The sequence below is a fragment of the Nelumbo nucifera genome, chromosome 1, assembly GCF_055504915.1.
Source record: "Nelumbo nucifera cultivar China Antique chromosome 1, China Antique-T2T, whole genome shotgun sequence".
In the NCBI taxonomy this organism is placed as follows: domain Eukaryota; kingdom Viridiplantae; phylum Streptophyta; class Magnoliopsida; order Proteales; family Nelumbonaceae; genus Nelumbo; species Nelumbo nucifera.
The window spans coordinates 31,041,429-31,113,517 of NC_142649.1; the positions used below are offsets into that span (position 1 = coordinate 31,041,429).

At 40.0% G+C, this 72,089-nt stretch overlaps 3 protein-coding genes, 1 long non-coding RNA gene and 1 other non-coding gene across 12 annotated transcripts; 2 read left to right on the forward strand and 3 right to left on the reverse strand.

The window, feature by feature from the left end:
* Positions 1–567: 567 nt before the first annotated feature.
* LOC148803082 (uncharacterized) lies at positions 568–3,900 on the reverse strand. Its single transcript, XM_088892245.1, has 4 exons — positions 3,652–3,900; positions 2,918–3,077; positions 1,379–1,522; positions 568–1,268 (listed from the first exon to the last, which is right to left on the reverse strand). Exons 1-4 carry the CDS (start codon positions 3,898–3,900, stop codon positions 568–570), a joined length of 1,254 nt encoding a protein of 417 aa, XP_088748371.1.
* Positions 3,901–4,030: 130 nt separating this feature from the next.
* On the forward strand, positions 4,031–4,137 carry LOC148803083 (small nucleolar RNA R71). Its single transcript, XR_016081604.1, has one exon. It is a non-coding gene; the product is annotated as a small nucleolar RNA R71 (small nucleolar RNA).
* A 14,270-nt stretch (positions 4,138–18,407) lies between these two features.
* LOC104590788 (uncharacterized) lies at positions 18,408–25,346 on the reverse strand. 2 transcript variants are annotated; one of them, XR_734168.3, is made up of 5 exons: positions 24,720–25,346; positions 24,494–24,636; positions 19,778–19,925; positions 19,519–19,663; positions 18,408–18,903 (listed from the first exon to the last, which is right to left on the reverse strand). It is a non-coding gene; the product is annotated as an uncharacterized LOC104590788 (long non-coding RNA). The 2 variants fall into 2 exon arrangements; XR_016081351.1 differs by lacking the exon at positions 19,519–19,663 and having other exon boundaries at positions 18,414–18,903; positions 24,720–25,331.
* Positions 25,347–26,824: 1,478 nt separating this feature from the next.
* Positions 26,825–27,277, forward strand: LOC148803084 (uncharacterized). The gene has a single exon (XM_088892269.1). It carries the CDS (start codon positions 26,825–26,827, stop codon positions 27,275–27,277), a length of 453 nt encoding a protein of 150 aa, XP_088748395.1.
* A 4,410-nt stretch (positions 27,278–31,687) lies between these two features.
* Positions 31,688–53,127, reverse strand: LOC104590917 (wall-associated receptor kinase 5-like). 7 transcript variants are annotated; one of them, XM_088896598.1, is made up of 8 exons: positions 52,151–52,271; positions 44,838–45,238; positions 44,184–44,764; positions 35,315–35,476; positions 34,385–35,224; positions 34,121–34,291; positions 32,552–33,766; positions 31,689–32,359 (listed from the first exon to the last, which is right to left on the reverse strand). In XM_088896598.1, the coding sequence occupies exons 3-7, from the start codon at positions 44,287–44,289 to the stop codon at positions 32,568–32,570; spliced, it is 2,478 nt and encodes an 825-aa protein (XP_088752724.1). In that variant the 5' UTR covers positions 44,290–44,764; positions 44,838–45,238; positions 52,151–52,271; the 3' UTR covers positions 31,689–32,359; positions 32,552–32,567. The 7 variants fall into 7 exon arrangements, with proteins under 7 accessions (XP_088752718.1, XP_088752724.1, XP_088752723.1 ...); XM_088896597.1 differs by lacking the exon at positions 52,151–52,271 and adding an exon at positions 45,313–48,091; XM_088896596.1 differs by lacking the exons at positions 44,184–44,764; positions 44,838–45,238 and adding an exon at positions 52,608–52,745 and having other exon boundaries at positions 52,151–52,540.
* Between the last annotated feature and the right edge of the window lie 18,962 nt (positions 53,128–72,089).

Genomic DNA, 72,089 nt, shown 5'->3' on the forward strand with positions numbered 1-72,089 from the left:
GTATTCCTTCTTAAAAAAAATCACCTAATAAATATCAATGAACTTGAGGGGTTCCAGTCTACTTGGATATGCCATTGCCTGCATATGTGTGTTGGGGTGAATGAGGTGCATGGTTTCAGCTCCCACACCCTAGCCTCAGGCTTACTCCCCCACACTTAAGATGAACATTGTCCGCAATGTTCCTAGTGATAGGGAATGACAATGAAATCAACAAAAGCAATAGCAAGTAAAGAGAAGGGTGAATAGAGGACTCCCTGGATAATAAAATGGGCACTTTGGTGGGAAGCCTCTTCTGCTAAAAATGAATTGAAAGTTTGAAAAAGAGATCTTTATTTTACTAACTAATATCCTAAAAAAATGAAGAGAAGATGTCTTAACCTGTTCATGAACAAGAAGATCATTGGTTGTCAAGATAAACAGTGGATGGAGGGGGTACAATACCACCCACTAAATATGGCTTTAGGCGCTGGCCATTTACCTTAATTGTGCCCTGAACTGGGTGGGTGATTTCTATAGCTCCATGGGGAAAAACCTGAGTGATGGTGAAGGGTCCAGATCACCTGGATCTCAACTTGCCTGGAACAGGCAGAGACGGGAATTATATAAGAATACCTGCTGCCCAACATAAAAGTCCCGCCTCAGCAAGTTCTTATTATGCCATTTTTTAATTATTTCTTTATAGACTTTGACATTTTCATTGGCGGAAAGTCTGAATTCATCCATCTCATTCAATTGCAGCCTCCTTTTAGCCCTTGTGGCCTCAATGTCAAAATTCATGAATTTAAGAGCCCAATAGGCCTTGTGCTCTAATTCTACTAGTAAATGGCATGCTATACCAAAGACCAACCTGTAGGGGGACATGCCAATGGGTATCTTATATGCAGTTCTGTATGCCCACAATGCATCATCTAACTTGATGGACCAATCTTTTCTAGAAGATGCTACGGTCTTTTCCAGAATTCTTTTGAGCTCCCTGTTAGCCAGCTCCACTTGGTCACTAGTTTGAGGGTGATAAGGGATAGCCAATTTATGTGTAATTCCATATTTTTGCATTAACCGCTCAAAATGGCTATTGCAAAAGTGGGTTCCCCTATCACTAATTATAGCTCGTGGAGTGCCAAAACGGGAAAATAGATTTTTCAGGAAATGTACCACCCTCCTTGAGTCATTTGTGGGCAAAGCTATGACTTCTACCCATTTTGATACATAATCAATAGCAACGAGGATGTACTTATTCCCAAAAGAATTTGGGAATGGTCCCATGAAGTCTATACCCCAAACATCAAAGATTTCGCAGATTAAAATATTGGAGAGGGGCATTTCATTCTGTTGGGAAATGTTTCCCGACATTTGGCATTTGTCACATGTGGATACATACCTGCGGGCATCTTGTGTCCAAGCACTATGCCTTCTTGCACCATAAAATGACATTTCTCCCAATTTAACACAAGATGTGTTTCTTCGCATCTAGTAAGCACCTGTTCTAGATTATTCAAGCATGCATCAAACAAAGAGCCAAAAACTGAAAAATCATCCATAAAGATCTCAATAAATTTTTCAACCATATCAGAAAATATGGACATCATGCATCGCTGAAAGGTTGATGGGGCATTGCATAATCCAAAGGGCATCCTTCGGTATGCAAAGGTACCATATGGGCAAGTAAAAGTGGTATTTTCTTGGTCTTATGGTGTAATTGGGATCTGGTTATACCCCGAATATCCATCCAAGAAACATTAATTCTCATGCCCGGCTAGCCTCTCTAACATTTGGTCCATAAATGGGAGAGGGAAATGATCCTTCTGGGTGGCTTCATTTAACTTTCTATAGTCAATACATACATGCCATCCGGTGATAGTTCTAGTTATGATGAGTTCATTTTTCTCATTTGGAACAATGGTCATACCCCCTTTCTTGGGCACGACTTGCACGGGGCTTACCCAAGAACTGTCAAAAATAGGATAAATGATCCCGACATCTAATAGCTTAATTATTTCAGCCTTTACCACTTCTTTCATGTTGGGGTTCAAGCGCCTTTGGGGCTGAATGTAAGGCTTTTTGTCCTCTTCCATCAAAATTCTGTGAGTGCAGATTGATGGATTAATGCCTTTGATATCCTCTACCTTCCAGGCTATAGCATTTTTGTGTTCCCGCAGCATTCTTAATAATTTTTCTTTTTGTAATGGATTTAGTGATGCGGAAATTATTACGGGGAGAGCTGATGGTTCCTCAAGGAAAGCATACTCTAAATGGGAAGGTAATTGCTTCAGTTCAAGGGTGGGGGGTTCTTGGGATGATGGCTTACCAAATGGTCCAAGCAATTTGCCTAAGTTCTCTAATTTGAGAAACCCCTTTCCCTTGAATTGAGGCTTATCATTCAGATATGCTATCATGAGGTTTAATTCTTCATTTTCTCCTTTTTGAAGTTCTCCCTACTGGAGGCAGAGTTCAAGAGGGTCAGCCATCCTACTTACCTAGAAGCATTCATCAATTGTCATATCAATGGCATCAATCATATAACAAGAATCATCACTAGAGGCTGCATGTTTCATAGCATCAGACATTTTAAAAATTATCTCCTCATCTTGTATCCTAAGGCTGAGTTGTCCTTGTTGGACATCAATCATCGCTTTCCCAGTAGCCAGGAAAGGTCTCCCTAGGATAAGTGGGACCTCCACATCTTCTTACATGTCTAACACAATGAAATCAACTGGAAAAATGAATTTGTCAACTTTAACTAAGGCATCTTCTATGATCCCCCTAGGATGTCTAATGGATCTATCAGCCAATTGTAATGCCACTCTAGTGGGTTGGGGTTCCCCCAATCCTAATTTCTTGAAGATAGAAAATAGCATTAAATTGATGCTAGCTCCCAGGTCACATAAGGCTTTCTTAATTTTTAAACTGCTTATGGTACAAGGAATAGTGAAACTCCCTAGATCTTTGAGTTTCTGAGGCAGCTTGTTTAGAAGGATAGCAGAACATTCCTCATTTAAAGCAATTGTAGCCACATCTCCCAGTTTCTTTTTCTTTGCCAATAATTCATTCAAAAACCTTGCATAGTGTGGCATTCTGGGCTAAAGCATTAACAAAAGGAATATTAATGTGTAAACTTTTAAATATTTCAAGAAACTTACGAAATTCCTTCTCCATTTTTTGTTGCTTTAGCCTGTTAGGGAATGGAACTTGTGGCTGTTGGTGCATCCCTTGTTGTACTTCAGGTTGTTCCTTCTTCTGCTATCCAGTCCCAAGGCTTGTTTCTGCCTTGGGTTCAGCCCTATTCTTCTTTTCTACCTCGAGCAACTCTTTTCCACTTCTTAAGGTAATAGCTTGTACCTGCTCTCATGGATTCACTTCAGTGTTGCTTGGAAGAGTTCCCGGCAGTCTGGAAGAGGTTAATTGTGTTAATTGCCCCACTTGGTTTTCTAGGTTCTTGATTGAGGCTTCCTGGTTCTAGAACCTGGTTTTTGCACTTGCTATAAATTTTGTCATCAACTCCTCCAAATTGCACTTTGGTTCGGGCTGATGATAAGTCTGGTGGAAAGGCTTGGAAGTATGCTGACTTGGCCAGGACTGGTTTGGATGTCCCCTCCATCTTGGGTGAAAGGTATGGTGGCTCTGGTAACCCTGCTGTCTTGACAGATTGCTAACATAGTCGAATTGTTCAGTAGATGGCCTAAACTGATTGCCAACTTGGCAGTCAGTACTGATGTGGCCTCCCCCACACAATTCACAAGTAAGAGGCTGCACATGCATGGCAGCTATCTGCATTTCATCAATTTTCTTACTGAGTGCTCCTATTTGTGCAGATAGTGCCGTGTAAGTATCAACATTATGCAGGCTATGCTGCTTCCTAGTTTGGGTTCTTTTAGAATGCCATTGATAGTTGTTGGCTACCATTTCTTCAATGAGTGCATGGGCAACCTCAGGAGTCTTATTGTTTATGCACCCTCCGGTTGCAACATCTAGTATGGTCTTATTTGAGTCGGTAAGACCATTATAGAAGGTCTACACTTGCAGCCATATGGGAAGGCCATGGTGAGGAACTCTTCTCAGCAACTCCTTGTATCTTTCCCATGACTCATATAAAGATTCCCCTTCTTGTTGGAAAAATGTAGTGATATCATTCCTCATTTTAGCAGTTTTAGAAGGGGGAAAATACTTAGAGAGGAAACGGTTGGCCATTTCATCCCACGTAGCTATTGATCCCGCTGGTAATGAATTTAGCCATGCTTTGGCTTTATCCTTCAAAGAGAATGGGAATAACCTCAGCCTAATGGCATCATCACTTACACCATTGTGTTTGAAGGTATCACATATTTCTAAAAAGTTAGCAATATGTGCATTGGGATCTTCATGGGCCATTCCATAGAATTGCATAGTGTTTTGAATCATCTATATAATGGCAAGTTTATTCTCAAAGTTGTTAGCAGCAATAGTAGGCTTGATAATGCTGGAAGCAGCTCTAGTGAGTAAGGGTTTGGCATAATCCATCATGGTTCTCTGTTCAGCCATTTCTTGAGCTTCTTGTTGGACTTGTCTAGCTGCTTTTAGACGGACACGAAGAGTTCTTTCAATCTCCGAGTCATAGAGGATCTCCTCCAGCTCGACTCTGCTTGTCATAAACTGTGAAAGTCAAGGCAATAAAAAGGCTAATACAACAGAATATGATTACTTAAACCTACTATAACTGAGATATGTACAATGATTTATTGTCATACAAGTACTGATCATAATTAAATTTTTTATTATTAAAAAGGATTTGAACCAGCAATCTTATTCACATCCCTTAATTGTAGAATCTTTTAGGTCTACAATTCTTTGGGCTTGCTAGTTCAAAGGAATTCAACAAATGATTGAAATCTGAATGAAATATACAATTCTTGAAATACAATGTACACAATTGCACACATCCATTAACATCTACTAGGTTGAGGGCTGCTTATCAGAGCTGAATTGTCAATGTGCCTTCAGAGGACCTAAATTGGGCTACAATCAGATCTGAGCCAGGTTTGGGTTCAGGTTTGTAAGCTTATGCAAGTGTATGAGTTCACATGTTTGAAGAATTCTATTGACCTGAAATCAGGTCTGATATTGTCCTGTAAATGCTGCTGCTATTGAAAGCAGTTCAGTTCACATTCAATTCATTCAATATCTTGGTTTAGACTTCTTATGAATCCATATAAATGCTCATAAGTCAAAACCATCCTTAGCAACCCATAGTGCAGCAGTAGACAAAACATTCATTCCACACAATTTCAAATCCAGGTCTGTTGTATTGTAAGCTATAGTGCAGCAGTAGCAGATCTGAAATCAGAGCTATCTAACTTGAAAAATTTCAAGGATCAGCCCAGGACCATTAATAATGCCAATTTAGTAATGTTAATTGTAATACAAACCCGTTCAAAACCTGCCCTGATTCAGCCTTGTTGTAGAAGGTCTGCTGTAGCAGCCCTACTATAGGTCTGAATTCTAATAGAAAAATGGTGTAAAAGTGCCACTTTGCATGAAATCTCTTGAGGCATAAAAAATTCTCAGGTTAAATATACTTTTCCTCAACCAAATCAGCTCGGATAGATCAGAGTACAAGTTATCTAACATTGCAAAGTCTGCCCTGTATCCTGCTCTGTTCACAACCCCAGTTCTGATATGGGTGATTTCAGATCCGAATTTCTTCAACCATGGCTATCCACTTGTTCTTGGGGGATAGCAGATGTGTCCTAGGGTGAATTGGGGTGGTGATGACCCCCAATTACCCTCAAACTTACCTCGGTTCAGGTCTGAGTTCAGAGGAATTCAGATCTGAACTATTGTAGTTCTGCTATAGCAGAACTCAGATCTGAGTTCTGATCTGAATCCTTACTTTCCATTCTTTTGTTTATATGGTTCTTCTTTTTTTCTTCTTTTCATTTTTATATATATTTTTTTGTAATGAAAGAAAAATAATAAAGGGCTGAAACATGAGTAGATTTTTTCGACTGAGTGCTGCAGTTCTGCTATAGCAGATCTGAGTGCCGAATGCAACTCAAATCTACAACACTCATGTTTTTAAAATATATTTTTTTTTCTTTTAGAAGACAATAACTTCAAGATAGAAAGGAAAACAGGTCTCCCTTTATTAAAATTAAACTAAAACAAGGAAGAGAAAGTAATCTACTAAAACATAACTACAGTATTACAGCAGTTGCAATCCAAGCTGAAATGAAAAATTAAGCAAATTAAACCAACTATGAATGCAATGCTGAATGAGATCAGATTAAGAATGCTCAATGTTTCCTAATATTATTTCCCCAGCAACGGCGCCAAAAACATGATGTGTGGCTCATTGTGACACTAGCAAGTGCACTAGCCGTTCAATTAATAAAGTAGTGAGTGAAGTATCGTTCCCACGAGGATTTAGGAAATAATTACCAATACTAAACTGGGCACTTCTTATCTGATCAACAATAAATCAAAACTTTATTCAAAAGCTAAAAATTCTAAACTAAAATCTATCTAAATTATTGGCCCAATTGCCTTCAATTCAGGTTAGAAGAGTAAGCAGTTAATGTTAATCTCAGAATTCAGCAATCAATCAAGTTGAATCATTCGAAAAGATTATGATTAAGCCTTGGTTTGGTGAAAACCCAAGGTCATGAACAGCCTCTTTCGAGTGCATATTCATCCTATGCATTAGTGATGATCCCTATATCTTTATCAATGATCTAATCCCATGCATGCATTTCTTCAAACACTTCTAAGGCATCAATTCAAATCTGAATCGATCACCAACTGAATTGTGCAAGTTATCTCTAACCTTGCATCCAATTCAGTTCTTGAATAGTAGATCTGAATTCCTAGAGTCTTTCTCAAGCACTCTAAGAATTTCAAGCTTTAGATTAATTCGGCCAATCTAAAATTTGTAGATCTGAATTCTCTTTCAAGCAATTCAGATCTTGCAATCTCAGATATGAGAATTCAGATCTGAGTTTTGAAAGTTAATTGGCCGAATTAATCTACAATTTAACCCCTATTCAAGAAACTTCAAGTACAATTCACAACCATTCAAATGAATCAAAAAGAATTTGATTGCTGATCTGAAATTTTACAAACTGAAATACATCAAGAAAGAATGGAAGAGGGAGAAAGAAAAATTTACAACAAGGAAGCTGAATTCAAATCAAAGAAAAATGAAACTAGAATAGATGATTACAATAGATCTCTTAATCAAAAACCCCCAATTTCGAACCCACCTTCTCTTCTTGCTAGCTTGACTTGAACTTCTTCAGCCCCTTCTTCTTCTTCTTCCTTGTGCCTAGCCCTTCTTCTCTTCCTTCTCTTCCAGGAGTTCGAACCTCTAGGAGTGGGAGAGCCTTTCTCTCAAGCAATTGAACACCTTCCCCCCTTCTAGAGGCCTCCTTATATAGATTTTCAAGGAGGCTCTTGCCTCTTCTTGAAGCCTCTAGAATTGGGTGTATTACACCTCCTTCTTGAACTTTCTAGAGTTTTCTTGAAAGCCTTTAAGAGTTGCCACCCCTAGCTCTTTGGGTTGCTATTTGGGTTGCACTTAGGCTCCTTCTTAGGACATGATAGCTACACTCTAGGCTGCTCTTTTGGGCTAAGAATGGGCCTTCTCTACTAGGCTGAATTTTACTCTTTGCTAGGATTTTTTTTCTTGGGTTTTTTTCAAGGAATCAGCTTATTCTTCTTGGGCTGAAGTGCTCTCTCTTGCTTCCACAACCGGGCTGGGCTGAAATTGGTCTTTTTGAACATTCTTTTCTTGCATTTTTTCTTTCTTTTTCTTGGATTAATTACTCTTGAAATTTTTTCTTATCATTAAACTAAATTAGAGCAAAATTAAATAAAAATGACATAAAAATCCATGCAAAGACCTCATAAAGTATAGATAAATTGTATGTTCATCAGCACGGTTAAACCACAATAAGGAAATGACATAGGCTAAATTATCTCTGACAACCAATAGATAAAGAAAGAGGGGTTTAAGTTAAAAGATTAAATTCATATTTAAAAAAATATAGTGTTATTATTAAAAAATAAATTAGAAAAAAATAAATTTACGGTATAAAATTTTTTATACTAAGAAATATGGGAATTTCCCCACTTTACTGTATTCAAAAAATTATATCTAAAATATAAAATATTAATATATATCTATGGTTGGGTTGATTCATTTTTGGTTGGTTTACAAATGACCAAACCAAAACTGACCCAACCTAGTTGGGTTGGGAAATTGCTGAATGAAAGCTAATCAGAAATACTAGAAAACCGACCAACTCAGGTTGAGTTGGGTTAGTTAGTTTCATCGATTTGATGAACAACCCTAACCGAAATTAATTATTGTTATTGTATTGTAAAAAAAATAAAAGTAGTATATAAAATATAAATAATTATTAATTATTTAAAAAGTTAAAATATAAAATGATTGTATACTCTTATGTGTTTCTATTATTTAGCTTTCACTTGACATAGCCCATACACTACAAGGGTCCCAACTAGTAGAGGATAGACGTAGCCTATCACCAACCAATGACATAGCAGTTGAGATGGATAGTTGGTGTACCTCCAAAATTGGAGGCGTGGGATCAAACCCATGTAATTACAGGCTATCCATAGTATCAAACCCATGGCTACCCTAATATAAACCCAGAAACGTATATCATGCGATAGCAAAGAAACCTATCACCTCTATGTAAACTGTTGAATTTTTCTTTCCAAAACAAGTGCAACCTAATATCAATTAAAGGCAGTGTTCCTACAGAGAAATTTTTTTATTCATTAAGTTATTTTGTCAAAATTCAGCATAGAGTTAGGGTTATCAATTGTTGGAAGAAATTAAAAGAATGTTTTTTAGGAAGAAAATTTGATATTGTCTTATCTTATTTGTATTGAAAGAGTGGCTTCAAACACTCAAATCCAATGTGCAACAATTGGTGCATACAAAATCTATTATGTAAGGGTAATTTTGAAAAACATTGTCTAAGGTTGTGTTTGGTTTGAAAGAAAAGGTAGGAAAAGGAAGGGAAAAGCAATATTTCCCTACCTTTTCTTTCAAACCAAACAGAACCTAAAAGCATTTTTTTTTCAATAGAATGAGTATCTTTGTCATTATAGATTTTTCTTTCCATGTTAGATTCTGTGATAGGGAATGCTTAAGCCTATTTTGGAAAAAGCAAGGAAAGTTTAGCCACATAAAAGGTAGAAAAGTAAAAGTGGACAAAATCAAAGGTCTAATTGACTAATAAATAAATTATGAATACCATAATGTCATTTGATCAGAAGTAATTTTTTTGTTTCCTTTAGAAATGGGGCTATCCCTTTCTCACAAAATTCAAAAAGGGTAAAATATAAAATCCTCCCTGAGGTTTCTGACGATCATAAAAAGTGCCACTTAATCATTTTAACAAACCCTCATGAAAAAACCTGCAGTTACCTCGCTTCTGTCATTGTCCTAGACAAAAAATGTTGGTCTAATACTTTAGTTTTTTGAAAATATCCATTTTATCCTTATCTCTATAAGTTCGGATGGATATTTATTAAAATACCCCCAAAAGAACCTTTAAGTTTTAACTAAAATAAATTTACCTGATCAAATTGGAAAGAGTAAAAGTAACTTTACTATGTAAACTCATCAGTTTGAGTGAAGTCTAGAAGGGAAACTCTGATATTTTAAATTATGTTAAAAGATGCCCTAATGAGTAATAAGGGCAATTTAGTAACTTTCAAGTCTATGTTACTGGGATAATGATGGAGGGAGGTAACTGCATGGTTTCTTTTTCAAAACTATAGGAGAAATTTTTGTTAAAGTAAAAGCTTAGGGGAGGTTAATTATTATGATTATTAGGGGGGAGGTTATATATATATATAGAGAGAGAGAGAGAGAAATGTTTGCCACAATCCATAACTGAAAATATGAAAGAAATATAATTTAAGCTTTATTTGGATAAGCCTTTGCTTTATTTGAGCTTTGGACTATGGAATACAAAATTGTGCCAACTTAAAGTGTTTTAAGCTAGAGTTTGGTAAGAGTTGCTTTTAAAAACATTGTGATCTAAGTTAATGAACTTTCAATCACCAAATTATAAAGCCTAAGTGCCTATTTGGAAAGGCTTTCACATAGAAACTTCTGATTTTGCAAGGCTGATCCCACCGAGACAATCTATAAGCAATGTTGGTGAAAACCTTGTAACTTCTGATGTTGCTTTTATAAGATGGCTTGGCTCAAGAACCACTTAGTGTAAGTGTTGGGCCCATAGGGTCCATATTATGGGCTCAAGGGGTTCACTGGGCCCTCTAGTGAATTCGGCCAGGCCTTGTAACAGAGGTTGAGCCGAACCCATGTGGCTGGTGTGTAGATCAATGCTTGGGTCCCACGCCATACAAAGAAGCCCAACTAGGCAGCAGTTTGGAAGACTTTTGAGCACTTGATTCTTATTGGGCCTAAAGCCCATTTTGAACTAGGCTGATTTGATCAGTCATAAACAAGGGGCGGATCTGAGATTAGGATGAGCCCAAAAGCTTATCTAATCTATAGATAGAATTAAGAAGAGTCCTGATCCAAATACAGATTTGGATAAGGGCAACTCCTGATATGATCAAGAGATCTTTTCTTAATCATTAAGCAATTGGAGGAAACCCTATTTGAATTACAAGAATTCGAACCCTAGGGGATTTACACAGAACACACCCTGCAGTTTTGTGAGATAGGATCTCAGAAACCCTAGAGAAGAAAAAGCAGTTCGCCATCTTCTTCTCTAGCTCCCTCCTATTACAGCTAACACTATCTATTGTAATTCATTTTCTCTATCAGAGAAAGATCAAGAAAAGTTCTTGATATCAGTCTTTGTTGAAAGGTTGATTCTGTTTGGTGCTCATTGTCATCCAAAGGATTCTTGTGAAGGATTCAGTGTGTAGGATGCACTCTGCTGGTTCTGTTCCACAGTTGTTGTGTCATGTTCAGCAGGAGCAGATCTTGGTGCCTTCTTTGGGCGTTAACACCATCTTTGGGAGATATTATTTCTCTGGATCAGGTATAATTACTCCCTTCTCTTTTGGTTCAGACCTGGTTTGGTTCTGGTTCAAGTAGGATCCTTGAATCTTGATTCTAAAATTAGGGAATGCGATTCTCAATTGAAAGGTAAGTAGAAAATTTTTGAAATTCACCCACCCATTCCGCAACTGTTTTGGCGTCCATACGATAGATTCTACCATCCCTTTCAGAAGCTTCTTTTAGTGACTTTACCCGAACATCTCAATGAAAGCATCTCAATCAATGCTTCATCCTTCCCAAATGAGTCCTCAAATTGGCGCTTTGGGCTTTCGGGCTTCGTGACAGATTCTGAAGTTTATCCAAACACATCCTTAGTTTCATAATTAGTAGGACACTATTAAGGAAAGCTATGGGTTGACAGAGGAAGGGTCTAAAGTGGTAACCCTACAAGAGTGGAAGTTTCTAATTGAGTGAAAGAGGAAAGTTCTAAAGGTGATAACTCTACAGGAGTGGAAGTTTACAATGGAGGTTCTCTCCCAAGTTCGGAAATAAATTATTTAAGAAACTTCCTACATAGATTGCTGCCTATTTCTCTCTATTCTTTCCTTAATTATTTTACTCTTTTTGTATATTATTATACCCAAGTGTGTCTCTAGTTGACATACACAAATACAATTTCTTTTACATTATTTTCTTATCTTCTTGTTCTTTAACTTGGTATTAGAGCCAAGAATTGAAGGTTGATCAGACTAGGAAGTGAATATGAATCTCTTATTACAGTTATTACTAACAGAACTGATGCAGAATAATTAGGAATCAATGATGTTCTTGGCCTACTTCTTAGTCATGAATCATAGCTTACTCAACATAATTTCTCCAATGAAGCTCCCAATGCTAATATTGCTACAAATAATAGCAATAATAATAATAAGAGCAACAAACAAAATTCTCAATTTCAGGACAACAGAGGGGGCTATGGCTATAGTAGAGGTAAGGGCATGGCAATCAGTGTGGATGAGGTCAAAGATGAGGTAAAGGCAATCCAATCGTATGTCAACTATGTAATAAACCAGGACATGGAGTCTTGAAGTGCTACAAATGGTATGATCTGTCGTATCAAGGAGAAAGCAATAATAATTCTCTAGACCATACTGTTGTGTTCCATAGTGTTATGTCCTCCTACAATGGTTCGACTGCTAATTTCGGTCCTACCTAGTATCCTAAAAGTGGAGCAACTCATCATGTGACTCCATATGCTGACAATTTACAAAACAAGTTTGAATTTTTGGGTACGGATCAAGTGAAAGGTAATGGAGAAGGTTTGGAAATTAAGAATGTTGGTTCCTCTTTTATAACTTATGATCAACATCAGTTTAAACTGAAAAAATGTTTACCATGTTCCTGCTTTGACAAAGAATTTGATTTCTGTTAGCAAATCAAATTTTGGTGTTTGAATTTCACCCAGAGTCTGCTCACTAACACTCTATTGTGGCTTTTGAGTTTCATGCTCTTCTCCAAAACACTACATGGTAACTTGTTCCTTATGATCCCACTATGAATGTTGTTAGCTCTAATGGGTCTATAAAATCAAGAGAAAACCTGATGGTTCTATAGACAGGTATAAAACCAGATTAGTTGCTCAAGGTTTTTCTCAGGTTCCTAGAGTCGATTTTATTGATACCTTTAGTCCGGTTGTTAAACCGGCCACTGTCCATACGTTCTTATCTCTAGCCACGTCACATGGATAGGATATCAAACAGTTAGATGTCCACAATACCTTTTTGAATGGTTTTATTCATGAATATATATATATATATATATATATATATATGTGTGTGTGTGTGTGTGTGTGTGTGTGTGTTGTGTCAACCTTGTGGTTTTGAGGATCAGACTCGTCTAGATTATGTTCGCAAGTTAAATAAATCTCTTTATGGCCTTTGTTAGGCTCTTCGTGCTTGGTGTTCTCAACTCAGTAGCAAATTACATGACCTTGGTTTTGGAAGCTAGTAGTGTGATCCATCACATTTTATCTATCAAAAAACTAATATTTCTCTTTATATTTCCATATATGTTGATGATATTATTGTTACTGGTTCTTTTGCTTCTCATGTTTCCCAGCCTATCATGCATTTGTCTCGTAATTTCTTTCTTAAGGGTCTTGGATCTCTTCACTATTTTCTTGGTGTAGAGGCACGTCGAGACAAGAACAGATTGTTTCTCTCTCAACGGTGCTATATCCTTGATCTTTTACAAAAGACCAATCTTGCAGCTTCCAAGCCATTATCCACACCTATGGCGCCTACATCCAGATTATCAAAATTTTAGGGTGAGCCTTTGCCTAATCCTATTCAATATCACAGTATTGTCGGTGCCTTGCAATGTCACCTAACCTGACCAGATGTGGCATTTGTCATGAACAAGGCATGCCAGTTTATCCAAAATCCAACTGATGATCATTGGACGACTGTGAAATGTATTTTGTGTTATCTCAAAGGTACAATCGACTTTGGGCTCTTCTTTGCTGCTAGAGGTTTAAATCGGCCCATGCCGACTACGGCCCGGCAAAGCCTAGCATGAATTTGGACCAGCCTAGCACGACGGCCCATGGGCCGTGCCAGGCCGAGCACGATCGTGTGGGTCGTGTTGGGCCAAGGGTTTTAGGTCCATGGGTCGGGCCGGCATGGCAGAACTATGCGGGCCATGCCGCCCGCGGCCCGACCCATATATTATTTATATAATATATAATATATTATATACTATACAAATTATAATTATATAATAATATATAGTATATAATATATTAATAAAATAAACAATTGTTTGCAATTTTATTATACTAATTTATTTAATTATTGTATATAAGCAATTGTATACATCAAAATTCATATAAAATTAAAATTTTAAGTTTTTTCAATTTTTTAAACAAATAGCTTTGGCTGGGCCCATGGCCTGGCCTGGCCCAAGGCTTGGCTCACAAACCAGCCCGGCCCGCGGCACGGCACAACGCGACATGGGCTTGGGCCATGGGTCATGCAGGGCTGATCCCCAAGTTATTCTAGGAGAGGGCGGACTGGCCGAACACGGCCCGTTTTACACCTCTTTTGCTGCTAATCCCCTTGGGTCCTTAGTGGCATACTCGAATGCTGACTGGGCCAATTGTCCTGATGGCTAGCGTTACACTAGTGGTTATGGTATTTTCCTTGGTTCTCATTTGATTTCCTAAAGTGGTAAGAAACAACCCACTATTGCTTGTTTCAGCACTGAAGTTGATTTTCGTTCCTTAGCTAATACTACAACTATATTGTTATGGCTTCAGTCTCTGTTATGTGATTTGGGTGTCCACCAGTCCTCTCCGCCTATTCTCTACTGTGACAGTATCGGAGTTACGTATCTTGCTATGCATCCAGTATTTCATGCTTGTACCATGCACATTGAAGTAGATTTTCATTTTTTGTGAGCTTACATTCTTCACAAAAATCCGTTGGTTCGATATATCTCTACTAATGATCAACTTGCTGATGTGTGTTTACAAAACCTCTCTCCTCCGTCTGATTTGATTTCCTACGGTCCAAGCTTCATGTGCTTCCAGCCCAATTTCGCTTGAGGGGGAGTATTAAGGAAAGCTATGGGTGACTAATATGAAAGAGGAAGGATCTAAAGGTGGTAACCCTACAAGAGTGGAAGCTTCTAATAGAGTGAAAGAGGAAAGGTCTAAAGGTGGTACCTCTACAAGAGTGGAAGTTTCCAATGAAAGTTCTCTCCCAAGTTTGGAAATAGCTGAAATAGGAAATAAATTATTTGAGAAACTTCCTACATAGTTTCTCTTTATTCTTTTTGTATATATATCGTACCCAAGTGTGTCTCTAGTTGACATATACGGAAATACAATTTCTTTTACATTATTTTCTTTTCTTCTTGTTCTTTAATGACACAACCAAAGTCAAAGGATTTAAGCCAATCAGCTGAATACATTTAGAATCTTTCAGATACAGCTCTAGTCAGTTGCCCGGTCTTTTGGAGGGAATCAGTGATAGTTTGTTTTTAATTGATTGGCCTCTTATAAAAAAACAAGTGATTTTATTGGATTAATAGCTTGTGGTTCAGAAATTTCTGCAATAATTGATTCTCATTGTTCGGTGCAAAACTTGGCTTGACCGGGCAAATGGTTTATCTACTAAATAAAACAGGATCTAGCAATTAAAACAGACTGTAAAAACCGGGCTATGGCAATTGAAATACGATGAACCCTTTGGTCCAAACAGACTGTAAAACAGGATCTAGCAAGTAAACTCACATTTACTTTTGTTTCAAATGTTATCTGTTTTCCTTCGTCGTTGCAGTGTAAATGAAATGAATTAAAACTTGAAACAAAGTATAAGTGAAAGTCAAAACAAAAACAAACCTGAATTTGCACTCTTTAATTTGTACCCTTTCATAGTGCACGGGCTGGTGTTAAAAGATGTACATGGTTGATTTTGGTAACTAAATTGATTGTCATGAACAAATTTAAATAGTCTCATGTCTGATATGGTAATTGCATTCTTAGTACATAATACAGATGTGTTAAAGATCGACGGCTTGAGTTGTTTTATTTCCATTGAAGATGACTTCATTTGTAGAATTTATCTGGTACTCGAGATTAATCTGTACGTACTTGCAAAATGTTGACGAAGAAATTTAATAGTATGTATAGTCTTGAGTCCTTCCAATAACAGAATGAAAAATTATATTTCAAATCTTTCAGTTGGTGACTGAGTTCCGATCACCAGCTCAAAATGCAACTTGAATTGCGATTGAATAATGTAGACATCTATATATCTACTAAATTAATGTTATGCCATGTTAGATGACCTCTTTATTGTGCTCCATTCCCTCCAGAAGCCCATGGAGTTGCCACCTAGCATGGCAATCTCCCCTTTTTTACCCCATCGATTTAGTAAGAAAACCCACTAACATTTCTTCATTAGAGTCTCTCTCTCTCTCTCTCTCTCTCTCTTTACCAACCCCCTCCTAAAATTTCTACTAAACCATCTCTCCCATCTAAAATTCCTCCTAAAAGACCTATTAATCTATATTACATGTCCAATAAATGACCTAAAAACCAAAAAACGAGGCTAAATTAATTAGGTTTTAATTAGGTTAGGTAGGTTTGGTGTTGGGTTGTGGTTGAGAAGAACCCATGCTAAATTCAACTTGTTTGAAATATTTGTATCTATAAACTAGATTGGTTATAAGAATATTAAATTGTGGTCTTGTCATTTCATTAATTTTTCATCTAGTTAAATATTAGGTTGATAAATATCTGATATTATTATATTCCCAACAATTAGGACCTGTTCGTTTTTTGGTAAATTATTTACCTGGGTAAATGCAGTTACCTGGGTAAGTTTTTTCTGGGAAACACTGCATTTACCCATGTTCTTTTATTTTCATGTAAATAAGGAAATAATCATTTTAGCCATAAAAATCTATTATTAAAAGGGGCATTTTTGTCCCATTCAAGTGTTGTCAACTTTCCCCCTAGATGGGAAAGTTGTTAATCCACCTAGGAGATTTGTATGACTTACCCAGGTAAGTGGTATTAAAGAAAATAAACCTTTCCTGATTCCCACATAAATCTAGAAAAGGAACATATCAAGATTGAATTGCTAAATTCCATTTCTTTCAAAAAGAATTATTTTAATTGCATTAAATATTAATTTCCTAAATATTTTCATGCTATAATATAAAGTACTTTTTGTCGAATATGTACAAATGAAAAAGAATTTATGATGTGATGTGAGATTCAGCTTACTCAAGGAATTAGAAACTCTTGTATTCTCATGGTCATATTAATTTAATAATTTCTATTATGCTCAGCACAGTTATAACTGAATCAGATTCACTACAAGAAATTTGTCCTTAAAATCCTTGCCGCCAAAAAGATATTCTCATGGTAATGTATTTTTGAGACAACATAGAATTAAATTATTTGAATCTCCGTCCATCATAAACTTGTAAATTAAGCTAAAGTGAATTATTTTTTTATTATGAATTAAGCAAACAAAGCAAGAAAAAAATAAGAAAACCTTGAAATATTCTGGTCATGCATGCATTAATTTAGAGCATAATGTTAATTAGATGTGTATAGCTGGGTCAGGCTCGGGCTGGGTTCCAGATACCTAGGCACTAGGCCCGTGCCCAACCTAAAAAATAAAAAAGCCTGAATTCTTGGGCCAGAGCTTAGCCCAAGAACTGAAAATCCAAGCCCAACCTGTATAAAATTTCAGGCTGGGTCAATTCGGGCTCGGGTTAGGTGTGACCAAGTTGCACCCCTAGTATAAGTTCATTTCCTAAAACTTAGGGATAGTTTAAGTAATTTACCCTTTTTTGGTCAAATTGTATACCAATATCATACAATAAAAAATACTATATATTTTTAATATCTTGCATTTAAACCCCAAAGCCCAAGCTTGTATTTCAGGCCTAGGGTCTAAGCCAACTAAGGGCCAAACCTAGGTGGCTACAACTTTGTAATAAGTGTTAAGCTTAACCTCTGTCCAACCCATAATCATCCCTACTCTAAATAGGGGTGAACAAATGACAAACGAGTAGGTCTTCTCAGAACAAAATGGAACCAACCTCAAATTGGCCTTAAACAGACCCTATCCAATCTATTATCATGTATGGTTTAGTTTTTGGAACCATTCCCCACCCAATCTGGTTCTAAGGTCTAGGGCTTTACCTTACTCAAACTGACTCGAAGAATCAGCCTTGGTTGGCCTTAGTGGAACCAACCTTAGTTGATCTTGGTAGAAATGGCCTTGGAATCAAGCTTGCCTTGAATTAAATCTCAAAATACTTTGAGGTTGTGAAAATTTGAATCAAAGAACTCATGCTTACAAAGACCAGTCTCACTTGACCATTCACTACAAGAAAAATGGGCTTACTCACTGAACCGCCAGCTTTGCCTTTTAAACCACCGACATAGACATGAGTCAGCGGTTCAGTGGCCGCCTTCTATAGTTGTGCCACCCTAGGTCATGGACGCCGGTCTAGAATACAAAAACCGTTGTCCTAGGGACCCAGTCCAACCATACATTTTCTGGCGGTTTTTAGAGAACCGCTGGCTTATATAATGGATGTGGTAGCCCAAACCGCTGGGACAGGTGGCCTTGACCACCGGTTTATTTCCCTTGAGCGCCGGCTTAGATTAATTTGTCACTTCCATAAACTGCCACCTTAGCTAAATTTTGTAATCAAAACCGGCAGTTTTAACCGCCAGCTCAGACTAAATTGTCATCTAATTTAATCACCGTCATTTCATCAAAGCTGGCGGTTTGGACCGCCGGCGTAGACGTTATATAATCCACCGGTTTAAATGTAATGCTTTGCCAAAGGTGACGGTTTGTTTGACCGCCGGCTTAGGTTTTGAAATTTTTTTTTAAATAAGAATTTCAGTTGACACCTGCTGAAACCTAAAGTGTTCCAAGTATCATTGCAGTAAAAAATAAAAAGGAAAAAAGAAACGTTTATTCAAATAAGCATCCAAGAAAATAAAAAATCTATTAAAATAAGCATCCAGGTATCAGTTAACTGTTCCAAGTATCAAAACGTTTTGATAGCTCCCATACTTGGCCCAATAGGGTCAATATTGCTCCGGACAGTCCCTTCGAAGAGGACAGGTTCTTGAGGAATAATTCAATAGCGCGACCTGAGATCATGAAGACCTAGCTTGCAAATGTCGATCCCATAAATAATTATTTTCCCTCTAGAATGCTCCACCAGCATGAACAGTGCTTGGATCAGAGTTGATTTTCCACTCCCAGTTCGGCCAACTACACCGGTCTTCTCTCCTCCACAAATGCTAATAGGACAGGTTCTAAATGTCTTCTTCTGAATTCTGCATTTTCATGATCAACTCCCCATGAGACCACCTACAGCACCAATAAGTGAAAGAGATTAGTTACAATTTAAGGGATTAGAAAGGCTAGGGGCAGACCAAAGATATTTACTTTTTCTAGATGGTATAGAGTCAGTTTTGGTTTTGGCTTTTAGTGGTCATTGGGCTGGTTGTTTTTGTGAACCAATGACCAACTTGTATAGCTTCTAAGGGGTAAGGTATTTAAACCCCCTCTCCAGGTATTTAAACAATTCAGAACAACTCATATATTGCCTATAGCAACAGGCTCAATGTGAAGATATGGCATTACAGGGCTAGTCCATGCTTAGCATCAGGTACAGGAGTTAGAATGGCCCAGTCATGCATCAGGCCTGATATACAGCTCTAGCCTAGCCTAAGATGAGCCTAGTGCCTAGGCCAAGCAACCAAGATTGCAGTCTCACAGTTCAGCCATAAAAATTCATTTGATTATTGTTAATATTTACTTTTTATGTCATTGTAGAGCGATTTTCTATAGATAACTTGCAATTGTTTTTACATTCCATCTAGTTGTTTTGTTAGGAAAAAAAAACTCTTATATGAAAGTGGTTATCCATGCTTTCATATGGAACATTCAGGCCTAGGGTCAAGTCCTAGCTAATCATAATACCTAGATGGTGAACGGTAAAGCCTTTGCTGGTTTCAATCTGGGTGACTTGCAAAGAAAGGGTGTGATTGTATTGACAATAATCAGTGCTCTTAACTCAGAAATTGAAAGGTGTCCATTCTTATCTGCATCAATTTGCTTAAATAACCTGTGATTGCATTGACAAGATAGTGATCAAGTAGTGCTACAGGATATAACAATCCCTACTTATTGAGTGCATAAAAAGGGAATATGAATTTTGAGAGGTTTAACAAAGACTAACCTTTTTATAATATCTTCATTAGGTTCACCATCATCTTTGAGGAGCTTCCCTAATGATTTCCTTTCCAGATATTTCAAAATTTTCCAGAGATTACATGCTTATGCTTTGCGTATTCAAGTCTTCTCTGCTGAATCCAAGGTTGAAAGACCTGAGCAAGATTATATGAAAGATAACTCAGTTAAAACAGGAAAGAGTTATAGTTAATATCATAATTCCAACCTGCAAGATGATAAGAGGATTGGAGTCCATCTAAAAACACTAAAGATACTGGAATGGTGAGGACATAAAGACACTCTATATTCACTAATCTTCATTACTTTCCATTTTAGCAGTTACCATATCAGAATCATAGTAAATAAATACATTATTATTATTATACAACATGCATATTTTGGTAATTATGGATTTATTTACAGAAACATTGTGCCACGACAGCATTGATGAGTAAGAAGAAAAGTAGCTATCATATTATCAAATATATTGCCTAGTAAATTTAAAATCCTCCAGGTGAGAAGATGATTCCTGTAACTTGGTATGTCATACTATTATCAAACAAAATTTATTAAAAATTTAAAATTAATAAATGTTGGAACCATTTGATACTGGTGCTTTACATATTGTTCCCTGAAAAGAGGTAATCTTCATCTTACACCAACTCTCCATTTACCCTCAGCCATTTAATTGTGTTTTCCAAATTTCTTACATTAGCAATTATACGGAATTACTTTATGTTGTTATCTTCTTTGATAACAGTACCATTGCCCTTTGCCTCCACTTGATCTCTTCTTGATATGCCATCCTCTCACCAACTCACCCTATTATGTTTGTCAACAGTTCTTGGGATGTCTCTTTGGATAAACATGACTGAACATTACAAACATTCATATTACAAGAATTACACTATTCTTTAATGCAGCATAAGAACCATTTCTTCTCAAGCCAAAAGTTTCCAAATTGGCAAGGGGTGGGGCCTTGATCAGTACCCTCTTCATGCAATGCCACAACACTTTGTGTATTTTTGTGTGACGAGAGCAAGTATGCAGAAAACAGCTCATGAAGACAGTGGTTCCATGCCTGAGTTGTAAACCGGTAAATCAACAAAAGGTGCATGGTTTGTGCTTTTCCCACTCTTGAAACAGAGGACTCACACATGAAGGGATAAGTACTAGGATTTCTGTCCCCTTTGGAGCCTCTCACATGTGCTGATAATAGTTTCTTCTATTTTATCCTTACTTTTAGTGATATTATGATTCAAGTCAACTGTTGATACCAATATTTTGAAAACTGGACTGGACCGTGGTTTGTATTTAAAATTTAACCGGCCACTGGTGAAAAAGTCTAATGGTTGAAGCATCCAAAAGTCCAACTGCTCAAACTGCTTGACAGTTCTATACCTAAACCCATCTATTTATTCCTTTTTTTTATATATTTTGTCAGTAAGAACTAAAAAAGTTATTTAAAATCAGAAAAAAGTAGGTAAAGGGTGCAAGAAAATACAAGAATAGTACAGAAGGGCCAAAAAAAATCTTGAGGTTTCTCTCAAAGGTTGCACTAAACAAACTTGAGCCTCTAAGAGTCATTTTCTCAGAACTCAAAGGTCCATTCAGTGTACTAAAAGAAATTCCAACCCAGTCTTGACTAAAGACTAACCCAACAACAGCTCTCTGCTCTCCAATAAATCCATCCGGTCACCCCCAATCTGGATACAGTATCAGCCAAAGCATAAATTAAATTCTTTAGGCAAGTAAATGTGATGTTCACCCTGGATGCAAGAACTTTAGCTACCCTAAAGAAATGCCTCATCTTCCAAGGTGCGTTAATCCATGTGAAACAAGTTTTCCCAGATGCTTAATAATTTCATCAGATACTATTTAAGGTGCATATGACATAATTGTGATAATTATCTCTTCTTCCAAGTCTCTCTATATTATCAAGTACTAACATATATGGCTTAATCCCTTAAATCTTTGTCTGCTATTGAAAATATCCATTTTATCCTTATCCCACAACATTTCTGCAAAAAAGAAGCATGCTCTTCAGCTTCCTTAGTATTGGTCTTATGAGGGTCTACAGATAAAATATTCCAGAGATTTCAGTAATTTCAGGCATTTTGATATTCTTGTTTACTGTCTTTTCTCTTTGATTTAGTCCATATCCAAATTGGACATCCATGTTGTCATAAGAGAATATAAAGGATAGTGTTCCGGTTGAAGGGTGACAGGCATAAATGGTGTTTTTTATTATTGTTGATTTGATTAAATGTTTTTATATTCTTTCTTTTCTGTTTATTCATTAGCAAGTACTGACAGTGGATGTGAATCACAATTAGGAAAGTTAGTGAATGGTTGATATGCTAGTTAGTAGTGACTGGCTTGAATTGCTGGCCTGCTTAGCAGGACTTGCATTGAAATGTATAAAATGAATTTGACTTGTGTGTCCAGAGAACCCCATTTAGTGTGTGAAAAATCATTTATGCTCAATTAATTTTAGGCTACCTTCATCAATGAGATCAAATTCTATTTGCAACCTATAAACATAAAAGACTGTAACTTGAAGTTGTTTGTTTGGAGACTATCAAATTCAATATGATTTAGTAACTAGTTTCAAATTTCTTAATAAAGAGTAGAAAAGTAAAGCTCAGGGTGTCCAGGGTAGAGAACTATAGCTACTGCTGGTGGTAATGGGTAGGTTAAAGTTCAACCTCCAGAAATTAGAACAAAATTTGTCAGTTTATAGTCAAAGTATCAGCCTACAGAAATTGGTTCCTGTGTTCACTAGGGAAGAACACATGTAGACCCTCCCAATGCCTGCAGAAAGGTTAGTATTTTTTCTATGTTCTGTTTAGTTGATATTAGCTATAATAAAAGTATTGATTTTTTAGATTGGTTAATATAAGTATATATTTGACTTGTGATTTTTTTCCTTTTAGCTAAAGGTGTACAATCCACTCAGAATTTAATCAATTATGATTATCCTTGAACACTAGAAACTTGTATTTGTGATAAAAGCTGAATTCTTGTTTTGATCAGCCACAATTAATTTTATTATATAATTACATATTGTAAAAATAAGGTACAACTTTCATGTTCCAAGCACCCCTTGAGGGCAGTTAGCCTTTTCTAGCCTAGCCACCACTAAAAATTTACTAACTCCATCGTTGGAGAATTAATCCTCAATACTTCTAAATTCTATTCACCCCTACCTCTCTGAGGCTACTGGCTTAACATGGTGTTCACTTGTAGCTAGTGCCCAGCCCCAATTCACATTTAATAATCTCCCTTTAAGTGTGTCGAGGTTTCCATGATCCGCATGGACACTTTATAAAGGAGGATGTGACATGCTACCAATTCCTAATGATGTCATCTATTGTAAAAGGTGCAAATGCATCCAATGCTTTTACTCAGTGCACTACCTTTTTTTCAATCCACTTAAGCACAAATTTCACTTCACCCTATCAAAGTTGATCCTATAAAATCTTCCATTTTCCTGTTAATTTGTCATTGTGTATATCCTCTTTTTCTATTACTGCTGTTGGAGCGATTCAAGCAACCAAAGGTGCAGACTCCATGCTTGGGTTACTGTTGATGCCAAGGAACCTGTTGTGCTGACTCCAGCAAGGACTTATCAAACCCTTCCTATACTTTTCTTAATAGATAACTGATCCATCCTATTCTTCATAAATCCTCTTACTCTAAACATGATTTCCAGATTTATAATTAACTCCCAAATAGACCTGTTCACGAGCCAGGCTTCAAGAATGACTTACACTATGTCAGGCTCAGGCTTCGGGCTGGGCCCCATTCAAATTTTGGCAAAAGCCAAGCCCCAGCCCGGTCCATGAACAGGTCTACTCCCAAACCCTGTTCCAAGCCCAAAAAACAGAAGTTTCTATACATCCTACATCACCAGTCTGCCCATGGTTGGATTGGTCAGACCTATCTATATTCTTCTTACTCCTCGGAGTTTGGACCTAAGGATACTTCAGTAGTCCTCCCTATATAATATCTAAACATCCTACCAAAAAGGCAATTGATAGTCAATAGAAGACCTATTAGAAATCTCCTTTTAACAATTGCCCAAATGACTCTAATATGTGAATTTATACAATATTAAGTTAATGCAAATCTCCTTTTAACAGTCTTACCTTTAGCAATTAACATGGCTTTCTAGGTTCAACAGATTAACATGGCTTTCTAAGCACAAATTTCACTTCACCCTATCAAATTAACAGACCACCCTAAACCCACTTAAGCATTATTGCCAAAGCAAAATTAACATGTCTTTTCTATCAAATCTAGGATTCACTAAAAATAATTTGCTTTTAAACCCAAGAAAGGGGCTTTCTTGGTGAATCATATATTTCCAAAGAAATCAAATTCACTGAAGAAAGGAGTATACTGAAGCAGAATTAACTACAACTCAAGTGTTATCAAAACTATCAAGAACTGGAACTGTAAAAGTATAACTGATCCTACCAATGCACAATGCACTTAATTCAAGAATCCATCAGCATGCAAAAACCCACAATTTACAATTGGCGAACAAAAAAACTTACAAGAACAGCAATTATTTCGGTGCTAGGAGTATAGAACCAATGCAACAAAAAAACTTGCATTCACATACTTGATCTATGACACATGTACTCATCTTCGTATAAGAACCAAAGCAAGAAAAGAAGATAGCGTAAATAAATTAATATGGATTATAGGATCTTACAATATTTAATAGCGCAAGATCCTCTTGAAAAAGTTTAAGAGCCTCGTCACCGCTAAGAGGAAAGAAATCAAAACCGCGAGTATAAAGAAAATATAGATTGAACTTCTGCGTACTAGGAGTGTAGAGTAGTAGCTGTTCTCGACCTAAAAAAAGGCAAGATTAGGGTTTTATAATTTATACAGAAAGACGAATGGGGTATAAAAAATATAGGGGTCGATGAACGTACCTTTCTCGACTCTCTGTTGAATTTCACAATTCTCAATGCGTCGATTGAATATAAATCCGACCTCAACGATTCAGAATCACGATCAACGAAGGAAACTTTCCATATCATTGCTGTTGTGTGGGAGAAAAAGTGGAGAAGTAGAGTTGTGTAGGAGAGAAAGTAGAAGTGGAGTCATATTGCTCGTAGAAATCGCGTGGCTCCATGTGAATTTAGAAATGGAGGGAAAGCATTGAACCAGTTTTATTCACTGAAACCGCTTCAATGCAAATACCGCCTGTTTAGTTCACTGAACCGACACCCTGTTTTAATCATTTCCTTGGTTTTATTCAATGGTGACAGTTATGATAAAACTGCACCATTGATGCATCAAGGCCAGTGGCGTAGCCGTTTTTTCTTGTAGTGTAATTACTCATGAAATCTTCCACTTTATGAAAATAACTAACACAAAGGAGTGATGGCTTTAAAGATGGACATGAGTAAAGCGTATGATACACAGTGTAGTGGATTTTCTTAATGAGAGTTTTAGAAATGATGCGATTTAGGGAAAAGTGGACTGATTGGATCATAAAGTGTCTAACTTAGTGGCTTATCAAGTTTTGGTAAATGGCAATGCCAGTAGAAGGGTGTTTCCAACAAGGGATCTTAGGAAAGGAGATCCCATCTCTCCTTATTTATTCATTTTGTGCTTTGATGTCCTCTTGACAACTCTTAATAGACTAGTAAATGAGAATCAATTATCTGGTGTAAAATTGAATAGAGGTTGGCCCATCATTTCTCACCTATTGTTTGTAGATGATAGATTTATTTTCACTTTTTGCAAATTTAGAAGAAGGGAAGAAAATCATGGAAGCAATTAAGCATTATGAGAGAGCCTCGGGCCAAAGGTGAACTCCGCTTAGTCGGGAGTCATCTTTGTCTCCAACTTGCATCCTAAAGTGACACCACTGACTTCAATGGTGTCTACCATTCCTTCCTATTGTATCTCATGTTTCCTACACCCAAAGAGAGTTTGTAATGAATATTTGAAGCAAATTTAGAAAAAGTTTTGGTGAGGGAAGTCAATGGGAAAAAGCGAACTTGCTTGATTGGTAGTATTGGACGGAGATAAGACTCGCGAGAATCCCGGATCTATATGTTATAGGAGAGTCCCAGATCTGTATGTTACCTGTACAGTTAGGAAGTCTTTTTGTTTTGTTTTCCTTTCTGGATTAGGAAGACCTTTCTTTTAAGAAAGTTTTGGGGAGCAAGGAACTCCACTGTGTTTTTCTCATAAGGTATCAATGGAAGAAAACACATCTTTGGCTTCCGAAATTTTTCTCATGGTATCAGAGCGGAAATCCGTCTCTCCTTCTTTCCTCTATGTTTCTTGATTCTCTTATGCAATTTTGATTTGGTCTAAGTTCGGAGGACCTTGATTAAGTTGTGCTTCCTCTGCCCATCGATTCTTGATCCAGCCGTTCATCGGCATTTCTCGTTTCCTCTCTACAAATCTTGATTAGGCTACAACTCCTAGCTCAACGGTTCTTGATCCAGCCGTGCTCCTTCTACTCAACGATTCTTAATCCGGTCGTCTCCCTGCAACTCTTGACCCAACAACGATCATGCTTTCTTGATTGAACTATTTCTCTGCAATTGTTCTTTCTGTTCTCATGGAGACTGAACACATCTCTCTTTATTTCCTTTCTCCTTTGGACAGTCAGGAATGATCCACTGGTTCACTGATCCACTCTTCATTCTTCCTCTCACCGTTTGTCCACCGACCACTGAGCGTCGCAGCCACCGTAGCAGCAGATAGCAGTGACCAGTTGCAGTCTTACAAAGGAATTGACATACTATAATATCTCCATCCCTCGGGTCACTTCTGTATTCACGTACCCTGGTTCTTTTACTTTTGAAGAAGGATTGGAACAGTGCGCGAGTCACAATATTCAACAGCATCAGCAGCCGAAGCCCATTGACTATGATAAACCAAGCTCGTTCCTGCCAATCGATGATTCAGAGGATAATCAAAGACTGACAGTAATCCGCTTGTTCTTGTGCCGTGTTTCTTCCTGTTTCTTCAAGAACTCGATATTACTGCTGACGAGTCTTGTTGATTGGTCACCATGACTGCCAATAACGACAGGAACGGTGAAAGCTCGAGTAAGTCTATTGGACCGTCTTCTCCTTTCTATTTGCATCCATCAGATAATCTTGGAGTTATTATCAGTCTGATGGTCTTGAGAGGAGATAACTACGATGAATGGGCAAAGGTGATGAGAACTGCCTTTCATGCCAAAAACAAAATCAGTTTCATCGAAGGCAAGGTCATGAAGCCAGAAGACGATGCTCCGGAAATTGATCTTTGGTGGATTGTGAATTCGATGTTGATGGCTTGGGTTTTCAATACCGTCGATCCATCACTGCGTTCAACTATCACGTATATGGAGATGGTCAAAGAACTTTGGGATGATCTGAAGGAACAATTCTCGATCGGCAATGGACCCCAGATTTATCATATTAAATTTGAGCTTGCTAACTGCAAGCAACATGCACAGACAGTGGTTGCATATTATTGAAAATTGAAGGCAATGTGGGACAAATTAGGAAGCTACTCTAAGGTACCCGTATGTACATGCAGGTGCAGGTGTGGAGCGGCAGCCGAAGTGGTTAAAGAAAGAGAAAAAGAGAAAATCCACCAATTTCTGATGGGTTTGGATGACGATATATTTGGAACTGTGCATTCCAACATATTGAGTATGGATCCAATTCCAAATATGAATAAAGTTTACTCAATGATCATACAAGAAGATCGACATCGATCGTTGGCACGAGGTAAGGAGGAATGGGTAGATGCGGTTGGTTTTGCAGCACAAGCCTCACAGAAATCGCGAGACAGCAAAGCTGCGTCAAAAGACAAAACAATTGTGTGTAACAATTGTAGTCGATTTGGCCATGATGCAGCTGTGACTAATAGAGACCGGACCGGACTGAGCGGGCTCAATGACAAGCAATGGTAGACTATTGTAAGCATGCTTAATGCTTACAAAACCAGGACCAATGAAAAACTCTCTGGTAAGAATTACTCCACTGAATGGATTATTGACTCTGGGGCGTCACATCACATGACAGGGAATTTAAATGTGCTCGTCGACACCTATGATCTTGCACCTTGTTCTGTTAGGTTACCCAATGGTGCACACACCGAGGCCGTGAAAGAAGGCACTATTGAACTAGGAAATAATTTTAAATTGTTGCACGAATTATATGTCCCAAAACTCAATTGTGATTTATTGTCAATAGGTCGGTTACTTCGTGATACAGATTATATTGTGACGTTTACTAATAAGTTATGTGTGATATAGGACCGCATCTGGACTTTGATTGGTGCGGGTGAACAGTTTGATGGGTTCTATGTCTTCAAGGGTGTGGCACCGGTTCGAGCTTACAAGATAGATGGAATTGGGTCATGCGATTTATGGCATCGGAGATTGGGACACCCTTCTTATCAAACGGTTAGCTTATTTCTTAATATCAGTAATAGTAGGAACAAAACCTGTGATGTTTGTTTGACGGAAAAACAAACTAGAGATGTCTTTATTCAAAGCAACAATAAAGTGACTGATTGTTTTGTATTAATTCATTGTGACTTATGGGGTGCTTATAGAATACTTGCATCTTGTGGTGTGGTATATTTTCTGACAATTGTCGATGATTATTCTCAAACAGTTTGGATTTATTTACTGGTTGAAAAAAGTAAAGTTGGTAGAACATTCAAAACTTTCTGTGTCATGATTGAACGACAATTTAATAAGAAGGTTAAGGTGGTGAGAAGTGATAATGGAACAAAGTTTAAATCCTTGAAGTCATATTTTGACAAGCAAGGAATTTTATTTAAAATTCCTGCATTGGAACACTACAACAAAATGGTCGTGTGGAGGGAAGCATCATCATATTTTGAATGTAGCCAGAGCGCTTAGATTTCAAGCACATATTCCGATCAATTTCTGGGGTGAGTGTATTTTGACCGCAGGGTACTTGATTAACCGGACACCTTCGACCCTTCTTGGTGGTAAGATACCTTACGAGATGCTATTTGGACAAAGTCCTTCTTATAAACATCTCAGAGTTTTTGGTTGCTTATGTTTATCGCATACTTGGGGCCATGACAAATTTGCCGCTAGGAGTAGGAAATGTGTCTTTATTGGGTACCCATTTGGGAAAAAGGGGTGGAAATTGTACGACCTTGAGTCTGGTGATTACTTCGTCTCACGAGACGTGGTGTTTAGTGAGGCTGAGTTTTCCTTGTACACTCCGGAGTATCAACCCTTAGTAACCAATCCTCCCGTAGCCAAAGAAAATGATGGGTTGCCTTGGGCCACTCCTAATATGGTATCTGAGTCACCTCATATAGAAGTTAGGGGGAACGACACGATCAATGAAGAAGAACATCAAAACACGGGTAATGATGAGGAGGCAGGTCCTCTTGATGAGACAAGGAGCCATACAGATTGCAGAAATAATGAAACTCTAGCTGCTCCTCAGCCCACCATGGAGTTGTTAGGCCGTGGACATCGAGAAAAGCGGACCCCCAACTATTTGCAGGACTTTGTCACACACTCAGCTAGTCGATTAGACCCCTCCACTGTTTCTCCTACATCAACTCAGTCCTCAGGTACTCCTTATACCATAATTCATTATGTGACGTATGAAAATTTTTCTATGAAACACAAACATTTCTTGGCAGCTATTACTGCAGGCCGAGAATGTACTCATTTCTCTAAGGCAATGACTGATGCCTGGTGGCGCGAGGCTATGCACCAAGAGATACAGGATCTGGAAGACAATGGGACATGGACCTTGGAAGACCTCCCACCTGGAAAAAAAGGCAATCGGGTGTAAATGGGTCTACAAGATCAAGTACAAGTTTGATGGATCCATTGAAAGATTTAAAGAACGATTGGTAGTCCTGGGCAACACTCAAATTGAAGGCCTTGATTCCAACGAAACCTTTGTCCTTGTGGCTAAAATGGTCACAGTTCAAACATTCTTAGCAGTTGTTGCGGCCCAACATTGGAAATTGCATCAGATGGATGTCCACAATGCTTTTCTACACGGTGATCTCCATGAGGAGGTCTATATGAAATGTCCTCCAGGTTTTTCGGCCTCCGGGACTGGAAAGGTATGCAAAGTCCGAAAATCTTTGTATGGTCTACAGCAAGCCCCCTGGAACTGGTTCTCTAAGTTAGGTACTACCTTGAAAACCTTTGGGTTTGAACAGTCCTATTTCGATTATTCCTTATTTACATATCGCAAGAATGGGGTTGTCTTGTGCATCCTAATTTATGTTGATGACTTAATCGTTGGTGGGAATAACCCGGAGTTTATACGCAAATTTAAACAATGAAGGACTTGGTGTTCTTAAATATTTTTTGGGCATCAAAGTGACTCGCGGATCATCGGGGATATTTCTTTGCCAAAGAAAATATGCAATTGATATTTTTAGAGAAGCTAGCTTATTGGGGTCCAAACCTGCTCACTTTCCTATTACTCAGAATCATAAACTTACCCTTGCTGATGGAGCACTTCTGGATGACCCTGAACGATATCAACGTCTTATGGGCTGTTTGATTTATTTAACCATTACACGGCCGGAGCTCAGTTATTATATCCATGTCTTGGCTTAATTTATGCAGTGTCCTCGTGTTGATCATTGGGATGCGGCATTGCAGGCAGTTCGTTATCTAAAAGGACGTCCTGGTCAAGGAATATTTTTGCGCTCTGATAGTGATCTACAATTATATGCATATTGTGATTCCAACTAGGCGAGTTGTCCTCTAACTCGTCGCTCTCTTACTAGGTATTTTGTCATGTTAGGACATTCCCCCATCTCTTGGAAGACTAAGAAACAACATACTGTCTCCTATTCCTCTGCCGAGGTGGAATATCGGTCAATGGCTACTGTTAGTTGTGAGTTGAAGGGGCTAAAACGTCTGCTGTCATTTCATTCACAATGAGATCCAAGCCGGCACCATTGCGCCTTCCCATGTACGTACCGGTGAACAAGTTGCCGAAATTTTCACAAAGGCTCTCGGACAAAAATAGTTTGATTATTTCCTTCCCAAGATTGGCATTTGCAATTCTCATGCACCACCTTGAGGGGGAGTATTGGACGGAGATAAGACTCGCGAGAGTCCCGGATCTGTATGTTACCTGTACAGTTAGGAAGTCTTTTTGTTTTGTTTTCCTTTTTGGATTAGGAAGACCTTTGTTTTTAGAAAGTTTTGGGGAGCAAGGAACTCCACCGTTTGTATATAAATATCATAAGGTATCAATGGAAGAAAACACACCTTTGGCTTCCGAAATTTTTCTCAGATTGATAACAAGTTAGCAAAAATAAGTTGAATGGGGGCTCGGATTTCCCTGATCCTTTAGCTTTCAATTAAGCTATGTTAGTTAAGTTCGCTTAGGGGTTTGTGTCTAACCCGTCCATCTTGTGGTCTAGGGTGGTGAAACGAAAGTATGTAATAGATAGATGGTTCCTAATCTCACAATTTCCTTTGCAGGGATCTTGGGGTTGGAAGTAGGAAAAATGTCTGGAAAGCTATCTAGACATTACAAGGTCAACCGAAGATCAAAAGTTTTCTTTGCGTTGTTGTTTAAATGCTATTCCTATCAAAGAAAATTTGTTGACAAAAACACATTAGCAATACAAGTAGCTGTGACATTTGTAAAAAAGTGGTTGAAAGTGTTATGCAACGTTTCTTTTTCTTTTTTTTTTGACCATGACCGTAGCATTTGGTTTGGGATCGAGCTCCCTAAATTTGAAAATCCTTGAGTTAAATCAGGCTAATTCTTTTAGTAGCAGGTTTTCAGAATGGTTGGCCCTCTGTGACAAGCATGGCAAGGAAGAGATCTGAGAGCTAGCTGCTTATGCATTCAATTGTTATTCTATGGAACATTCGGCTTTAAAGGAACAATCAAATTTTTAATAATGCAGATGCTAATAGTTCCAATGTGTTGTTTCTGATTCGCAGGCAAGTGGAGGAGATGAAGAGTCTTAAGAAGGAGGATATACAAGGAGTGTGCCCTTCTAATGTGCACTCCCTGTTCTCATCTTGGAATCTACCGGATTCGGGCTGTTTAAAGCTAAACTCATATGCTGTTTTTGAAACTAGTAGCAGAGCAGATTTCAGGGTGGTTACCACAAATAGCTCAGGTCTGTGTTTAGCAGTTTCTTTTGGTCCCTGCCATGCTTATTCTCCAGTTAAAGCCACGTTTTTGAAGCAGTGAAGCTTGCAATTTCCTCGAATTTCTATAGAGTTGTTATTGAAAGTGATTGTAGTCAATTGACTATTTTACTCTAATTCTTGTAGCCACTTGCATTTTCTGGTGTTGGACATCATAGAATTAAGCAAGATCTTGAAGGTTTCTTTCAGCAAAGCCTGTAGGCCTGCAAATCAGGCTGCAAACCTAGCAGCTCAAAAAGGTCTGCTTTCTACAAGCCTGTTAGTTGGTGATCTGCCTAGTTGGTTGGATGAGGTGCTTCGAGAAGACATGCTGGTTGACTGTTGTGTTTGTGCTTGCTTTTTTCCTCAGTTCAGTTTCTGTTGCTTTGTGTTTGGCAGTTTCGTTCTTTTTGTTTAATGAAATGTTGTTTCCTACCAAAAAAGAAAGAAAGGCTTAGGGAGATTTATTGTAATGAGGGGAAACCTTTTACAAAAGCAGTTATAATTACTTATATTTCAATAAAAACATTAAAGAAGTAAAATCCTCATGTGCTTACAACTATGATAGCAAATTATTTTAAAGCATCATAAACTAATAGAAAAGAAAAAAAAAAAAAATCTTACATCTAGAGGATATATCTTAACGTGGAAATGCCATAGATAATAATGCATCTTTCTCCAAACTATACTGCATAGATGCATCAGATGGATAGTGCCTTAGTGGTACAAAGATAGGAGTAGTGATTCCAGATTGTAAACTAACATTCTCTCCTTTCAATTCTTGCACACATGACTTTATTTCCAACCTTTTTAATCCTTCCAGCTCCATGGCAACTTCTTTCATGGTGGGCCTGTGTTCCCCACTTATGTTCAGACATCTATTTGTAAGGTCGGCAACTGCAAAAATTTTTTCAGCTACACGATCATCTAAAAGCTCATCCTCAATGATTTGTAAGAGATGATTTTCTTTCATTGAAGAAACAAAATATGTAGCTAAATTCCTTTGTTCTTGTGATCTTTCAAAACAAACTGGTTTTTCCCCTGTTAAAAGCTCCACAAGAACCACTCCGAAGCTATAAACATCACTTTTCTCTGTTAACAGACCACTATGAAAATATTCTGGGTCTAAATAGCCCAAGGTCCCTTGAACTAATGTAGTTACTTGATCTCGATCTGTTGGAAGTAACCTCGAAATTCCAAAATCAGAAACTTTTGCTGCATAATTATCATCCAATAATATGTTTGTGGATTTGATATCTCTATGGATGATTGGTATTGAAGCTGCAGAGTGTAGATAAGCAAATGCACCAGCAGTTTCTATTGCAATCCTCAACCTATCTTCCCAAGAAAGCAAGGAGATGCCATTCTTTCTTTGAATATGATCGAACAAGGTTCCATTGGAGACATATTCATAAACCAGTAAGGGTATTTCAGTCTCCAAACAACACCCCAAGAGTTTCACTACATTTCGGTGGTTAACTTGAGAAAGAATAATAATCTCATTTATAAATTGCTCAATTTTGCCATCATCAACTACTTTAGACTTTTTAGTGGCAACTACTCGGTGATCAGGCAGAACACCTTTATATACTGTACCTTGACCACCTCGGCCTAGGATGCAGTCCTCATTGTACCTATTGGTTGCCATCTCTAACTCTTCAGCTGTAAAGATCTTTAAGAACTCAAAACCACCTTCATGTGAAGATATTCGTTGTTGCAAAAGCATGCCACCATTTTGTTGAAAGAATTTTTCTTTTAGCCTCAGGAGTTTCCGTTTCCTTATGATGAAATTTAACCAAGAACCACCAATGAGTAAGAATATGGCACCGAAACCTATACCTGCATATAGCATTAATTTGAATATTACTTAGTTAGCAGAGCAATTATAATAGTAAGGGAGAAATGTATCATATATCAGTCTTTTATATTAGAGTGGGTTCATCTCCCTTTCCACTACTAGAAGAATTTAATTGGTTTTTCTTCAAGTTAAGATACATGTCAATGTCATGCTTGCAGATAATTAGTAAAATATATCTGGGTAAAGTCTTTAGTTCAACTCTTGATCTAGCAATCTCTGAAATATGTACACATTATCTTATATAAATATAATTAATTGTCTGTGAAGTAGTCATACACTAATTCATTCAGGATCCAAAACTACTAACATGAAAACTGTTCTTGATGAAGGATTACCTAGAATGACCTTAATCACAGGAAAGGCTTTACTCTTGGCAATGCATCTTTGACCATCTTTTCTTCCATCACCATAGCTATTGTTTGGACAAGAGCAGTAGTAAGAACCAATTGTATTAGTACAACTGCTTACACATGGATTGTTCTTTGGATCTTCACACTCATTTATATCTGCCAGAGCAAAACAAAGATAGAAAGAAGCATTACATACATAGCTTGAACCATGTTCCCAGCAATTAATATCCCATATATCCGTGAACATACCTTGGCATCCAGTGGGGAGATATGGATTTCCGTGGTAGCCATTCAAGCAATGGCAAAGATATCCAGGGCCATTTGTGGAGTCTGTGCAGTTGGCGTTCTTCCCGCAAGCATAATCATTCGCTCTTTGTGCTTCCTTGCAATTCTTCTCTCGAATTGCCCAATCAAGTACTACTGGAGTTGTGATTCCAATGTTTACAATGCGATCCACATCATTTCTTGAATTCCACAGGGAAGATGCATTTGAAGTGAACCACATTTGGTCAGATAGGAAGGCTAAGCCACATCTGCTGATCTTCCAAGAGTTCGATTTGTTGGTTGTTTTGGCATACTCACCAACACTCAGAGTAAATGCAGGAAGATCCTTCGGTATTGCGGTCTGGCAGCATCCAATGCCGTCACAAGGTCGCCCAGTCAATACGGTATCATAAGGACAAGATGAAATGCACCCCAAATTGAACTTTGTAGAATTATAATCGGACAAGACGCCAAGTGTGTTACAACCAACAGCCGTGAACTGGTTTCGGGTGTAGGAGAATCTGTATACATTTGGTAACTCGATAGATGTATTGTAAACATAACTTTGGTTGTCTCCAGTGTAACAGTAGATGGAAGCCCAGGTGGAGAGTGTAATCAATTGACCTTGTAGTGATATGTCCATAACGGGAAATTCTGTACTCATTAACAGTTGAGGAGGATCAGTGGCAGTGTTGCAGAACAACTTAAATTCATCTCTGAAACAGGTTGGATCATCTCCATCGAGACCGAATGGGTATGGGATGCTAACATTCCCGCATTTGTTTTGGCATCCAGGCTTTGTCTCTAAGGATGTGGATTCTGCTGCTGCCATCAACACAAAGGGTCAACTGGTGGTGTTGTATCTCACATCCTTCTTAATACAAGACATTATTGAAAATTTAAATTAATTCACACCTTGGCATCCCTCAGGGAGATAAGGATCCCCTTGGTAGCCTTCAATGCAATGGCAAAGAAATCCACGGCTATCGTTGGAGTAAGAGCAGTAGGTGTTCTCCCCACATGCATAATTAGTAGATCCTTTCTCACAGGTCTTGTTTACAGTAGACCAGTCGAGTACTGATAGGTGCATGTCCAAAACAAAATCCCATTAGTAACATTTTAATTTATAAACTAAACCAAAACATTAATTAATATAAGAATAATACAAGAACATAATTATATATTAGTTATTCATAAAATACATATTTATATACACACCTATACATATATATATATATAAAATATATATATAAATGGTTTAGCCTCCAGGTCGGTTTTTAAAACACTGATTCGTTTTGTTGAGCGAGCATTTGTCAAAACCGTCTTAAGTGTGTGTAAAAGCTTAAAACACTACATCAGTTTTGCCATTATGGAATTATAGTTGCAGGAAAAAAGAACCCAATCAATATAAAAAGTATGTGCCAAAGAAAATTGTAAAAAGACAACTAAAAATGAAAAGAATTAAACTGTATCATCATAGAACCTATTTTATCCACCAGGAAAAAAAGGTTGAAAATGCTGATCAAAGACTAAAAGCCACCACCTAAGATTATTTGCCATCAAAGATTAAAACGGTGTGAAAAATACAATTGGTTTATTAATTGTCTAAAAATAATTTAAAATTTACAAATAATTATTTTAGTAATTCTTTAATAATTACTAATCCTATAATCAATTAATCATTATTAACTATTCTTACTAATAAATATTACAATTTATAATCTATTTAAAAATTGAAAATAGTAAAAGATAGTAACATTTAATAATATTGATTTTACTAATAAAACAAACGGGTCAGACCATAATACATCAACATGTATGTATGTATGTATGTATGAACATATATTATATCAATAAAATAATGTATACTATATTCCACATAAATTATATGTTATATGTATTAATTAATGTTTAAATTATATTTTTTATTTCATGTTTTAACTTTTCTTTTTAAAAAATGTCAAAATTTTGGATTTGATGCCAAAAAGGGTTTTTGGGAAAAAAATAGCAAGACAAGGCACGTCTGGCCCTTGGGACACATAATTCTTGAAAGATTACCCCAAATTGATGTAAAGTTCACCCTAATTAGACAACTGAATGCAAAGTTATGGCACCTAGAAGTTTGCATATACATTTAGCGTGCAACCCATGACCTAGTGTTTTGGCTGAATAGGTCAACGGTTCAGCCACTAGGGTCGAACAATTTTTGACCAAACCCTAGACTTTAGGAAAGCTGAACAAAATCATGGCACGGTGACGGTTTGAACAATTTGACCATCCAATAGTGGCAGGTTTGAAATACTAAATTTAAATCCATTTAAGTTTCTCACTTAAAAGTAATTGTAAATTTATGTTAATATTTTTCACTAATTTAATATCCTTTTATTTTCTATTTAAAAATAATACAAATTAATAAAATTAGTAAAGAATAATTACTTTTAAAACCAAATTAGAATTTTTTTTTATTAACAAAACCCATGCATCGCATAGGTCCCGACTAGTACTTTTTTTTTTTGCAATTTTCATTGTTTTCTGTATATCTCATTCTTTCATACTTTCGTCTCTTCTTTGCTATATTTTCTGATTTTTTGCATTTTGCTTCATTTCCTCCTTTTCTTCATTTTTGTTGTATTTCCTATATATTTCCTACTTTTGCTTTATATTTTGTGTTTTGGTTGTATTTTATCATTTTTCTACAAAATGGTCTCATGAAATGACATTAGTACTGTGGGTTTTGAAATTTTTAAACATGCACAGAACAGTCGCATGTGACTCTTTTCTCAATTAAACTAGTAGAATTGTCAGAGTGGGATCTGATGAAGGGAAATTTGGCCCGACCTCGCGATCGCCTGACACGTGGCAAAGACAAGCAGCTCGGGACAGTAGAGCGCTCGAAGCGAGCATCAGAAACAAGTCCAAGCTCACTACCGAGCCCGAACTCCAGACCGCTGTACTGAGTCCGAGCTCCCTGTTAAGAGCAAGCTCCCTGTTAAGGGTCCAAGCTCCCTAAGTAAGAACCCGAGCTCCCTAAAGTCCGAGCTCCCTATTAAGAGCGAGCTCCCTACTGAGAACCCGAACTCCCTGCAAGGAGCACGAGCTATACTGGACCCCAAGCCTCACAAAGCTGACCCAAGCTGGCCCATGGCAGCTCGGAACACTCCAAACCGAACTCAAGACACCTCGCTCGCCACTCCAACACTTCACTTCCGAAACACCAGTTCGACCAAATGTACCCGACACCAAGGACGTCCGTATCCAAGGGCGACGCGCCTGACTGATTTGGGATCTGACGCCTGACAGCCGCATTTCAAACGGCTTCCTGCTACCGCCACCTGCAACCGTCGTCACTAGCCGCAGAGACGGCTCCGACAAAAGGAACAGTGGCGGTTCTGCCCGGCCAGAGGAAATGACATCCGAACTGGCAGGAGTTTAGAAGTAATCATGCCCGACCTGACGGAAGCCTGGAAGTGAGTGCGCGAGGTGGTTATAAAAGGCTTCTACCCCCTAGGAACGAGGTATGCTAACTTTCGCGCTATCTGGTTTATCTTGCCTTTGAAAGATTCTAACTTGAGCTTCGGAGCCCTTACGCCAGGTTCTCCCCGGAGCTTCTCTTCTCCTTCCGTTTCAGGTCCCTGTTACTCAGTTCAGAGGCAAGATCATCGATAGCTAAGACCGGCCAGATTGTGCATCATCAATTGGCGCCATCTGTGGGAACGCTTCAAAAGGCCTCCCTCCAAAACTTTCATACCCTTTTCTTCTTCTCTGAGAAACTCAATACTCATGGCCTCATCCAGCAATGCCGGACGTGGCACAGAGACAAACACCACCGGGGAACAGCCCCAAGTTCCCGTGGTGTGTGTTGGGCAGTTCACCATCCCCCTCTCGGTGGATGGAACCCCCAATCTGACTACGCCACAAGCAGTGGCGCCTGTAAGCCTACCTTCCGCAAACATCCCCTTCCCTGTTCCCATCGAGACTACCTTCACTGAACCAATCGTCGTCCCCCTGGCAGCTAGCCAAAATCGGTTGGATGACTTAATGCAGTGCATGCGGGCAATGCAAGCCTAGATGCAGCAGTTCCAGCAACACCAGCTTCACCAGCACCAAGTGTTGCACAACCTCTCCCAATACCACTATCAACAGCAGTTCCCCCAACTGACACCGAACCAACCACTACTTCCACCTCGCCACCCTGCCCCGAAGCCAGTCAAGGCCTCTCCGCAGGATGGGCGCCTCCACCAAGGAAAGGCCTCTAGGCCCCAGAATCCCCCAAACAGCCAGGCCTCGTCCCCAGGCCGGAGAGAAAGAAAAGTCATCCCCGCCTCGTGGCTCGCAGGCGGATCGGGAACCTCGCCCGCGAGGTCGGCACCTCGGGTCTCCAAACCGGAGTCCCCACTGGTGGAAAACCGATTCGGCGCACTGACAGCAGCGGACTACCAGCACTCCAGGCCCATCGAGCTCGGCAACACGGAGGCCAGTAGCGCCAGTACAAGGCCCACTCAGCAGCGAAGGCGCTGTCGAAGTCGACGAACTGCCACCTGCATCCTATCCGAGCTCAGAGGCAAAGGCGAGACGAGCTCGGACGAGGTAGGAGTCGCCCCGATTCTCTCAGTTCCTTCCCCCCTCGCCTCAGAACTCCTGGCAGTCCCCTTGCCTAGAGATTTCAAGCTCCCGCCCCTAGACAAGTATGACGGGTCCTTCGACCCCAACGACCACGTGGACGCTTTCCAGTCCCAAATGCACCTCGCCAGAGCCAGCGAATCATGCATGTGCGTGGCCTTCACCACCACCCTCAAGGGGGTAGCCCGCACTTGGTACAGGAACCTGGCCCCCGGATCAATAAAGTGTTGGGCTCAGTTCATGCAGGTCTTCACTGCACACTTTGTCACCAGCAAACGGTGCCCCAGAGCAGAGGAAAGCATCTTCGGGGTAGTCCAGAGGGAAGGAGAACCCATACGGGGCTACATCAAGTGATTCAATGAGGCATGCTTACAGATACCGCGGTTAGACCCCACGGTGCAGCTCGCCACAGCAAAAAGAGGGGTGACGCACAAGGAGTTCAAATGGCACATGGTAGCCAACCAGCCCGCGACCGTGGCCGAGTTCCTCAAGCTCGCGGACAAGTTCATGAGAACGGAGGAGGAAATCAACCAACAAACCGAGGGTGGAAACGAGAAAAGAAAGAGGGACGGCGAGCCCTCTAGCTCGGCCGACCGAAGAAACCCGGCCCGGGACCCAAAACCAAACCAGTCGTTCTGAGCTCCCCTGCCAGTTCGGACGGATTACACGCCCCTGAACACGAGGCAGACCGAGATCCTAATGACGATCAAGGACGCCCCATACGTGAAATGGCCACCTCGCCTAAAGGGAAATCCAAACGAAAGAAACAAGAATTAGTATTGTAGTTTCCATAGGGACCACGATCACAGTACCGAGCAGTGCAATAACCTCCGAGACGAGATAGAGGGGCTCATCCGTCGCGGATACTTAAGAAACTTTGTACAACACAACAATAATAGCAATAAAGCGGATCAGCCGGGCGAACACTTAAAGGACGCCCCCGAGACTAGCAGCAGGCCTGCCGAACCGATGCAGCGACAGCTTCCGGCCGAAAGGCCAGTTCGGGGAACCATCCATGTAATTGTGGGAGGTTCGGTGGTAGCGGGGTGCACATCAGCGGCAGCCCGGACCTCAGTTCGCGAAGCGGTCCTCGAGGAGCGGAACCCTCCGAAAAGGCCGAAGACCGAGGAGCCGATCCTCTTCACAGAAGACGACGCGCGGGGAGTTCACTACCCTCACGACGACGCGCTTGTCATTAAACTCAGGATCAGCGACTTCGAGGTTAGGCGTGTGCTCGTAGATTCAGGCAGCTCGGCGGACATCCTCTTCAAGTCGGCGTTTGATCGGCTACAGCTGCCAAGGAGCGAACTAAAACCTGCAAGCACTCCCCTGGTGGGCTTCAGCGGGGAGGAAGTCAGGCCCCTTGAAAAAATAACGGTGCCCATGGAAGTCGGCACGTGGCCTTGTGCGGTCAGACTCAACCACGACTTCCTGGTGGTCGCGACCCCCTCCCCATACAATGCCATAATAGGACGGCCAATCACGCATATCCTGCGGGCGGTGGTCTCCACCTACTATTTGGCCATGAAGTTCCCTACGGACTTCGGTGTGGGGTAGTGCGGGGCAACCAGCTCGAGTCTCGCAAGTGCTACGTTGCCGCCCTAAAGGGCAAGTCCAAGCCGGCCGGCGACCTCGATTTGGAGCGGCCTACGGAGCAGGGCGAAGAACGAGCCTCGCCAACAGAAGAAACAGTTGCGATTCCGACCTCACCTACGGACCCAGCTCGCGCACTCCAGATTGGTGCTTCTGTCAAAGAACCCCTACGGACCGAACTGGTATGTTTTTTACTCCAAAATTTAGATATTTTTGCATGGTCCGCGGCCGATATGCCCGGTATTGACCCTAGTCTTATAACTCACAAACTTAACACTGACCCTTTAGTCAGACCCGTTAGACAGAAGAAACGGAACTTAGCCCCGGAGCGCTGGAAAGCGGTCGACGAGGAAGTCGAAAAGCTCCTCGCGGCAGACTTCATAAGGGAAGTCCATTACCCGAGCTGGGTGGCCAACCCTGTGCTGGTGAAAAAGGCGAATGGCAAGTGGCGCATGTGCGTCGACTACACCGACCTGAACCGAGCTTGCCCGAAAGACTGCTTCCCCCTTCCTAGGATCGACCGCCTAGTGGACGCGACCTCGGGACATGAATTGCTAAGCTTCCTGGATGCCTACTCAGGCTACAACCAAATCCGGATGGACCAATCCGACAAGGAAAAAACCAGCTTCATAACCGAGTTCGGTCTATACTGTTACAAGGTCATGCCCTTCGGGTTAAAAAACGCCGGGGCGACCTTCCAAAGACTTGTAAATAGGCTGTTTCGGCCCCTGTTTGGCACAAAGATAGAGTGCTATGTAGACGACATGGTCGTCAAAACACAGTTTTCACAAGAATTAATACAAGACTTAAATTCTGTCTTCCAAATCCTACGTCAGTATAACATGAAGTTGAACCCCAACAAATGTGTCTTTGGCGTCACCTCGGGCAAGTTCCTAGGCTACGTTGTCAATCGACGTGGCATCGAGGCCAACCCAGACAAAATAGAAGCCATCCTAGATATGAGACCACCTTGGAAAATAAAAGAAGTCCAAAGGCTAAACGGCCGCATAGCCGCTCTAAGTCGCTTCATGTCCAAGTCGGCAGATCGCTGCCTACCCTTCTTCAAAGCAATCAAAGGCAAAGGGTTCGAATGGACCCAAGACTGTCAGCTCGCGTTTGACGAGCTAAAAGGCTACCTCGCCAGTGTGCCAACCTTAGCTCGGCCCGAGGAAGGCGAAGTCTTAGAACTGTACCTCTCGGCTAGCGACGAGGTGGTCAGTTCGGTACTAGTAAAGGAGGCAGACCGGGTCCAACGACCCATATATTATGTTAGTAAAATCTTGTAGGGAGCAGAGACAAGGTACCCGCAGATAGAAAAGCTAGCGTATGCCCTGGTGGTAGCAGCACGGAAACTCCGCCCGTACTTCCAGGCCCACACCGTCATCGTCCTGACCGACAAACCTCTGAGACAAGTTTTACTCAAACCCGAGGTTTCCGGCCGGCTGACGAAGTGGGCCATCGAACTCAGCGAGTACGATCTCCAGTACAAGACAAGAAATGCCATCAAGGCCCAAGCCTTGGCAGATTTTATCGCAGAATGCACGTTTAGCCTCGAAGCCCTTGAGCCAGTCAAGCCCGAGATCCCCAGTTCGGGCGAACTCGGAGCTCCCAGGCCAAACGAGTCCGAACCCCGTGAAGTAGCAGCCAGTGTGGCATCCCTCCTAGTTAGACCAAGCGCGAATTGGGATGAGGAGCCCTGGATCCTTCACGTAGATGGCTCCTCGAACCAACAGGGCAGCGGGGCTGGAATAGTGCTATGCGGCCCGAGCGGAACAAAACTAGAATACGCACTACGCTTTGAGTTCGCGACATCCAACAACGAGGCGGAGTACGAGGCACTGATTGCCGGGCTAAACCTAGCGCACGATGTCGGTGCAAAGCACATGGTTATCTGCAGCGATTCCCAGCTCATGGTCAACCAAGTTACAGGCGAGTACGAAGCACGCGAGCTCACTATGATTGCGTACTTGGCAAAGGTAAAGGAAGCTCTGCTCAACTTCCAGTCACACTTCATCAAGCAAATCCCGAGGTCAGAGAACGCTGAGGCCGACGCCCTGTCCCGACTGGCTAGCACGAGCCACATTGCCAGGAGAACCGTGTACGTAGAGGACTTACCTCGGCCCAGCATTCTCGGTGGGGCAGAAGAGGTCGCTCCCGTCATCGAAGCAGAGCCGAGCTGGATCGACCCACTCGTGAGCTTCCTGTTAGACGGAACCCTCTCAGCGGACCGCAACGCAGCCAAGAGGGTGCAGCGCCAGGCAGCCAAATACGTCATGATAGACGAACGGTTGTACCGACGATCCTACACGCTCCCCTATCTGCGATGCTTGCGCCCAGCCGAAGCCGAGCTGGTACTCCACGACATCCATGAAGGCTTGTGCGGCGGACACCTGGGGGGCAGAGTCCTCGCCCAAAAGGCACTTCGACAAGGATACTACTGGCCAACAATGAAGACAGAGACAATCGAGCTCGTTAGAAAATGTGACAAGTGTCAGAAACACGCCAACATCCACCATCAGCCCGCCGCCGACCTCAAATACCTCACCAGCCCATGGCCCTTCACCCAATGGGGGATCGACATCCTGGGGCCATTCCCACCAGCAACAGGCGGAAGGAAATTTCTAGTGGTGGCAGTAGATTATTTCACAAAGTGGATAGAAGCTGAACCCCTGGCAATAGTTACAGCCCGAAACATACAAAACTTCTTTTGGAAGAACATTGTATGTCGCGTCGGGCTACCTCGGGTACTGATCTCCGACAATGGCAAACAGTTCGAGGATATCAAGTTCAAAGAATGGTGCCGAAGTATGGGAATTAGTCAGAACTTCACATCGGTCGCACACCCACAGGCAAATGGCCAAATAGAAGAAATGAATAGAGCCATCCTCCGCGGACTGAAAGCGCGATTGAACCGAGCCAAAGGTTTGTGGGCAGACGAACTACCAAGTGTTCTATGGACACACCGAACCACGGAAAAAACCGCCACAGGTGAGACCCCCTTTAACCTCACATACGGCACCAAGGCAGTAATCCCGACGGAAATCGAAGTACCTACGTTGCGACTAGAAGCGTACGACGAACAAACAAACGAGGGCGAATTACGCACCAACCTTGACCTACTGGACGAAGTGAGAGACCTTGCACACATCCGAACTGCAGCCTACCAACAAAAGGTAGCTCGGTATTATAACGCGCGAGTAAAAAAGAGGAACTTCCGCGTCGGCGACCTGGTTCTCCGTAAGGTCATGGTGCCCGAACCCGACGTAGGGAAACTTGGACCGAACTGGGAAGGTCCCTACAGAGTAAAGAAAGCACTCAGTGGGGGAGCATACGAGCTCGGAACCCTAGAAGGAAAACAAGTACCCTGAGCATGGAACGTTGTCAACTTAAGAAGGTACTACCTATAGGCCACCAAGTACCCCGAAGCCATTTCATGTCAGAAAACGAACTGAAGGACCGAAATGGTCAGTTCGGCAAAAAATATAGCTCGATGACAGGACAACCAGTACATGAACAAAAAGCCATTTCATTTCAGAATAGATGTGTATATTCAAAAAAAAAAAAAAATTACATTTCATTTCACAAGCCAGGGTCCACTTCATCATTATCAGAAGCCACTTCGACAACGCCCGAAGGACCTGCCTCCCCCTCGGAGTCCGGTTCGGCATCCGCAGCATTAGCCATCTCTTGAGTGATGCGCGAAGTGGATATGGTGCTGGTATCGAGGTCGGGGTACGTATTCCGGGTCATCCACCGACTTAGCTTGAAACCCCTCCTGTAGGAGTCTACCATCAGATCATCGAAATCCGGCGAAGCAATATAATCGCCAACAGCCTTCTTCTTCGCGTCTTCGATGCCTTGAGAGAAGATCTGAGTCCTCTCCCTGATATCCTCCTGAAGATACTCAACCTGGTGCTCCAGGTCCAGCTTTATTTCCGCCATACGCTTCACCACCACTCCCATGGCCTCGGCATCCCTCTGAGACCTCGCCTGCCTAGACCGCGCAAGGCGAGCAGCAGCCTCAGCAGCACGAGCATTCTCCTCGGCAGTCCGAGCAGCCTCCTCGGCAGTCCGAGCAGCCTCCTCGGCAGCTCGCGCCTACCTCGAGCATTTGTCCACCTGGTTCGCCAAGGCTTGAATGGAAGAGTTCACCTATCAAAGGAAAACGGGATCAAAGAAACGAATAAAAGAATAAAAGCCGAGCTCTAAAGAAGGGAGCACTTACCACCATGGCATGAGTAACGGCACGGCAGGCCACTTGGTGTAGAGGGAGCTCGGTCCACGCCGCAACTTCCTCGGGAAACATCGCCTCCTTACTCCGTTGAAGAGCATGAACAGGCGACAGCATGCTCCTGAAGTCCCCCGGGGCCTCTGAGCCCGACGGCCCAGCTCGCATGTGGGCAGACTCGGAATAGGCGGGAGCCCCCGTGTGTGTGGTTTCGGCATAAGGAGCCCCCGCCGGCTCCTGCATAGGAAGAACAATCTCGGGCTCCTCTGCCGGATAATCTGACACCTCGGACTCCGCACCCCGGGATGGCTCGGCGCGAGCTCGCTTAGCCACCCGCTTTCTCCTCTTCATGCCCTCGAACAAGTGCCCACCTCGGGTCCCTCGAGAGTCCATCGTACCTGCGAAAAGGAGTTCGGCATCAGTAAGACACGTAAGAGAAGAGCAAGACAGGATCACTAGGGAAAGAACCTACCCGAACTCAGGCCCGCAGCAATAAGCTTGGCCTCCGTCAGATACCATTGACGATCCAGCCCAAGCTGTGCCCATTGCCGGAGGCCCTTCGCCGTCTCCTCATCAAGTGTGATGCCGGAATCTGGAGCGGCCATCCCCCAGCCGGCCTGAAACGGCCACCCCAGCGCACTTCGCACCCCGAAATAGTCCCGCTTCCACGCCGGGACCTTATTGGGGAGTCCGTGTAAGAGCTTGAAGCCCGGGCGAGGGGACAGGTAGTATGCCCGCCTACGCCCAGGAAGGGGACCCACTTGCTTTTTCAGCATTAAAATGGAAGAGAAAATCTCCAGATCCAGAGGAAAGTTCTCGTCACAAAATAAAGAGATCGTTCCCACTAAGTTCCTAATAGAGTTCGGGTGAAGCTGGCCGACCGTCAGACCGAAGTGGTTTAGGACCTCGACAAGAAGAGGGTGGAAGGGCAGTCGCAGCCCCGCGGCGAGCTGTTCCCGGAAAATCACGATCTCATCAGGACCGTGTTCCCAAGGGAAGCTGCCCGTAGGGATAAAGTAACCGTACTCACTGGGCAAGTCGTAGTAGTCTACGAGGGTTTGAAGTTCCTCAGGCGTCATAGTCGAAGGGCCGAACTGATCTACAACCCAGCCACGACGGGAGGTGGACGCCGACCTACCTGAAGCACCTCGGGCTGTAAGCCCGACCCCTTCCTCAGGACCTACATCGGGCTCACTTGAACTACCGGGGGACGCAAACTGGTTCGTAGAACCTACATCAGACCCGCTTGAACAGTTTGAACCCTCCAAACCAGACATCGGGAAACGGAACGGGATTCCAAAAGCACTCACCCGGGAAGAAGACTGAAGCAGACCACGAAAGCCCGAACAAGCAAGGAAACCTGGGACGTGAGCTGAAAAGCCTGGACGCGAGCTGAAACTTAGGCGCGAGCTCAAGATGTACAACAGTAGCAAGGACGCCCCCCCCCCTCGCGGGCTATTTATGTCCACAGCGGCCGGAAAGCGACGGCCCAGATCGAAGCCAATCCAACAGCCCACAGCCGCGCTAAGCCGCACGTCTTCCAAGACCAATCAGCGCATGTCTTTCCGAAACTGACGGAGCGTCGCGCACCTCTTGTCAGAGGACAGGTGTCGGCACGCGTCTTCCCGAAACTGATGGGGTGTCGGCGCACGTCTCCTCGCAATAAAAGCGCCTGCAGCGCAACTCCCGAACAACTGCCGTCACGACTCCCAAACGCGCGCCCTTTTTTGAAAATCAAATTAGAGCAAGCACGCTCGGCACGGACCAAAACCCTCCTGCTACCTTGCAAACTCCCCGCGCCAAGACGGGACCATTGTCGTAGGGAGTGGGGGGCAATTGATGAAGGGAAATTTGGCCCGACCTTGCGATCGCCCGACACGTGGCAAAGACAAGCAGCTTGGGACAGTAGAGCGCCCGAAGCGAGCATCAGAAACAAGTCCAAGCTCACTACCGAGCCCGAACTCCAGACCGCTGTACTGAGTCCGAGCTCCCTATTAAGAGCAAGCTCCCTGTTAAGGGTCCGAGCTCCCTGTTAAGAGCGAGCTCCCTGTTAAGGGTCCGAGCTCCCTGTTAAGAGCGAGCTCCCTGTTAAGGGTCCGAGCTCCCTAAGTAAGAACCTGAGCTCCCTAAAGTCCGTGCTCCCTATTAAGAGCGAGCTCCCTACTGAGAACCCGAGCTCCCTGCAAGGAGCACGAGCTATACTGGGCCCCAAGCCTCACAAAGCTGACCCGAGCTGGCCCATGGCAGCTCGGAACACTCCAAACCGAACTCAAGACACCTCGCTCGCCACTCCAACACTTCACTTCCGAAACACCAGGCCGACCAAACGTACCCGACACCAAGGACGTCCGTATCCAAGGGCGACGAGCCTGACTGATTTGGGATCTGACGCCTGACAGCTGCATTTCAAACGGCTTCCTGCTACCGCCACCTGCAACCGTTGTCACTAGCCGCAGAGACGGCTCCGACAAAAGGAACAATGGCGGTTCTGCCCGGCCAGAGGAAATGACATCCGAACTGGCAGGAGTTCAGAAGTAATCATGCCCGACCTGACGGAAGCCTGGAAGTGAGTGCGCGAGGTGGTTATAAAAGGCTTCTACCCCCCAGGAACGAGGTATGCTAACTTTCGCGCTATCTGGTTTATCTTGCCTTTGAAAGATTCTAACTTGAGCTTCGGATCCCTTACGCCGGGTTCTCCCCGGAGCTTCTCTTCTCCTTCCGTTTCAGGTCCCTGTTACTCAGTTCAGAGGCAAGATCATCGACAGCTAAGACCGGCCAGATTGTGCATCATCAGGATCAAAGTGTGAAGTCTGAAAGCACATGAGGGTGGGTTCTTGTCACAAATGAAATGTTTGGGGCCTACTATTTATAGTACTCCCGTGCATGATGAGTTTCCCCTCAAATTATTGACAACCTTAATGTATTAAGGACATTAAGGATTAAGATAAATTTAATAATTAATTAAAAATAATATTTTAATTATAAATAGTACAATTACAAAATTAATTAAATACACTTAAATTAATTAGGTAGATATAATTGCTCTCAAATAATTACTATTATTCATTAAATAATTAAATAACTGAGTAGAGTTGATAATTAAATACTTAATTAATTATGGTTAATTAATTAATGATAAGAAATTACTCTCGATAAATGATAATTAATTATCAAACGTTTTGAGAAAGTAATTTAATAGTAAATTACCATATTTAATGTATTATTTAAATTATAGTTATTTTTATTTTAAATAATATTAAGTTATGTTATAATAATTATAATAATAGTAATTATAATTAAATTATTATTGGCAATTACTTAAATTATTAAGTATAAATATAATTAATAACTATGGTAGTTACTTTTGAAAATTACCATAATTTATGCAAATTATGTTACTTAATTATTTGCCTAACTATTCGAAACTAATTTAATTGTAAACTACTATTTGAATATTTGTTAAGTAAAATAACTAATTAAAATAATGTATTATTTAAGTAAAATATCACAGTAATTAAAATAACTTCACATTTATTTACTTAATTAAGTAAAATAATTCCATAGTAATTAAACTCAACTTAGATCCGTCCATTGGAATTGGGTTTAAGGCCCGAGACCAAGGCCAACGTAGATCTATCCAATGTGAGCCCAACCTGCACTAAATTTTGATTTACTCAGTTTGAGCTTTATATATATATATATATATATACATTGGGATAAGGTTGTCTTGATCTTACGTTGCCCAAGGGCTAGGCCCAGCCCAACCCTCGAAATTTAAAAAAAAAAAAAAGAAACTCAAGCATTTAGTCCTAGGCCCAACCCAAGGACTTAATATCCAAGCCTAATCCATGTAAATTTGTGGGTTGGGTCAATCTCGACCCAGGCTAGGCTCCCTTAAGTTGCATCCCTAGCTGTAGGTCCCTTTTGAGTTTAGACCTGTACTACATATGGGTCCACTAGCTTGATACCAAAATGGCTTTATATGTTATGTTATACAACAGTTGTAAGTGCAAATTATTAAACAAGCTCATGATTTAAGTTACTTATTCAATTAGGTAACTTATTTATGTACTTAAACAATCCTAATTAATTTAATTAGGTAGCATAATTATTAATTTTTATTACTAATAAAATTATAAAATTTATAATTTTAATCCATTTAAGTTATATTTAAAAAATGAAAATTGTAAAAATTAATTCAATTTTGTCAAAATAATAATAATAGTGATAATAATAATAATAATGATGATGATGATGACAATGACAATTACTAATTGAAGGTTCAATTAAATTACTAATTTTATAAAAAAAATAATTTACAATAAAATTAGTTTATCAATAAAATTAATAAAAATAGTAATATTACAAAATTAATCTTAAAATGATTAAATTAAGAAAGCTTTATAGTAGGCATATAGCCTAACCTAGCCCATGATCACACCTAATTAGGAATGTCATAGGTCTCTCTCTAATAGATCATAGCAGAATAAGGATGCCAACCCAATAACCCCATAAACGAATTTCCAACTTAAATTAATGGCTCGAGCTTTCAAAATGTGTCAGAAAAAATACAACGAAACATTGCGACATGGATTGTGTTGGTATCAGGTTGAGTGGATTGGCATGGGTTTAACTCAACCCTGACCTAACCCAACTAACCCGACTCAATACTATGCAGTTTCTGAACCTGCCCCAACCTATAGGGTTCAACTCAATACCAACCCAACTTGTTCCATAGTTTTTCAACTTAATGCTTTTTGAAAGCTCAAAAGCTATTAGTTTAAGTTGGAAATTGGTTTATGGATTCCAAAGTGAAAGAAAAAAGAACCAAAAATAGTGAAATAAATCATATACTTTAAGAATAGGGGTTAGAAGTTAGACCAAATTACAAGAATACCCTTTATATGTGTAGGGGTATTATATACCGATGGGTAGGGGTTAGCCCAACTTAAAGCAGATGAGGGTTAAATAATCAAAATTCTGAACTAATCCTACACCCAATTTGGGTTAAGCAAGTATTAGACGAAATCATAAACGTTAAGGTTAGGGGTTAGAAGTCAGACCAAATTACGAAAACGCCTCTTATATGCCTAGGGGTGTTATGACCCAATGGGCAAAGTCAGCCAAACCTTCACATGATTTGTGTTAAATAATCAAAACTCTAACAAATTATAAGAATACCCTCTATATGTGTAGGGGTATTATGACCCGATGGGTAGGGGTTAGCCAAACTTAAAGCTGATGAGGGTTAAATAATCAAAATCCTGACCTAATCCTACACCCAATTTGGGTTAAGCAAGTATTGGAAGAAATCATAAACGTTAAGGTTAGGGGTTAGAAGTCAGACCAAATTACGAAAATACCTCTTATATGCTTAGGGGTGTTATGACCCAATGGGCCAGGTCAGCCAAACCTTCACACGATTTGTGTTAAATAATCAAAACTCTAACAAATTATAAGAATACCCTCTATATGTGTAGGGGTATTATGACCCGATGGGTAGGGATTAGCCAAACTTAAAGCTGATGAGGGTTAAATAATCAAAATTCTGACCTAATCCTACACCCAATTTGGGTTAAGCAAGTATTGGAAGAAATCATAAACGTTAAGGTTAGGGGTTAGAAGTCAGACCAAATTACTAAAATACCTCTTATATGCCTAGGGGTGTTATGACCCAATGGGCCAGGTCAGCCAAACCTTCACACGATTTGCGTTAAATAATCAAAACTCTAACAAATTATAAGAATACCCTCTATATGTGTAGGGGTATTATGACCCGATGCGTAGGGGTTAGCCAAACTTAAAGCTGATGAGGGTTAAATAATCAAAATTCTGACCTAATCCTACACCCAATTTGGGTTAAGCAAGTATTGGAAGAAATCATAAACATTAAGGTTAGGGGTTAGAAGTCAGACCAAATTACGAAAATACCTCTTATATGCCTAGGGGTGTTATGACCCAATGGGCCAGGTCAGCCAAACCTTTATACGATTTGCATTAAATAATCAAAACTCTAACCTGACCCTACACCCTAATAACCCTGACCTTATAGGCGTGAGTCAATTCGAACTTAAACCATTTAACTTGATCCATTGACATCCCTAAGAGAGGTACAACTTGGGCTAACTCGGATTGGGAAATTGTTAAAAGTTCAATGGGCCAAACCAAAAGGTCATGACTGATGCAGTCCTCAAATCGGATACTGACTTGCATCTTCTTTCTCTCCTAAAAGTATACATATTCAAATTTGATTGGTTTATATATTGAAATTGAATTGGATCTCGTTCGGAGATTCAAATCAAATTTGGTTCATATAAATAAAATACAATTAAAATGATAAAAATATTGTATAGTCTTTCATATTATAATTTATGAACAAAATTATTTAAAATTTACTTTTATAAAACTTGAATATAAAAACACAACAGTCATACAAACATTATGAATAGACACAATATAAATATTTAGTACACATGAGCATTTATATTTGAATCCAATGGAATCGGATTATGTTGGATTAGATATATATGTGAATTTAGGGGTAGATTCAAGCCGAGTCGAGCTAAATATTTGGCTATTTGAGTTTGGCTCGTTGAAACTGTGTTAGGTTCAAGCTCGAGCTCGATTCGAGTTAGAAACTTGAGCTTGAGCTCGATTTGGTTCAAAGTTCGCAAGTTCGAGCTAGGCTCCACTTGAGCACGATGCAAGCCAAGTTTTTTTTTCTAAAAAATAAAAAATATACATATAAAAATATTTTTTATTTTAAATACAAAAAATTAAGAATTATAAAAATTATTTATTATTATACATGTAAAAAGCAAGAAAAAAATATACATATAAAATTGTGTTTATTTTACATACAAAAAAAAAGAATTATAAAAATTATTTACTATTTTACATAAAAAATAAAAATATCATTTATAAAATATTATTATATAAAATAAAAATTTCTTATTATATATATGCATTTGTATATGTATGTATATAATAAAAAAATATTTATTTATTATACTAGTCTCACGAATCAAGCTTCACTAAGCTCAAGCTCGGCTTGATTAGCAAATGAGCCTATATAACCGAACATTTTATAAACTAAGCTCAAATAACTCATGAAAAACGCGGTTTGTGGCCACCCCTAATGTGATGCAATTGTAAACGGACGGTAGCAGGCTGCGGGACCAATAATAGTACCCCACGCCAGTGATAAAATACATGGATCTCATACTCAGAGGTTGAATGAGTGTGAGCCTCATATATCTTATGACCAGGTCAACTATCTTTTCTTCCTGACAGGCATAATAAATTCATACCTTGGCATCCACTGGGAAGGTAAGGATTCCCATCGTAACCTTCCATACAATGGCAAAGATATCCAGGTCCGTTTGTTGAGTTCGTGCAGTAGGTATTGTTCCCACATGCATAATCAGCCGCTACTCTTTGCGCTTCCACGCAACTGGTCTTGTTTCGAATTGCCCAGTCAAGTATTAATGGATTTCTCAACCTAATTTTCTGAAGGTAATCCAAGTTATTTCTCATAGTCCAGAGGTCGAACACATGCGAGCTGAGCCATTCCTGCTCTGACAGAACGGAGTATGCGCATTTGCTGGCATTTCCACTGTAGGATACGCTGTAATAATTTTCAATGTATACCCAGAAAGAACTGAGGTCCTTGGGTATCGAGCTCTGGCAGCATCCAAGGCCTGCACAAGGTAATCCTGTTATTTGAGTATCCTCCAAGCATAACGAATCGCAACTAATATAGCGCACCTTGCCCATGTAGTCGTACAAATTTCCATTCATCTCACAACCGACAGACATGAATATATTTCTGATGTTGGAGACCCTGTACGCTTTCTGAAGTTGAAGTGCAGAGTAGGGGCTATTCCACGGCTTGCTGTCCCCCACCTGACACTGGACGGCGACTTGAATGGAGGTCGTCAGTTGGCCCTGCAATGATATGTTCAAGACGGGCTGGCCGTCTTGGGTCTGCAGCACAGGATTGTCACTAGAGGTGTTGCAGATCAACTTGAAATCGTAATCCATGAAACAGCTTGGATCATCTCCTATACCAAACGGGTATGGGATGCTGATGTTCCCGCAGTTGTCCTGGCAGCCAGGCTTCGTCTGAAATAAGGTCGACACTTCTGTTGCCTTTGTTATGGACAGAAGCCATGGTAAGATGAGACGAAGCAACATGGGCCAAGGCATACTTGGATGAAATGAAAATTGGGGTTCTAAACTCTGAAGGTAGTCCTGGAAAGATGGCAATCTGAAAATACTGCACTTTGTTGTTGATGAATATCATGCCACTACTATATATAATAAATATTAGAGAGAATGACGATTCAGCCCAGATTGACTTAGATTGACTTCATCTTAATTGTAAGTGGAGAGTAATTTAACATAGTAAAATGAATTAAAGTAACCTCAACTTATATAAAAAAATAGAGGTTGGATAAGAAAGATAACTTGATCAAACTTTATGAGAGAATTGAAGTACGAAGAAGGTGGTGTAAATTTTGCATCAGTTTATTCCTGCAAAAGAGACAATTAGCACAAATTTTATATCAAGTAGGTTCATTTTGAAAAGAGCAGGAATATAAATATATTCAATGCAAATACATGCAAAGTAATATAAAACCCACATATTTGTATTTGTAGTTTCGTACTCCGTCCAAACTGAACTGTAGGAACGTAAATCATAGTCACACACAAATAAATGTAAATTTGAACTTAGTGTATATCATGGGAGATGACTTGGTCTTGACTGCCTGAGCAACCTCCTTACCTGTTCCTTGAGTAAAGTTAAGAAGGGTTGGTGTGCCCAAATGTAAACGGATTGTAATTTAATGTTATTGAAAAGGGTAATTTTGATATTTTGAAAATATCATAATACAGTCGAGGGTAACATTTTCCTTAAAATTGAAAATAAACAAACCCTAACCTTAAGCTGTATTTGGTTTCATACAAAGAGCGAAGAATTTTTCAATTTTCATATTAATTAAAAGAGACCACGAGGGCGTGGAGTAGATAAAAAAAATTTGGCTGATGGGGTATGATTTAAGAATTCATAATTTCGATGAATATAACACTAAAAATATTGAAATCGGCCAAACGGTGAAAAATTAGGATATGACTTAGATGATAACGGTGATGATGAAATAGAGTTTTTTTTTTTTGTCAAGATTCTTTGTACACAATAAATGTTGCAACGCTCCACTTGACCGTGTCATTGTCTGGCAAATTAAAGGTTGCAATACAATAAATGTTGCAACCCTCCACTTGACCGTGTCATTGTCTGGCAAATTAAAGGTTGCAATACAATAAAGGTTGCAACCCTTCACTTGACCGTAGCAAATATTGTATACATTCTTGGACCGTAACCACTATTTTTTTATAAGTTTGTTAGATTAGAAGTGAATTCACACTCACGACACTGATGGTATATCCTTTTGCTACATCAGCCAATCTAAATTTATCACAGTAACCCATGTTTCAAGAGACTCCCGATCAGACCGAATTATTGGACTAATTGAATTGGGAATCGGTCATAAGCACTTTGAGTTCAAATTTGGAACTTGAAACCATTCGACCCGGGTTTGGAGCAGACAGTTGGCTGTTTCACTTGGGAACCGGTGACAAAACCATGGTTTTTAAAACTGACTTAGATACCTAACCGGTTAGGGGTTTGGTTATTGGGTTGAACGGTTCGACCGTTCAAATCAAACGGTTGGTCCGTTCTGACAAAAGAATAAAAAAAATTAAAAATGGTCAAAACCGTTTAAACGGTTAATTGCATAAGTCAGCGGTTAAATGATCAAAATCAACGGTTTTTGGAGAAAATCCGGTTCTAGGAAAAATCGGAATCAGTCACCCGGTTTTTCCGGTCCGACTGTCCGATCTGATCCGGTTTTAAAAACTATGACAAAAACAGTTTATTTTATTGTAAAGTTAATTTTGACTTCAAACTGTGGTGCCAGATAGAAACATTCCAATTGGAAAATGTTGTAGCCAAGGTGCAATTAATTAATAAAAATTTTGAATTTTGGCAATCTAAGAATTGACATTTTAATTATCACACGTCCACATGCCATTGGTATTAAGTGAGAAGTAAATAGGGTATTAAGAGAGAAGTAAATTATCACCTGAAGTGAGAAAGATATGATGTACCAGAAAAAACTTACTACCAATCAATTGCCAAGTAGTAACCAATCAGGTGTGGTTTTATCAAAATCCATGAGAGGTTGTAATTAGTAAAAGCCTTTCTAATATCATGTCTTTTTGGCATCATAGATTTCCCAATCACATGGATTTGACTATAATACTAAAAAGACACGATATTAGATAAAACTTACAACAAATTAACTATCATAAAAGTAGTAACCAATAGAGATATATGTGGTCCCATAAATGTTAGGGCCCATAATTCACATTTATAGTTCATAATATTTACCGATGACTATCACAGTATGGATACATATATCTAATGAGACATAAGTCTGTATCATTTGAAAAGTTTAGAATACAAACATAAAGTCAAGAAATAGTTGAGGAGACAAATTAAAATACTTCGATCAAATTGAGGCGGCAAATATTTCTCTGATTAATTCAGAGACTACTTAAAGACAATGGAATTATACCACAATTGTCTCCCCCTACAACACCATAATTAATTGGTGTCTCAAAAAGAAGCAATCTAATTTTACTAAATATGGTCGAATCACTTTTTGTCCACTTAGAGTTACCCATATCCTTCTAGGGACACAACTTAGAGATTGTGATTTATATTTTGAATCTGGTTCTAACTAAGTTCCCAAGAGTACTTTTGAGCTTTGGACTATCAAGAATCAAGTGTTAAACACATTAAGGTATGAGGTTTTTGAACACATGTCAAAAAGACAAGTGCAGACAAATTGAAATCCAAAACTAGTCATTGGCTATTTATAGGCTACCCAAAGGACTCTATGAAGTACCTCTTTTATGACACGAGTGTTCTTGATGAAGAAAATTCAGGAATAGTGAGAGACATCCCACAAGTTCCAAATACCAACACCTAGTTTAAAAGATCTACCTAGGTGTTTAGACCTCCTATTCATTTTGGTTATTATCAAGAAAGTTAATTGACGGAAACCATGGACAGCGAAAAAAAACCCGAACATATATGAAAACTATATTAAATATAGACTCCCTAAAGTGGAAAGATGCCATAAATGCCAAATGGGCTCAATGAAAACCATCAAAGTATGGACTCTAATAGACCTACCCCCAAGTTAAAAGCAATTCGTTTCAAGTGAATCTACAAAAGGAAAAAAAGGCCCTGATGGAAAGGATGAGACATACAAAAATCTACTAGTGGCAAAAGGTTACATTAAAAGAGAAGGAATCGATTATGAGGAGACCCTTTTTCCCATGGTCATGCTAAATTTCATTACAATACTATTGGCAATAGCTATTGTCGATACAAATTTTGTGTATTTGATTAACACAAAGTATGGAGACAAATTACAAAAAAAAATATTGTATAATAAAAAGAATGCAAGGGAATTAAACACTCTTTGATCTCCGCTCGGTGACGTGAACAACCTTTAATCAACAGTTGAATTCAATAAACACGAAAGCCACTGGCATATTTCTTGTATTTCTTGAAGTGTCGATGCAAATTTCCTTTATTTTAGTGCTTTTGAAGACTTGATGTAATTTCTTTTCACTCTGAGCTTCGTACTTGATAGGATGTGAAGGATGCTTTTCTAAGAAAGGCCCTTTTGTAGTGGCATGATCTTCTTGAGAGAGATTGAATCCAAATGTGTTGTAGGGAAACTAAGAAGTTTTCCCTTTTTTCATTTTTCTTCATCTTTAAATTTTTGGAATTTGCAAGAGCTTGTGATTCTTTGCAATCCTCAAGTGTTGGTGTGTGAGAGATTCTTTCAATGTGATTGTCAAAAAAAAAAGCTATTTCTTTCTAGGCAAGGGTATTTGTAGCCTGGGAATAGGGCTCCCACCTCAACCCACTTTGTTAACCAATACCATGTAAGTGGGGTGTTAGGTTAGGGTTTACTCCCACACATGCTCCATTATATAAGAGTTAGTGGTTTTGGCAATGACACCACCCTATTACAATAGGACATGGGTCAAATTGGACTTAGTAAACTTGGATCTATAAAAAACTTTTTTATTAAGAAGCTCTCCAAAGAGTTACCAATCTACCGGAACAGGGTGATCTACAAGGAAATTTCCTAGTGCCTATCCTTTCCTAGTCTTTTGTGGTTCATTGGTGATGTCAAATTCTGATAGGAGGAGAACCCAAATAGCTAGTTTTCTAGATAGTACATGGTGTATCATGATGTACTTGAGAGGTCTGCTCTTGAAGGTGGACAATATGTGCCAACATGTACTGTCGTGGCTTCTTTATGGCAAAGATGAGAGCAAGACAAGTTTTCTCTATGGGTGAATAATTCAACTTGGGTCCTATTAGTGTTCGATTAATGTAGTAGAGTGCTTTCTCTTTCCCTTCCTCATTGACTTGTTCCAATAAAGCTCCTAGTGACTGATCTTCTACTGTAATGTATAGGATGTGCGGCTCCTCAGGAATTCGTGCGACAAGTACTAGTGGTTTAAGGAAATAGTGCTTTATGCTCTCTAAGGCATTTTTGCAAGCTCCATCCCACTCAAATGGGGCATCCTTTTCATTATCTTGTTGAATGATTGACAATGTTTTGAATGATAGTGAGTTTTGATAGATCAATTTCAATCACTTAATGGCAAACAATGAACCCATGGAACTTACTCGAGGTGATTCCAAATGCACACTTGAGAGGGTACATATGTAATTAAAGTCTTCTTAACTTGTTGAAGATGATACACAAGTCATCGAGGTGGTCTTAGATTTTCTTAGACTTGATAACCAAATCACCAACATAGCACCCGACCTTCTTGTGAAGCATTTTATCAAAGATTCGTTGCATTGAGCGTCGGTACGTAGCACTAGCATTCTTAAGCCCAAAAGGCATTACTTTATAGTAGTAAATCGCGTTTTGAGTTTGGAAGGCTTTGAATTCTTCATCCTTAGGTGTAATGCGGATTTGAAAGTATCCAGATAAAACATCAATGAAAAATAATGCTCCATGTGCTATAGATGCATCTACCATGAGCTAAGTGATAGATAAGGGAAATACATCTTTTGGACATGCTTGATTTAGGTCTCAAAAGTCAACACATACCCAAATTTGACCATTTTTATTCCTCACAAGGACAATGCTAGCAATTCAAGTTGGATACTTCGCCTCTTAGATGAAGTTAGCTTCAATAAGCTTGTTGACTTATACTTCAATTTGTGGAATTAACTCGAGCCAAAACCAATGTTATGCTTGCTTAATTGGTCGTACCCTATTCCTAACAGAGAGGTGGTGGAAAATAACCTTAGGGTCTAATTCAAGAATTTCCTTATATGTCTAAGAAAAAATGTCCTTATACTCTTAAAGTACTTCGAAGTATTTGGCCACCACTTCTAAACTTAAAAGTGTATTGACGTAGACTGGTTTAGGTTCTTCTTAGTGCAAGGTTCATCTCCTTCAAGTCATCAAATGTTACTTAGGTTCCTTCTTCAAAGGTATGTGGAGTAGGCTCAATTTCTTCACCTGAAGAAGAGTTTAATGGATATTCATCCACCTCCTCAATGGTGATGTGATTAATTGAGACAATGTCTTCATCCTTAATTAACTCTTCACTTTGCTCCTTCATAACTTGTTCCGAAGAAAGTTAAACTTTGATTGAGATGATGATGGAGATGTGATGACAATATTCTATTGTCTAACTATCTAGGTATCATTAGAGGAGACTTCTAAGTTTGCCACCCTCTTCATCTGAGAAGGAACAATATTCTGAGGCTCTGACTTTTTCTTTGTAGCAACAATGCATTGTAGGCTTTGGCTTTGTTGTTGGCATTTTCTCTACATACTAGCACCCTTAGGCTCAAGGTGGAAGAGTACCGAAGTCCTTTTTGATTATGTAGATCATGTTGGAGTAGCTACTTATTCCCCGAGTTTATTGAACAATGATTACCTTTCACTTGGTTCTCCTAGTCAATTAAAAACTGAAGCATGTTGTCTATGCTTCCTTTTCTTCTTGTCAACCACTTCTACGATGATGTGCTTAGACAATGCATTAGTAAAATTTGAGTTGGTGGATTTTGATGGTATACTAAGTCAACATTTTGCTGAGTGATATAAGAGTTTCCACTCTCTAAAGTTCTTTGTATGTTTGTCAAGCCATAGGCTTGCCCACTTGCAAGGATTGGCTCAAGGTCCCTTAGCTGGTGATTCTTACCTCCACCATACCCTACCTTTCTAAGGAGCTTTTCAATGTTGGGTCAAACCACCCTTCTTGTTGTTGCCCAGCTTTACCGGTTGATGAAGTTTTAAAAAATCCCTTTAGTGGTGGTTCAAAGACCAAAGACTTAGATGCTATGGAGATTGGAAGCACAAAATCCTTCTCGAGAACTTAAATGTCACTCCTTGATATTGGTGCAATGCTTAATGTAGCCATTACGTCAAAAGGTAGTTGCCATTCCCTTCCCTTTTACTTTGGTGTGTAATGTAGTATGAGGACTGAGTGGTTATTAGGAGAGGATGCCAAAGGTGGAGTTGTTGGCAATGTAACAATTGCAAGCTGGTTTTGTAAGGACATATTGTCATTGCTTGAAGATGAATTTTCTCCTTTGTGCATTGTGTCTTCCTTTTCCTTCTAGACCTTCATTGTGGAAAACTTCAATACCGAGATTGGAAGAGCTTCTGATATGACCTTGTTAGTATTGGCATCGACAAAATGTTCTTTAGCTTAGTTAGAAGGCTCAATCTTGGTAACTACTTTCCTTTGTGTTCCATTATTGTAGTATTTGAAGCATTGGTGCCATATTTGAAGGAACCACCATTATTTCACGTAATCGAGAACATCCCAAAAGCAATTGGTAGGATGTCTTAGTGTCGATGACATATAGAAAAGCTGAAGATGTCAAGTTTCATATTTCTATCTCGAGGTACACCATGCCCACAATATGTCCTATTTAATTGAAGCCTTAAATTGTCAGCTTGCTTTTTAACAACTCATTCTTGTTAATCCCAAGTTGTTTCTTTGTAAAGACTAGCATGATGTTGATAGTGAATCCACAATCAATGAGGATGCATGACATCTTTTGTTCATGAACATACCCAGCAGCATACAAGGGTCTATTATATGGACGGAACACAAGTTGTAGGTCCTCATCTATGAAAGAGTTCTTTAGGCATGAACACAAGTTGTAGGTCCTCTTCTTCATCAACTGTCACCATATATGTCGCTACACACTCTTCTAGAAAGAGTTCTTTAGGCATGAATTCCCAAAGGGTTATTGGAGTTGGATGAAGTTATTGAAGCACTTCCTCCTCACTAGATGGTGATATCCAATGTGCTTTCATCTTTACCACCTTCTTGGATGTATTGTATACTCATCGCTTACTAGTCAACATTGATATAGTTGACGCTAGGATGATAGGATGAGGAGACTTGTTCTTATCTCGAGAGATGACAATCCATCCAAGCTCATCTTGAGGAGATGTTTCAAATTCACTAGAGTAGATGAAGATTGTCTTGCCCCCAATCGAAATGATTCCTTCAAGTTAGTGTCGTATTAGTTTTCTTGATGTGGAAGGCGGTCACCCATCTTTTATCTCTTATTCCAAAATGGATGATTCTTCCTAATAGTTTAAGTCATCAGTTATCAACTCATAAAAAGTTAGGATGTTGGTATTTCCGAACCTTGACATGTCAAAATAGGCATAAATCATGGTCACCTATTGATCATCAATAAGCTGGATAGGAATTTCTCCCTTTAGGAGGGATGCTATAGGAAAATGCATTATTAAGGGTCTAGTTACCTTGCCCCTAGTCTCCATAATTTGAGGAGAATCTATCGAGTATTGTTGTGGTGTTAACTTCTCTTTTATAGTTCCAGAGTTCCTTGAAGTCGAGATGCTCACTATAGCTTAAGTAAAAGAGGTAGAGCCTATGAAAAATGATACTAGTTGTCAAGAGACCCAAAAGTCATCATGATGACATTAGTAGCAGAGAAATTGTCACCAATGTCTAACTCAATCTTTCCTTATTCTACAAGATGAAGTATTTTGTCCTTCAATACAAAACACTTATCAATTGGATGAGTTATTATTCGATGGTATTGAAATGCTTGGGTGGTAGAATCACAATCAACTTTTCTTGGAGATCTTAACTGGTGTAGTAGTAGTAGTCATGACTTCCTTTCTTTAGAGGAGGTAAAGGTCTTAGAATCCTTCTTGGCTTCCTTCTTAGATTCATTCTTTTATGAGGATCACTTAGTTGAAGATTCCCGTGTTTGGCATTCTAGAACTCTAAGTCATGAGCGCAAATAGCCATCTCTTCTAAGGTGGTAGGCATATTCCTTTTGAAATTGTAGAGTATACCCTAATGCATCCTTGGGACACGTGTTTATGGCAGAGGATTGACTGATTTGTTCCTTGCACTGAAGGGTGAGGTTTTTCCACCGCTTGTTGTAGTCGATGATGAACTCATCCTTTCTTTCCCCTGTAGTAGAGAGTTTTGGAAGTCTAACTGTTTGATGTGTACAGTAGAAGCAAGTGAGGAATTCTCTCTCATTCTAGTCCCAATTGTCAATAAAACGTGGTTGGTGGTCAATATACTAGTTAAATGTTGTGGATTTGAGGGAGCAAACAAACTTCTTCACTATTTGGTTGCCATAGGTACCCGTGTTACAAGTCTCGATGAAGTGGGCTATGTGTTGCTTTGGATTGCCCTTCTCGTTGAACTACTGGAGCTTAGGCTGTTGGTAGTTGATCGACATAAGCATCTCATCAATGCAACAAGTGTATGGTTTGGCATACATAAAGGAGGTTTATGGGACTCCTCCATATTGAGCCCTTATGGTGTCAACAATCATATACTGAAGTCGTTGCACCATCAAAGTATGGAATCTTATAGACCTACCCCCAAGTTAAAAACAATTGGTTTCAAGTGAATCTACAAAAGGAAAAAAGGCCCAAATGGAAAGGATGAGACCTACAAAGATCAACTAGTGGCAAAAGGATACACTAAAAGAGAAGGAATCGATTATCAGGATACCATCTTGCCTGTGGTCATGCTAAATTTCATTACAATACTATTGGCAATAGCTATTGTCGACACAAATTTTGTGTATTTGATTAACACAAAGTATGGAGACAAATTACAAAAAAAATAATGTATAATAAAAATAATGCGATGGAATTAAGTACTCTTTGATTTCTGCTCGTTGACGTGAGAAACCTTTAATCAACAATCGAATTCAATAAACACGAAGGCCATTGGCATACTTCTTGTACTTCTTGAAGTGTCAATGCAAATTTCCTTGATTTTAGTGCTTTTGAAGACTTGATGTAATTTTTTTTCACTCTGAGCTTCATACTTTATAGGATGTGAAGGATGCTTTTCTAGGAAGGGCCCTTTTGTAGTGGCTTGATCTTCTTGAGAGAGATTGAATCTAAGTGTATTGTAGAGAACTAAGAATTGTTCCCTTCTTTTATTTTTCTTCATCTTTAAATTTTTTGGAGTTTGCAAGAGCTTGTGACTACTTGCAATCCTCAAGTGTTGTGTGAGAGATTCTTTCAATGTGATTGTCATAAAAAAGGCTATTTCTTTCTAGGAAAAAGGGTATTTGTAGCCTAGGATTAGGACTCCCACCTCAACCCACTTTGTTAAACAATACCATGTAAGTGGGGTGTCAGGTTAGGGTTTACTCCCACACAGGCTCCATTATATAAGAGTTAGTGGTTTTGGCAATGAGACCACCCTATTACAATAGGACATGGGTCAAATTGAACTTGGTACACTTGGATCTATAGAACTTTTTTTTATCAAGAAGCTCTCCAAAGAGTTACCAATCTATCGGAACAGGGTGATCTGCAAGGAAGTTTCCTAGTGCCTATCCTTTCCTAGTCTTATGCAGTTCATTGATGATGTCAAATTCTGCCAGGAGGAGAACCCACATTGCTAGTTTTCTTGATTGTACATGTTGTATCATGATGTACTTGAGATGGTCTGCTCTTGAAGGTGGACAATATGTGCCAACATGTAGTATTGTAGCTTCTTAATGGCAAAGATGAGAGCAAGATAAGTTTTCTCTATTGGTGAATAATTCAACTTGGGTCTTATTAGTGTTCGACTAATGTAGTAGAGTGCATTCTCTTTCCCTTCCTCATTAACTTGTTCCAATAAAGCTCCTAGTGACTGCTCTTCTACTATAATGTATAGGATGAGCGCTCCTCAGAAATTAGTGCGACAAGTACTAGTGGTTTAATGAGGTATTGCTTTATGCTCTCTAAGGCATTTTTGCAGACTCCATCCTACTCAAATGGAGAATTCTTTTCATCATCTTGTTGAATGGTTGACAATGTTTTGAATGGCAGCGATTTTTGATAGATCAATTTCAATCACTTAATGGCAAACAATGAACCAAAGGAACTTACTCAAGGTGACTCCAAATGCACATTTGAGAGGGTTTGTATGTAATTAAAATCTTCTTAGATTGTTGAAGATGATACACAAGTCATTGAGGTGGTCTTAGATTTTCTTAGACTTGATAACCAAATCATCAAGGTAGCACCCGACCTTCTTGTGAAGCATTTCATCAAAGATTCGTTGCATTGAGCGTTGGTACGTAGAACTAGCATTCTTAAGCCCAAAAGGCATTACTTTATAGTAGTAAATCCCGTTTTGAGTTTGGAAGGCTTTGAGTTCTTCTTCATCCTTAGGTGTAATGCAGATTTGATAGTATCTAGATAAAACATCCATGAAAATTAATGCCTCATGTCCTATAGACGCATCTACCATGAGCTAAGTGATAGATAAGGGAAAGGCATCATTTGGGCATGCTTGCTTTAGGTCTCAAAAGTCAACACATACCTGAATTTGACCATTTTTCTTCCTCACAAGGACAATGCTAGCAATCCAAGTTGGATACTTCGCGTCTCAAATGAAATTAGTTTCAATAAGCTTGTTGAATTCTACTTCAATTTGTGGAATTAACTCGGGCCGGAATCAATGCTATGCTTGCTTAATTGGTCATACCATGTTCCTAACAAAGAGATGGTGGAAAATAACCTTAGGGTCTAATCCAAGCATTTCCTTATATATCTAAGGAAAAATGTCCTTACACTCTTGAAGTAGTTCGGAGTATTCAGCCTCCACATCTAGACTTAAAAGTGTATTGACGTAGACTGCTTTAGGTTCCTCTTAGTGCAAGGTTCAGCTCCTTCAAATCATCAAATGTTACTTAGGTTCCCTCTTCAAAGGTAAGTGGAGTAGGCTCAAGTTCTTCACTTGAAGAAGAGTTTGATGGATATTCATCCACCTCCCCAATGGTGATGTGATTAACTAAGACAATGTCTTCATCCTTAATTAACTCTTCACTTTGCTCCTTCATGCCTTGTTTCGAAGAAAGTTAAATTTTGATTAAGAGGATGATGGAGATGTGATGATAGTAGTCTATTGTCTAACTATCAATGTCTCATTAAAGGAGACTTCTAAGCTTTCCACCCTCTTCATCTGAGAATGAACAATACTCTGAGGCTCGGACTTTTCCTTTGTAGCAACAATGCACTATAAGCTTTGGCTTTGTTGTTGGCCTTCTCTCTTCATACTAACACTCTTAGGCTCAATGTGGGAGAGTACTAAAGTCATTTTTGATTATGTAGATCATGTTGAAGTAGCTACTTATTCCCCAAGTTTATTGAACAATGATTGCCTTTCACTTGGTTCTCCTAGTCAATTAAAGACTGAAGAATGTTGTCTATGCTTCCTTTTCTTCTTGTCAACCACTTCTACGATGATGTGGTTGGACAATGCATTGGTGAAATTTGAGTTGGTGCATTTTGATGGTATCAAGTGAAGTCTTTTATGCTTATGTAGATAATGCTAGAGTAGCTACTTGTTCCCCAAGTCTAATGATCATACACTGCCCGACAAGAGAGGACCTCTCCCTCGACTGCAAGGAACAGTGTTGCACACTCTACTTATATGGATCCCGAGAATTAAAACCTTTTGCAAACCTTTTAGAAACCATAATATATATACTTTTATATCTCATATAAAATATACTTTGCAAAACAAATCACAACGATTGAAATCGGCTGCCGGCAGTCTTGGTTTCCATCAGTAAGAGTGCATCCCCGATCATTACCTTTGTCCAACAAAGGGGCTGATCCTGTCACTATGATCACCCACTCAGATGAATTCTCAAACTGTCCCAACATACCCAGGTTTTGACCCCCACTAAAGATCTCACTGATTGGTACATCAAATACAGTCCAATCCGACACCTAGTGTAGTATCATAATCGAGTCTAGGGGTCGGGTGTAACTTTCCAGTTTTGCCCATCAATCTCCAAGGTCCAGGGCAATATTGGAAATCTGGTCCAGTTCAAAGATTCAATTAATCCTACACTGTATGTGCCTAGGGTCTCACCCTGGCAGCTGAGACAGGCCACCCCAACCGACTTGGTGGCACCATAGTGTCATCCTTGTCAGGATAGGTCTCCCCAGACCGACCCACTGGCTGTGAACATTCTAAACTAACACGAGTCTCATTAAGTGTCCAGTTTAAGGGTATTGCACAGAAACATACCAAGGGAACATGAATCAAATATGCACTTTTATTCATTTACAATAAACTCATAAAGTGCATCATTCTGATTGAAGCTAAGGGCATACAAAACCGTCTAATAGCTCCCACTTGCACTTAGGTCCAATCAGGTACAAGCCGGAGTCCCATGCTTTCCACATGTTTCTCAAACACTTTCTGTGGTAGTGGCTTTGTCAATGGATCTGCTACATTTTTCGCTGACGCAACCTTCTGAATCAGGATGTCCCCTCTACCAACAATCTCCTGCAGTACGTGGTACTTCCTCTCGATGTGCTTCGACTTCGAGTGGGCTCGTGGCTCCTTAGCTTGAGCAATGGCTCCATTGTTGTCACACAACAATGGGATGGGTGGTGTGTTGGATGGAACTACTCCCAACTTGTGAACGAACTTCTTCATCCACACGGCTTCTTTGGCAGCCTCACTTGCGGCAATGTACTCGGCCTCGGTCGTGGAGTCTGCAGTGGACCCCTGTTTGCTGCTTTTCCAGCAAACAGCACACGATCCTATCATGAAAACATATCCAGATGTAGACTTTCTATCATCTGGATCCGACTGGAAATCGACATCTGTATACCCTTGGATCTTTAGTGAGCTACCGTCAAATACTAGACAAAACTCTTTTGTCCTTCGAAGGTACTTAAGTATGTTTTTCACAGCAGTCTAATGCTCCTGCCCTGGGTTGGCCTGAAATTTGCTTACTACACTCACTGCCTGAGCAATGTTAGGACGAGTGCACAGCATGGCATACATGATGCTCCCTACGGCAGAGGCATAGGGAACATCTTTCATGCCATCAATCTCCTCAGAAGTCTTGGGAGACATCTTCTTGGAGAGAGTGACTCAATGCCTGAAAGGAACATTTCCTTTCTTGGAGTTTTCCATGCTATATCTTTTGACTATTTTGTCGATATAAGCAGATTGGGATAATCCTATTATCCGTTTTGATCTATCTCTATAGAGTCGAAGACCCAGTATATAAGAGGCTTATTCAAGATCTCTCATGGAGAATTGCTGTGAAATCCATACTTTCACCGTAGTTAACATTCCTACATCATTCTCAATGAATACAATGTCATCTACATATAGAACCAAGAAGGTAACCTTATCTCCACTATACTTCCTGTAGACACAAGGTTCATCCGGATTTTGCTCGAAGTCAAACGATTTGACAGTAGAGTCAAAACGGATGTTCCAACTTCTAGAAGCTTGCTTAAGTCCATAAATGGATCTATTAAGTTTACATACCATGTTTTCCTGACCTGCAGCAATGAAGCCTTGCGGCTGCTGCATATAGATATCTTTAGTAAGATCTCCATTCAGGAATGCAGTTTTGACATCCATCTGCCAAATCTCATAATCATGGTATGCTGCTATAGCTAGCAGGATCCTAATGGATTTAAGCATGGCCACAAGCGAAAAGGTTTCCTCATAATCGATGCCCTCTTTCTGAGTGTACCCTTTCGCCACTAGACGAGCCTTGAAGGTCTCAACCCTACCATCGGGGCCCTTCTTCCTCTTGTAAATCCATTTGCAACCGATTGCTTTTACCCCGGAGGGCGGATCTACAAGAGTCCAGACTCCATTGGTCTCCATTGAGTCCATCTCTGCTCTCATGGCCTCCACCCACTTCTGGGAATTTATGTCCAACATATCTTCCGCGTAAGTCACGGGATCCTCCTCACTAGTCAAGGTTTCCACCAGGTAACTATCCTGGTCATAACCATAACGGATTGGCGGCCTGGATACCCGAGTGGATCTTCTAGGTTGGTCATTACCTGGAACTTATGGGACATCTCCCACTGCTCCTGAGCTCTCCTCATCAAGAACAATTTCTTGGCGATGGGTGTCCAGGATATAGTCGATTTCCAAGAATTGTGCATTTCGACTGCAGAACACTTTCTACTCACTTGGGTCATAGAATAGGTAACCTACAGAGCCTTTTGGGTAGCCTACAAATAGGCAACGGCTGGTCTTGGATTCCAACTTGTCTGCACTCGTTCTTATAACGTGTGCTGGACAACCCCAAATCTTCAAGTGTCTGACACTTGGTTTCTTTCCGGTCCATAGTTCATATGGAGTATTCAGAACCCATTTGGTTGGAACCCGATTCAGCACGTAAATCGCAGTCTCTAATGCGTAACCCCAAAAGGATGTGGGTAACTCTGAGTGTATGAGAAGCGACCGGACCATATCTAATAAGGTCCTATTCCTCCTCTCTGAAACACCGTTAAGTTGTGGTGTAGCAGGAGGAGCTAATTGTGATACTATCCCATTTTTCCTTAAGTAGTCCCTGAATTCGTCAGAGAGATACTCGCCACCTCGATCTGATCGAAGGACTTTAATTTTTCTCCCTAACTGTTTCTCAACATCTTGTCTAAACTCTTTGAACTTTTCAAAGGATTCAGACTTGTGTCTCATTAGGTACACGTAACCATATCGTGAAAAATCATCTGTGAAGGTGATGAAATACACATGTTGATTCCGTGTCCTAACACTCAGGGGACCACATACATCAGTATGTATTAGGTCAGGTGTGCCTATACATCTTTCAGGCATACCGTTAAATGGCCGTTTCGTCATCTTGCCTTGTAGGCAAGGCTCACAGGTGGGAAGATCTTCTATAGTTAGAAAATCCAAAGGACCATCCTTTACCAACCTTGTGATTCGGTCAACACCGATGTGGCCAAGTCGGTAATGCCACAGACACGTGGGATTAACTGTATCACGGGCTCTCTTCTTGGGGATTTCAGCCGACGTAGTTTCGGTTATGTTAGTTTCTAGAGAAGGACGTAGAACATAGAGATCGTTCTCCAGTTCCCTGTATGCGATGAATCTGTTATTTCTTTTAATAGTAATCGTATTATTAAGGAAGACAGAATAACCATCTGCACACAGTTTTGAGACAGAAATCAAATTTCTCATTAAATTTTGTACATAAAGACAATCTCTCAGTACAATAGTTCCTTCTCTAAAAAATAACTCCACGGTTCCTATGGCTGCGGCTGCATCACTTGCAGTAGTCCCCAAGTAGAGTGTGACTTCTCCTTCACTCAGCCTTCTGCTTACCTTGGAACCCCTGTAGTGAGTTACACGCATGAGTTGAAGCCCCGGAGTCAATACACCAGGATGCAGAAGCTACCAATAAGTTGGTTTCTATAACACAAGTTTCGAAATTACCTTTCTTGGATTCCAGGTAGGTAGGACAGTTTCTTTTCCAGTGGCCGGTCTTCTTACAGAAGTGACAGGTATCCGATGCTTTGTCTTTCTTCTGCTTCTTACCCTTGGTGGCTTTCTTCTGAGGCTTCTTTGCTTTCCTCTTTCTCTTGCCTGTCTTGCTAGCTTCAACAAGCATAGCTACAGGCTCATCCTTTCTAATCAGTTCTTCAGCTCTTTGCAACATATTGTTGAGCTCTTACAAGCTGACATTCAGCTTGTTCATGTTATAGTTCATGATGAATGGATTGAAGGAAGGAGGCAAAGAATTAAGGATTGCATCTATCTGGGTCGCAAGGTCCAGCCCGGATCCAAGAGCCTCCAGTTCGTTGATATATCCCATCATCCGAAGACAATGATCGTGAACTTGTTGGCCCTTGGTCATTTGTGCGGTCATGAACTGTTTCAAGACCTTCTGTCGAGTAGAACGATTCTGCTCTTCATACATCGTCCTGAGACTATCCAATATGTCCTTGGCAAGTTTGATCTGATCGAACTGCCTCTATATTGGGTTGTCCAGGGAGGCAATGATGTAACACCGGGCAAGGGAGTTTTTCTCCTCCCATTCTTGATAGTCTCTCCTTCGGGCCTCAAAAGCCCTGTCACCCGAACGCTCCGGGGCAGGATTCTTTGCCACTTTGTCCAGCTTTTCAGAAGCTAGGACCAACATAAGGTTCCTGTACCAGTCGACATAGTTTGGGACCTTCAACTTGTTGTCATCAAGCAATTTTGCAAATGATCCGTTTGTCATTTTCTGATAAAAGAGCAAACATGAGTCCATGACCTAATTTGATTCATGTTCATTTCATAGATATGGATTTTAATCTACGTTCCATTTCCATTTATTCATCTCTGAGATTTCCTTCCTTTCTCTGTGACGGAGACTACGGGTTGTCTCTGGAAATGTGGGAAATCACATAGGGTGCATGGAGCCAACTGTTTCAGCTGCATAACCCCACCACTTTTCTGTGAATGATCATATCCACTCATCATATGAGTTTTCCCTTTTGCCTCTGTCAGACAAGGTTCAGAGCCGTTTTCAGGTAAACCTTTCTGTCCAATGAGTGCTTACCCATCATATTCGTGAACGCCAAGGTACCGTGAGAGAGTTCCCATTTTCTGGTGAAGCCCCTCCCAAATCGGTCTATGACGCCCCTATCATCTTATGAAACACTTAGATAAGCCCAACAGCAAACAGATAGCCCATTTTCTGGTGCGTTTCCTCATTACTGAAGGACCCATCCTCGTGCTAATGATGGAAGGCCTTTAGAGAGTTCATCATATGAATCTCCCTATCACATGCACTCATATTAGCTAGAGGAAACAGTTAATTACGCCCTAGTTCTAACTTTAGGTCAAACCAAAGTGGCTCCCACTGACTTTCATAAAGCCAGATTTTGGTGGGCCTAAATCGGCTAGGGTTCCGCACGAGACCTCATGATGAGGTGTGGGGCCCACCACTGAGGGAGGTCATCCAATGACCAAAAAGGGACACCATGGCAATGATGTGCATTCAGCCATGGTGTGCGCAAGAGCCATTGTCGATTGAGCATGGGCCAAACACTTATGGCCCATGTACGTTGCACATCACACATCCATACATCTTATGCAGGGATAAATTGATCCAATCAATTTAATTATCTGTAAGGCCCATTTGAAGCCCATTTTAAATCCATAATATTAACCATTAATATTATCTAGGTATATGGGCCGAATGGTTCAACCCATATAGCTTTATGTGTCAAGTGGGCTTTTAGCAGTTTTAACTATTTAAAACTGGGCCTTTACAGGTTGGCCTAAATTAACCATTTAATTAAATATCAATCCTCAGGCCCATCTGTGGGAAAAATAGGGCTGACTTTCAGCCTTGATTAAACCCTAGATTCGGTCCAAATAGTTTGAACCAATCTTGGTTCGTATGGGTAATTAAATCTTTAATTCAAGAAAATAATCTGAAATTAATACTGATAAAAGAAAATAAAGAATCAGTCAAACAGGGCTGTTCACACAATCCATCCTGCAAAACAGAGGTTAGATCACAGTTTGCAGTTTCATAAACTGCAAATCGCAGATTGTAATTCTCCCATCTGCGAAATCTCCTTCTCTACGAAATCTCCTTTTCTGCGCCGCCATCTTCGATCCAAAAAATAAAAAATAAATAGAAATTCTAATTCTATTAATGATTACATCAGATCGAATACCTATACATTCAATCTAGAAATTAAAAAATATATATATTTTACAGACCAAATGTAACAAAATAAATCAAAAACTACAAAAACTTGTAGGTTCCCTACGCAAACCAAGAATTCGATCTCATCTTGTACGAACAACCCATAAATCAAGAAAATCATAAAGAACAGTTCTAAATAATAATCAGATTTATATAAAATTAATTTCAGATTATTCACCCACTAATTTTGGGAATAAATTTCCCAAAACCCATATCTGCGCAAATCGGGTAGAACGCCTTCTGCCCATTTGCGCAGGTTCAGATCTGAAACAAAATGGTTCAAGATTTGAACCATGGCTCTGATACCACTGAAGGGATGAGAGATCCATCCTATGGACGCCCAAAGATTGCGGAATAAGGGGGCAAATTTCAAAAAATTTTTCTCTCCCTTCAACTGGGAATCACATTCCCTATTTAGAAAATCATATTTTCAAGGATCAATCTTGAACCATAAACTGAACCAGATCTGAACCAAAAGAAGTAGGAGAGGATTATACCTGATACGGAGAAGTAATATCTCCCAATGGAGGTGTTCACGCCCAAGGAAGGATCCAAAGACTGGTCCCACTGAAGATGGCGCAGTGCAGGATGGAGCAGAATCAACAGTGCTCTTCTCCAAGAACTCTGTCCTTCGCAAGAATCAGCAGGATGGCACGTGAGCACAGCTTCCTATCAATTCTTTCTCAAAGAACTGATGTCAAGATTGAATTTTGACCTCTCCCAAAACTAGAGATCGAACTGGCAAACAGGGCGGCAAGAACAGGGAGGCGGCAAGAAAGAATTCTACAGGGTTGCTTAATTCTTTCTTCTGAGATTTCAGCACTGAAGAGGATCTGATTGTGTGTCTTCTAAAGGCTGCCGCCCCCTTCTTTCTTTTGTTAACCTAAAAGATCAGCTCCTAATCTAATTAGGTGATGCTTATCCAAATCATATTTGGATAAGATCTCTCTTTAGGTGATAGGGATAAACCCTTATCTTATCTGCAAATTAGATCAGCTTTCTCCTAATCTGATTAGGAGGTTTCTAGATCTGAATCACATTCAGATCTGGACTCTCTGAGTGGATAGGGTCAAGACCCTATCCTATCTGCTAATCCATCTCAG

Excerpts from the sequence above, each read along its gene's own strand:
- LOC148803082 (XM_088892245.1), bottom strand. The coding sequence starts at position 3,900 with ATGGTAGCCAACAACTATCAATGGCATTCTAAAAGAACCCAAACTAGG. Across the intron at positions 3,078-3,651 it reads CTACTGAACAATTCGACTAT|CCCAGAATGCCACACTATGC; the intron begins GTTAGCAATCTG and ends TTAATGCTTTAG. Across the intron at positions 1,523-2,917 it reads AGGGAGTTTCACTATTCCTT|TTTTTGGCTCTTTGTTTGAT; the intron begins GTACCATAAGCA and ends ATGATTTTTCAG.
- LOC148803084 (XM_088892269.1), top strand. The coding sequence starts at position 26,825 with ATGACTGCCAATAACGACAGGAACGGTGAAAGCTCGAGTAAGTCTATT.
- LOC104590917 (XM_088896592.1), bottom strand. The coding sequence starts at position 53,048 with ATGCCTTGGCCCATGTTGCTTCGTCTCATCTTACCATGGCTTCTGTCC. Across the intron at positions 35,225-35,314 it reads TCTCCCTGAGGGATGCCAAG|CAGCAGAATCCACATCCTTA; the intron begins GTGTGAATTAAT and ends TGTTGATGGCAG. Across the intron at positions 34,292-34,384 it reads TCTCCCCACTGGATGCCAAG|ATATAAATGAGTGTGAAGAT; the intron begins GTATGTTCACGG and ends TTGCTCTGGCAG.